Source organism: Coffea arabica, chromosome 9c, assembly GCF_036785885.1.
Source record: "Coffea arabica cultivar ET-39 chromosome 9c, Coffea Arabica ET-39 HiFi, whole genome shotgun sequence".
Lineage (NCBI taxonomy): Eukaryota > Viridiplantae > Streptophyta > Magnoliopsida > Gentianales > Rubiaceae > Coffea > Coffea arabica.
Genome location: NC_092326.1, coordinates 5,030,826 through 5,102,914, shown reverse-complemented (window position 1 = coordinate 5,102,914; position 72,089 = coordinate 5,030,826). Strand labels below are relative to the sequence as shown.

General features: G+C 36.5%; 1 non-coding gene across 1 annotated transcript; it reads left to right on the top strand.

The window, feature by feature from the left end:
* The first annotated feature begins 29,896 nt into the window (after positions 1-29,896).
* Positions 29,897-30,003, top strand: LOC113743926 (small nucleolar RNA R71). Its single transcript, XR_003461238.2, has one exon. It is a non-coding gene; the product is annotated as a small nucleolar RNA R71 (small nucleolar RNA).
* The last annotated feature ends 42,086 nt before the right edge of the window (positions 30,004-72,089 follow it).

Below are 72,089 nucleotides of genomic sequence, written 5' to 3'. Positions count from 1 at the left end.
CTTATGATTATTCTTTCAAGTGAATGTTATTAACTTTGCTTTGAAACAAACAAAAGAAGAAAAAAAGAAAAAAAAGAAAAGAGAATAAAAATAATTTTACTCCAATGGTTCTTGTACTTAATAACCAGGAGTCTTGATCTAAAAATGTCAACTTTCGCAAAAAATGGTACATGAGCTAAGAGTAGGCAAGACAACTTGAGAATGTGAAGTGTTGAGTAACCAGTGATCTTCATCTAAAAATGTCGATCTTCGCGTCAAAAGGCACTTTCACAACTTGAGAGTAATATTTATATATGTGATATGAATAAATTCTTTTTTAAATATGAATAAGAAGATGATCATGGGTTTAGAAAATATTTTATTGATCATATGACTTACTTACTTTATGAAATTAGGTAAGGATGAGAAATTGAGTTGAACAAGTTAAAATTATGGTATAATTGACTCTCCTTTACTTGATGTTACGAGTACTTGAACTTAATTTAATGATTACATAATGGTCATTCACCTTGTTTTGAGAAAATGAAGTTGAATTGTACAAGTATATTTATTTCCAAAAATTTTGGATCATTGTTGGATTTATATTTCTAATTGTTTGAAGACAAGTAATGGTTTAAATGTGGGGGAGTTTGATAAGTGCATATTTTACATGTTTTTAGTGTATTTTATTAGTTAGTTTTGGTGTATTTTAACTACTTTTATAGCTAATTAACTAAGTTTCTAGTGAAAATATGTATTTTGTGGTTTAAGTGGTAAAAATTGCATTTTAATGGATTTTAATAGTGAAAACTTCATGTTTTTGTAGATTTAATAATTCAAACATCAAATGGAGTGAATTGAGAAGATAATTGAATGATTGATGATGGTTTGAAGTGATAAAAATAGAATATAAAGTGCAAAAGAAGAAATGAAAGCAAGAGCAAAAGAAAGGAAGTTTCACAGGTTTGACACTTTATAGTATTTTGACTATATCTTGAGCAAAATGATTGGATTGAGGTGATTCTTATGCTATTTTGAAGGTAAGAGATAGATCTGCATTTGGTATGAGACATCAAAGTCCAGTTTAATTAGTTTTATTGTCAAAAAGTCAAAATACAGAAGTGCAACTTTGCTGTCGAAAGTTGAAACAGAGCTCTGACCAGTTGAAAATATTTTGGTCATTTCTCAGTCCACAGAGCTCTGACCAGTTGAAGATATTTTGGTCATTTCTCAGTCCACAGAGCTCCAAATGAGATGATTCTTGAGGCATTCGAAAGATAACTCAAAGGACTATAATTTGTATGTTTCGCACAAGAGTTAGTTTGGCCTCCATCATCAAGAAAATAGCTGTTGAAATGGTGCCACATTCACAGGAGTGAAAACGCGACCCTTGAATACGCGAGCTGAAGTCACGTATTCCAAGGTCGCGTATTCTTGCCTGATTTCTGTAATTTGCTCATCAACTTGCCCTGCTTTCACACAACTTTTTCAATTCAATTTCGGTTGTATCTGATCAAGAAAAGTGAGGAAAGTTGGAGAGACAACTCATGGGATTTTCAAGAGTAAAAAATGACAACTAGAAGGCTAGAGAAACTCACAAAAAATGTAGTTTTCAATAGAATTTCCATAGTTCATTAGTTAGAGTAGATTAGTATAGTTAGTGTAGTTTTTCTTTCTTGGATTTATAGTTAAATTTGGATGAAGATTAAGGAGCAAAGATGGAGAGGTTGATCTCATGTGACAAGGCTGACTTCTCTCCTAATACTTTTTCTTTTGTATTTGATTTCATGTTTAGGTATAATACATGTTTGGATTTGTTTTTCTTTATGTTTAGTTAAAATTCATGGCTAGAGCTATGGATGAAATTTCTATATCTTATTAGTGACACTTACTTGATTATTTGATGATATTATTTTGATCAAGTTATTTATTACTTTTACTTATTTAATCTTGATTAACCGGTCATTGACTGTGATAATCTTAAGGTGTTAAGTTACAATGAGAATTGAAATTTAACACTAGTTCAAGGAAGTGATAAATTTAGAGAGTATACTCACGAGAGTAGAGGTGCACCTTTGTGGCTTTAGTGACTTGTTTCATACAATTTCATAGAAGAAATGAGTTTGTAGTTAATTTCATAACCACATGAGTATGTATGGTTTAGTTACAAGTATAGTTGATTCACTACGAGGGTAGGTTTCATATACATTAGGAAATTACACCATAACTAATCAAAATAATAGCATTCACTTAACCGGTAATCTCATTTGCAAAAGTAGTAAGGAATTCCATACTTCTAGAAACTTTCTAGTATTATTTTCATTACTTTTATATTTATGGTAGTCAAAATAATAAAAGAGTTAAAAAACAACTGGTAATCGAAAAATTTTCTCTATGGGATCAACCCTTAATACTCTATACTTGCTTATGACTTGTACACTTGCAGAAAAATTGCATGTGGGGTATTTAAATATTATAAATGTAAGCTTGACTGTGGATAAGTTAATTGTTATATGTATATTCTGCTTTTGTCATCTACGCCCCAATTTAATGGAGCAATTTTGGTTAAGCATTAAACCAAAAGAACAAGTTATCGACCTTTGGGCTGTCAATTCTTTTGTGTTATTTATGTTCTTTTGTGTTTTCAATTTTTGGTACCTTTTGGGTTTTGAAATTATTTTCTAGGGTTTTGCACTCTCTTTTGGTTATAGTAAATGTGCTATCTCTTCGCCCGTGGACATAGGTTAGTTTGACCAAACCACGTAAATTTCATATTTCTCTATTTGATTTATTTGATTTGTTATTGTCAATATTGAGTTGTTAAGAACCCTATTTTTCTCGTGGGTCAGTTTGCTGGAACCAAAACTAACAAATTGGTATTTGAACTTCAAGTTTTGGGTCAGGGTCAGGGTCAGATTTTGGTATTACAGAGAGTGAAAAAATAAATTTCACTGGAGTTCAATTGGATTTTGGAGAAGAATTATTTGGCCCGTTGGAACTCGTTGAGGCTTTTGAGAAGAACGTGGAGAAATATTACTATGTTCGTGGTTTTTAACCTGTTTGGATGTGTTGAACCTTTTATAAAATTTGGCCTATTGGAATTTGTTGATTCTTTTGTATCTTGGTTCGTTGGTGGCTTGTTGAGGTTCATTGAGATCCGCTGAAACTTTTATGGTGAAGGTGTAGCTTGTTTACTATTTATCTACTATTTAGCGATATAGAATACACGTTAACGTAGGGATTTGTTGTTATGTGTCCTTGTATCCCACATCAAGACTTTTATAAAGAAGTATCTCCTATTGGTAGTTATAAATATAGTAGATTTAAAAGAGTTTAATTGTGTTATAGGCACCAATCCAAATGCCGTGTGCACCAATTCAAGAGAGTTTTAGGGGGTCCATGCCCCAATCTAAGAGAGGAGTTTTGGTTAGGCATCAATCCAAAAGAGTAAGTTATGTGTCTTTGGGCCATTAAGTCTTTTGTATTATTTAGGCTCTTTTGTGTTTTCAGTTTTAGGTGTCTTTTGGGTTTAGGAATTATTTTCTAAGGTTTTGTATTCTCTCTTTTGTACTCTGTTTTGGTTATAGTAAATGTGCTGCCTCTTTGCCCGTGGATGTAGATTAGTTTGATCGAATCATAGAAATGTTGTGTTTCTCTGTTTGATTTATTTGTTTTGTTATTGTTATTATTGAGTTGTCAAAAACCCTTTTATTCTCGTGGGTCATTTTTTGGGACCATACCTAACAGTATCAAATTAAGGCAACTACTTTCGCTCCAAAAAAATGACAAGTCTGATGTTTTCTTTTTCCTTTTAACAACTTTCTTAGAATCATAGGCTAGAATTAGGATTTTCAAAGATTTCTTAGAAGTATTAGGCTAATTTCTAGTAATCATTTATTTTCCAGTAGGTTGATATTAATCTTTGTGCAAATCAGCAAGTTTAGTTTGAAAGATCTTCTTATTCCCAAGTGTTAGTTTTGACTTTGTCCCACATCAACTTTGCATAAGGAAGTTTTCTTCCTTTAGTTTCGTCCCACATCAGAGGAAGGCTGAGGAAGCCTTCCCTTATACATCTATAAATATAGAGGCCCTATGAAGGTTTTAAATGTACCACTCAAGAGAGCATTATATGGGCTATTAGTTTGTTGGGTCATCTAGCCCATTTATAGTCAAATATTTTAGGCTCTTTTGTTTTGAGTTTAGAAATATTTCTTAAACCTTCTGTAAGTGCCATTTTGGCCTAGGAACTACTTTCCTACGGTTTTTGTATTTCTTCTTCATAGTAGAAATATTGTTCCTCCCTCGCTCGTGGACGTAGGTCAATTTGACCGAATCACGCAAATTTCTGTGTTGTTTATTTTGCTTTGTTATTTGTCTTTATTGGGTTGCTACAACCCTTTTGTATGGTCGGTTTTACCACCTAATTATTATATGGCTGGTGTCTACCGCCTAATCTTTATATGGTCGGGTATACTGCCTATTTTGTTCTAATTTTAATTTGTTTATTCCTAAGCCAGTCCTAACAAACTGGTATCAGAGTTGGTTGATGTATTTTGCAAGACAGGTTCATCTGGTGGGGCCCGTCCATCCTGTGGGGCCACTCATCCTGTGGGGTCTATTTATCGGTGAGGCCCGCTCATCTTGTGGGGCAGTTCATCCCGTGGGGCCTGCTCACCCTGTGGGATCCGCTAACGAGACTTGCATATTTGTTTGATCAGGTTACAGATTTTTGTGGCAACAATAACGATACCAAAGACGGTTGTCAAAAAATTCGATAAGAATGTCAACTTCGGCATGTGGCAACTCAAGATGGAGGCCATTCTTGTTCAAGACGGAGTTGATTTGGCAATACAAGGAATTAAAAACAAGCCAGAAGATGTAAAGGATGTGAATTTCGCCGATATGGATAAGAAAGCTAGATCCAGCATAATTTTGAATCTCTCTGATGAAGTTTTACGGGAGGTAGCAACGGAGACTTCGGCCAAGCCTATGTAGGATAAATTGAAAGCCTTGTATATGAAGAAAATAGTCGAGAATCGGTTATATCTGAAGCAGAGTTTGTATATGCTTCGGATGTTTGAAGTTACATCTATACTCTCCCATTTTGATAAATTTGATTCTATTATTATGGATTTGAAGGATATAGATTCGAAAATTGATGATGAAAATCAGGCCCTATTACTTTTGTGTTCCCTTCTCCAGTCTTTTAAGCATTTCCGTGATACTATGATTTATGGAAAGGAAACAATTTCGTATTGGGAAATTAAATTTGCATTAAAATCTAAAGAGCAGATAGATAGGGATATTATTGGGGAAACTAGTGGGAGTCAAATCGATGGTTTGTTTGTTCAGGGTAGATCTAAAAAGAGAAACATAGAAAATAGAATTAGATCCAAATCCAGACATAAAAATGTGGTTTGCAACTATTGTAAAAAGAAGGGCCATGTTATCTCTGATTGTTTTAAATTGAAAAATAAAGAAAAGCAAAAGGAGAAAAAGAGTGAGACCACCGAGGCCAGCATTGCAGTTGATGCGAATGATGGACCCATTTTCCATGCAATGGAAAATGACTTTAGGTCTAACAATGAGTGGATTATAGATTCGGGTTGTTCATATCATATGTCTTAATAGGAACTGATTTTTAACATATGAATCAACTGAAGGTGGAGTTATCTTAATGGGTAACAACGCCATTTGTAAAGTTATTGGCAAAGGCACAATCCGAATAAAAATGTACGATGGTATTGTGAGGCCGCTCACAAATGTTAAACATATTCCAAATTTGAAGAAAAATCTCATCTCTTTGGGCACTTTTGAGTCTATTGGGTGCAGGTATTCTGGTGGAGGTGGAGTTCTCAAAATCACTCGAGGTGCTTTTGTTATTATGAAGCACATAGATCTGGTACTTTATATATTTTACAGGGATCTACTGATACAGGTCTTGCTGCTGTTTCAACATCATCTTTGTCAGATATAGACATCACCAAATTATGGCATATGCGTTTGGGGCAGATGAGCGAACAAAACTTGGGCATACTGAGCAAAAGAGGACTTCATTGTGGACAAAGTACCGGGCCATTGGAATTATGTGAGCATTGTATTTTTGGGAAGTAGAAAAGAGTCAGGTTCAGTTCACTAGCAATTCACAAGACAAAAGGTACTCTTGATTACATTCATTCAGATCTATGGGGTCCTTCTCGTGCTCCTTCTAAAGGTGGTGCCAGGTATATGTTGACTTTCATTGATGATTATTCAAGGAAAGTTTGGGTATATTTTCTTAAGTATAAAAATGATGTTTCCTAACTTCAATCAATGAAAAGTTTTGATTGATAAACAAATAGAAAAACATATTAAGCGGTTGAGAACAGCTAATGGCATGGAATTTTTTGAAAGTGAATTTGATAGATTCTGCAAAAATGAAGGAATTGTTCGGCAGTGCACTGTCACAATGACGCCTCAACAAAATGGTATGGCCGAACGTATGAACAGAACGATTTTGGAGAGAACAAGATGTTTGATCTCCAATGCAGGGTTGACAAACGACTTTTGGGCAGAGGCGATCAATATGGCCTGTTATATTGTCAACCATTCTCCTTCTGCATCTCTTGATTTTAAAATTCCTAAGCAAGTTTGGTCAGGTACTCCTGCTAATTACTCCAATTTAAAAGTTTTTAGGTGTCCAGTATACATGCATGTGAATGATGAAAAATTGGAGCCTAGGTTTAAAAAGTGCATTTTTCTTGGGTATGCTTTTGGGGTGAAAGAATACAGATTATGGTGTCCGGATTCCAAATCTCTAAAATTTCTGATCAGTAGAGATGTTACTTTTGATGAATTGACTATGTTATCTTTCAAAAAAGAGTCTTCTAATTCTTGTACTGCTGTTAGTACACAAAAACATGTGGAGCTTGATATTGGCAGTTTTGGTCCTTCTCAGACCAAATTTTCTATTCAGCAAGTGCCAGTAGATGCACCTGAATCTACTGTTGAAGATAGTTCAGGAGAAGAAGAGCATTCCATAGCTAGAGATAGACCAAAAAGAGACATTCGACTACCACAAAGATATACAAATTTAGTTGTATATGCTTTGTCTGTTGCAGAAGAAACTGATGCAATTGGTGAGCCTTCCACTTATTCAGAAGCAGTTTCTTGTGATGATTCTGAAAAGTGGTTGATTGCGATAAATGAAGAAGTTGAATCTCTTCATCAGAATAAAACTTGGGTTCTTGTAAAACTGCCGTCAAATAAGAAAATAGTTGGTTGCAAGTAAGTCTTCAAAAAAAGGAAGGTATTCTAGGGGTTGAAAATGCAAGGTATAAAGCACGATTAGTTGCAAAGGGTTATAGTCAGATACAAGGTGTTGATTTTATTGAAAATTTTCACTTATTGTTAAACTTAGCTCTATTCGTGTTTTGCTTGCTTTAGTTGCTATGTATGATTTGGAGTTAGAGCAGCTTGATGTTAAGACAACTTTCTTGCTTGGCGAATTTGAAGAACAAATTTATATGAAGCAACCCCTGGCTTTTGAAATTGAAGGTAAGGAAGACCATGTTTGCTTATTGAAGAAATCCTTATATGAATTGAAGCAGTCTCCAAGGCAATGGTATAAAAGGTTTGATTCCTTTATGTTGGGTCATGGTTATTCAAGGAGCATGTATGATAGTTGTGTTTACTTCTGGAAGTTAAATGATGGTTTTTTCATTTATTTATTGTTATATGTTAATGACATGCTCATTGCTGCCAAGAATTTGTCAGAAATTCACACTTTGAAATCGCAGTTAAATAGTGAATTTGAAATGAAAGATTTAGGAGCAATTAAGAAAATTCTTAGCATGGATATCAAGCGAAATCAAGGAGTAGGGAAGTTCTTCTTAACCCAAAAAAATTACCTTGAGAAAGTCTTGGAGCGTTTTGGCATAAAAGATGCTAAACTAGTATATATTCCTCTTGCTAGCCAATTTCGGCTATCTGCCGCTCAATCACCACAATCAGATGAAGAGGAAGATTATATGACACGGTTCCTTATTCTAGTGCAATTGGCAGTGTTATGTATGCAATGGTTTGTACTCGTCCAGATATCTCACATGCAGTCAGTGCTATTAGCAGATATATGTCTTGCCCTGGTAAAGCACATTAACAGGGTGTGAAATGGATTCTCAGATACTTGCGAGGTACTTCAAATGCATGTTTGGAGTTTGGCAGAAATAATAACACTTTGGTTGGTTTTGTAGACTCAGACTACGCTGGGGATCTTGACAGGAGAAGATCACTTTTGTAAGAACTCGCAAATTTTATTATTTTAAATGCCTATTTCTAGCTCATTTAATTATTTATTTTTGTCATTTATCTCGAATATTTTATTTTGACTTTTATTACTTCAATTACATGGAATTATGGCTCAAGCGTATTTTTAAAATGACTTGATTTCAAAATTTATTTCTCGAGAGCTCGTTAAGTGAGAATAGTGAGTACGCATTTCGAAACTGTAGCCGAACTGAGAGTACAATAACCTTAAAAAAATTGGAGACTTGTACATTAGTCTTATAATAGGTATTTTAATATTTAAGTGCTCAAGTATTAGTTAGTGATACTATCGTTATAAGAATTTCTTAGAGATTCCACTTTATCGCGCACAATCGGTAATACGCGTTTTTACGCGCGCGATTAATTGAGGGATTTTAAATCATTATTTTTAGACCATTAAGAGTGAATAATAATAGTATAAGTGAAAGTGTATTAGAGGTTTAGTATATTAGTGAAATAAACCCAAGAGAAATCGAGTACGAAGCGCGCGTACATTAGTTGACTTTTGGAGCATTTTGGGCCACACATTTTTAAGCTCTCATGAGAGCATCACACTAGATTAAAACCCTCCACACCTTTACCTCAATTGACGTCTCATAGCTCCATTTCCAGCGTGCAAATCCAAGGCAAAAACAACCCAAGAGCTCTTCATTTTCCTTCATCAAATCTTCATTAATCCTCCACCAAATCACCTCAAATTTCACATGCAACTTGCTAATCACTTGGTGAACAACCTAAGCTAGGAAAGAGGCTTGATTCTCACAATTTTTCTCAGCTTTTAGAGGCCGAAAATTTCTGCCTAAGTCATCATCAAAGGTAATTAACGATCAACTACCTAAATCTTGATTTATGGAAGTTCTAGTGCGCATTTAAGTTCTTACATGCATGTGGGTAGCTTGTTTATGATAGAAAAATTGTTGAGTGGGCTCTATGAACTCCCACCTTGGATGGATGAACTAATTTGTGATGTTTTAATGGTATTAATGTTGGTTTATTGCTTAAACTAGTGGATTAATGTCGTATAGTTGGTAGAAACTCAAAGGGAAGCGAAGATGAAAAATTTCCGATTCTGCCCTTATGTTGTCCGTGACCTTTAGGGTGATTTTTCATGGTTTTAATGACTTATTTATGATGTATATATGTTGTTGGGATTGTGTAAAAAGTTTCATTGAAAAATAACATGATTTGGTTGGTCAAATGTGTTGATTTCCAAAGTTTAGTAAAACTGGAAAATTTTCCCGGATTGCCCAGGCAGTCATTTTGTATCGGCTATATCTCTTTACTCCGATGTCGAAATCGAGTGCCGTTTGTGGCACTAGAAACTAGACATTCCCAGATTTCTATTGGTATAAAATTCACATTCTGGTTCCATGTGGGTGAGCCAAACCATTCGTTTGAAATTTGCTGTCCTGTTTCGTTGGTTTACCAGAGGGCAGAACAGGAACTACGATTTGATGCTCCAATGTGAGCTAGTTGTGGACAGATTTTGAAAATGGTTTCTTCTGAGAAATTCTAGCTTTATGAATGTTTTTTCCAACGCCACTAACCACGCTCAATTCTGAGTTGAATTGAGTGAGTTGCGGCCAAAGTTTGGGACTGACTTAGTGATGGAATTCTTCATTTTTGACTAATCCTTAACAAATCTTGGTTTGGGGACTTGTACTCGAAATTTTTGGTGTAAATCACCTATCAAATATGGCTTGAACCCTTACTAGATTTGATCATCATAAATGGGACATGTTTTAGGTATTTTCCTTGGTCAAAAGTTTAGAAAAGGAAATTTCCATGCACAAGGCAGCTTTGCCTTGAAATCTTGGGAAATTGAGTGATTTAGTTAAGTGACTTCCTGTACTTATTTCTCCATGAAATTTGGTAGATGAATAACCCTTATATGTTACTATAATCATACCAAATTTGGTGCTATTCCGAAACCATTTCAATGCTCAAATGAACTTCCAAATTTCATGATTTAAGTTTTGAAAACCCTTGTTTAACAAGAAAATTTTGGCAACTTTGAGCTATCATATCTTGGTGCTCAAAACTCCGATTTTTGTTCCGTTTATTTTGTATTAAACCTGGATTGCAACTCTGATAGTGTTCCAAATTTCAGAGGTTAGTTCAAATCAAGTGAATTTTGCCGAATTGTCAAAGTTGGCCAAAAACCAACTTAAACCTGTCTTGAGTGCCCAAAACAGTAAATTTGAGCCAATTTTTGAATACCTTCGGTTTGGAATAATGGAAAGTGTCTTCTAAGAACTTTTAGTAATTTCAAAGAGATTTCCAACGGTATCAAGTTTTCCATTTTTGGACTTTCTGGACTTCCGGACCGATTTTTCAAATTTCCACGCGTAAAACTGAAATTTTTCCGATTTGAACCTACTTGCTCTTTTAAGAGCTTAGGTCACGCTTTTGAGACTCTTGGGATATTCCAAACTTATTTTTATGGTGAAAAGGTTCTCACTTATAATTTGAAACTTTATTTTGAATGTTGGTTTCGATAAACCGAAACACTTGAAAATTTGGCCTTGAGCATTTTAACTAGAGAAATTCTTGAGGAATTTCACTAAATTTCCTATTGGAAAGTTAGAACTTTAACTTCCATATTTATTATAAAAAAAAAGGGTGATTGTAAGGAGACTTTGGCTTCGTAAGTTTAGAAAACATGAATTTTCACTTATATTCTTGCACTTGGGCTTTTATTGAAGATTTTCTTGTACGAACACATTTTTCTCCTTTCTCGATTTTCGTGCCAAATTTAGGCATTTTACTCTTCTTTTGGAATTGATAGTCCTTGCCACGATTTAACTCGGAAATGAGACTTTAAATTCCTTTTAGTTATTATTCCAATGATTTAGTGAAAACTTCCTATTTTGATTTGTTTGAGCTTGAGGCTCTTGAGTGTGTGTATCTAAGAGGTTTTCTTTTATTTGCCTTGATCGAGCATTTAGGTAATTCATGATTGTGATTAATCTCAGGTGATCTAGAGGACACCGAGAAGCTTTTTAATTTCTTGCTGTTGCTCTTGCTTTGCTCCAGATTACGGTGAGGGATTCCAAACTGTTTTGCACGAAATTGCTTCTCGAACTTTTATAACCAATGTTTGTATAAATGCATATATATATATATATATATATATATATATATATATATACGTGATGTGACTTGATAAGTGCTTCTTTCATGCCTAAGTGGTCAATACTAGATGAACCTTGTTCACTTGAATGAAAAATACTTATTTCTAGGCGAGTGTGTACTTTATCGCAATCGACCTAACTGTTGCTGTATCGCTTAACTGTTCAATATTTCATTGTTTATATGTTATTTGCGTATGCTGTAGGCCATGTGTACTTTATCACATCGGCTGAACAAGGCCTTTCTCCCTTCGTTATCACCTATTCGAGCCAGAAGCGGATTTGGTCGGATAGGTTGATAACCCTGGGCACTGTATTTTGGTATACTCGAGTATTACCACTGGAGGGATAAGGTGATGGCCAGTCAACGAAAGGAGCTACCGATGGGAGTTATAAGGACGGGAAGTGGACCGAGTACTGTATCCTTTTGTGTTTGCTTTACTACTGCTACTGTTGTTGCTCTCCTAGTTGACATTTCTCGGGTAAGACTCCTCATGAGCATTAAGCTCTGAGACGAAGCAATCCTTGTAATGTTCTTCTAGTCGGACGAGTCGCTATTTGTTTGACTATAAAAATTCATGAAAATACATTTACATAGTCATTCATTCCAAATATACATTAGTGATTTTAAATGATTTATGAGCTGTACTCATAGTAAAGTTACTAGCAAAAGTCCTATTTGTCCACGTGATTTTAAAATAGCAATTACTCACTGATTTATAAATACTTGATTTTCCCTTGTGAAACCTCATTGAGCTTTAGCTCACCCCAAAACCATTTTAGTTCTATGCAGGGCTCGAGAAGGATAGTTACTCAAGCACAAGGCTTTCGAGTACCGTGGATTATCCTTTATCTAGGTTGTGATTGATTTTCTCTGTGGAATGTAATGGTTATTTTGAAAGATTTGTGAACTTTATGGCATGATGTACTTGTGGTTGAAGTGAATGTAAAGCTCATGATATTTTGGGGATTATACTTTTGTAAGAACGATTTGAATTGCAAACATAAGGATTGTACTTAAGTTATTATTATTATGAAAAATTTAGATGAAATGTTGGACTTGTACTTTGGTATGTTGGATTGGTGGATATAATATACTCCGTTTGAGCTTTTAAGAACGATCGATTATATTTATGCTTGAGTTTTGTAGTGATTCCTGGCGAGAGTTAGGCAGGCGTTCCATTGATACCCTTGGGTTCGCCCTTGGGAGAAGTGGGGGCGTCACAACTTTCAGGCTATGTATTTTGCATTGGCGGTTGTGCTGTTAGTTGGAAAGTTACTCTACAACCTGTCGTAACTTTGTCTACTACAGAAGCAGAATATATGGCTGTGACCGAGGCAATCAAAGAAACATTGTGGTTGAAGAGTTTGTTTAGCGAGCATAGTCTACATCAACATGTTACTGTTATTCACTATGATAGTCAAAGTGCCATGCACTTGACTAAAGATCAGATGTATCATGAGAGGACGAAGCACATTGATGTGAAGTATCACTTCATTAAAGATATCATTGCTGAAGGAAAGGTCCTTGCTCAAAAAATCAATACCAATGACAATCCAACCGATATGTTTACAAAAACTCTTCCAGTTTACAAGTTCAAACAGTGCTTGGACTTGGTTGGTGTTTGTTGTTTGTAATACGGCCCATTGGGGCTTATATAAAAAAGGTGGAGTAGTTTTGATATTATTGATGTTGGGGACACGTCAATGTAGAGATTTGTTAGTTTTGACTTTGTCCCACATCAACTTTGCATAAGGAAGTTTTCTCCCTTTAGTTTCGTCCCACATCGGGGAAAGGCTGAGGAAGCCTTCCCTTATACATCTATAAATATTGAGGCCCTATGAAGGTTTTAAGTGTACCACTCAAGAGAGTATTATATGGGCTATTAGTTTGTTGGGTCATCTAGCCCATTTATAGTCAAGTATTTTAGGCTCTCTTGTTTTGAATTTAGGAATATTTCCTAAACCTTTTGTAAGTGCCATTTTGGCATAGGAATCACTTTCCTACCGTTTTTGTATTTATTTTTCATAATAGAAATATTGTTCCTCCCTCACCCGTGGATGTAGGTCAATTTGATCGAATCACGTAAATTTTTGTTTCTTTTATTTTGCTTTGCTATTTGTCTTTATTGGGTTGTCACAACCCTTTTATATAGTCGGTTTTACCGCATAATTATTATATGGCTGGTGTCTACCGCCTAATCTTTATATGGTCGGTTATACTGTCTATTTTGTTCTAACTTTAGTTGTTTATTCCTGAACCAGTCGTAACACCAAGTGTAAGGCCCAAAGACAACCTAAGAGGGGGGTGAATTACGTTGATTAAAATCTTAATCAAATTTATGTACTTTTTCTTTAATAAAAATTTACCTTCTTTTCTAGTAATGATCAACCAAGTAGATTAGAAGAAGAGAGCAATGTTGATTAGAAAAACAAGTATAGATAAGCAATGAGAATTTTATTAAACAAAAAAAATAAGATAGAATATCAAACCGATTGTCTACCAAGCTTTCCTCAAACTTGAAGACCAATCACTAGTTTGAGCAACTTCTCTTTGATGAAAGATGATCAACTAGATGTACAATGGAGGGAGCACTTCCTCCTTGCCCTAAGCCCCACTTAGTCAAGTTAAGAAGTTTTACAATCACTCAGATAACCCTCAACAAAGCTACACTAATGAAACTTTCAACCACAAGAGAAATGTTCACAAGAAATTCACACCACTTTGAGAACAAATCTAGCTTTGGAGACTATTTTCTAACTAAAATATCTCTTGAGAACTTGTAAACAAAGTGTGCAAAAGTCCCTTCTTGGTTCAGAACAGTTTGTTTTTAAAGGGGACCAAAAATGGGCTTTATTAATGCTTCCAACGGATAGAATGCAGATGAAGAGTCAGCTAGCCGTTGGGACTGTCGGACGTACGACGACCAAATCATCGTCCCAACCTATCGTCTGAAAACAGCCAAATTGTAGTTCGGACGTCCGATGCGTTTTTATCGTCCGACAGCATCAGCGTCCGATCGTCGTCAGAGAGTTGGCAAGTCTTCTTGGAATTTTTCGGACGTCCGACGCGGTTGATGTGCTTCCGAGGCGTGCGTCCGATCCTTCCGGACGTCCGACGCTTCCTTATGAGCGTCCGACAGAGCTTCCTTCTTAATGTTCTTTATCCTTTCGGACGTTCGACAGATTCCTTCGGATGTCCGACATGAGTGTCCTGTTTTTGCTTCTTCTTTTAATTGATTTTCATTTCTTGACATATTCGTACCTGATTCTTTGATAGGCAAAACATACTTATATTTGAAGAGAGTTAGATAAAAATTTCAAAGTATTTTGTGATCATCAAAATCAAGAATAACATTCTCCCCCTTTTTGATGATGACAAAACAATGGTTTGAAATGAGATTTGATGATTGCAATATAAGCTCCCCCTTTCTCAATTGACAAAAACCCCCCTTACTTAGTGGATCATAGAGCAAAAATTTGAAAAACTCCCCCTCACTTGGCTACCCTATCGAATTAATCAATTATCCAAAAACATAACAATTAAACAGCCAACATCCAACATTTTACCAATTCAATCCATCAAGCCAATTCAATTTCAATTAAATCATCAATCAATCCAATCCAGTCCTCTCCCCCTTTTTGTCATCACAAAAGGCCAATCAATCACATATATCATGGAGAACCAATAACAAAAACATTCATCACATCCACACATTCATCATTCAAAATACTTAAACATCCATCCACATATCTATAACCATTACAGCCATAATCATCCATCAAAAAGTACTAAACGAACACAACATAAACATAAGCATTACATCTACATATCCATTGTTGAACACCACAAACACTAGAAACACATGAAATAGTCAAACAAAATGCAAATGACCCTATGTGATTCTAAATGGTGAACTAGGTGGATCCAGGTGTCCTTCGAGAAAGCTGATATTGGGAGAGGTCTTCCTCTTCAGTTTCTTCATCATCTTCAGCAGGTTCTTCAACTGGTGCCTTGCATTTATCTGATGTGGAAGGGCCATGAGGAGTCACGGGAGTTGATGAGCTCGGGTCTGGAATTGATGAACTTGGATCAGTGGGGCGTGACTCTTTGCCATGGGAAACTTCTTCAACCACAGGTAGGGAAAAAAGAAGGTTCTTTTTGTCTAGGTAGACTGTTTGTTGCTCAGAGGACATGGTGAGCATTAGACCATGTTCCAGAAGAAGAACATGCTGTTTGAGTTCACGAAGGAGCTCAATCACTTCATCATTGAAGGAGGAAAATGCCTTAGTGGCAGACTTCTTGGGATGAATGGGAGTGAGTGCAACAGATGAAGGAGTGTGTAGTGGATCATGTGCAGCCTTAGACCTAGGTTCACTAGATGATGCCCCCTTATAAACCCATAGATTATCCTTAAAGACAAGATTTTTCCTTTCAAAATATCCTTTGGTAAAGGCATAAGAAGATGTTTCTTTGGGACAAACACCTAGAATTGGTACTTTGTAAAACTCAAAAATCTTTTGAAAAAATTTTCCATAAGATAATTTTCTACGAGAATCAATGGCATAGCGAAGTAAAAACCTGCATATGACAAAACCAAAATCAATACGAATCTTTTCTCGAAAACAGTAAAAGAGATACAACTCCATTTTGTTTGCATCTGTTCTATGGCTATCAGTAGGCACAAGCAGGTTTAAAATGATTGAAAAGGCAATTAGATTCACAGGGGCAAGATCATTCAGTTTAGCATCAGCAGGGGCAGAAAAACTTCTTTTAAAATAAGTCAACATCTTAGCCCCATCAAAATGATTATCAGCAGTAGGACGCTCTTCATAGGAAAAGAAATTTGCAATTTTACTCTTGCATCCAGGTTCAATAGTAGTTTTTAAAATATCATTCACAATTTCAGAATCAAAGACTAAATCTATCCCATTAACCCTGAACATAATCTCAGTTTGATCAGTGTCTTTCCTAAGATTGGCAAAGAATTGAAACAGCATTTCAGGATAATAGACATTAGGCATAGAAATGAGATGTGACCATTTCTGGAAAGCAAACAGACTCAGAATGGATTCTAAACCTATTTGGCGAAATTCAGAAGAATTTACGGTGCGTTGAGGGATAACACCTTTCTGGGATATCCAGGAGTGTTTGTCTTTTGCAGCATCATCAAAGAATGTAGGGACTGTGGTTGATTTTGGAGGCGGTTGAGATGAGGTTCCCTGTCCAGATTCAGGCTGAGGGATGGGTTGTGGTGTAGGCTGTGACATTTGACCCTTTACAGCTTCCCTCTTGACGCGTTTGGATGAACGTTTGACCGTAGGAACATCATCATCCTCATCCCTGAGTGGATGCTTGCGTCCGGCAGTGACCTTCCCTCCTCTTAGATTCACCATTGTGCGAAATGTGTGGAATGAAGGATGCAAATGATGCACACAGTAGTATGGAAGTGAATCACACAGAAATTTTGGGACAAAAAGGCCTTGAAGAAGATTGGACAGAGCGGTTATGAGAAAATAGGGTTTTGAGGAAAATTTGGAAATTTGTGAAATATTATGCGATTCGGTAAAATGATCAGGAGAAACGAATCGCAATCGATCAGGAAAAGTTTTGGTTGAGTCAATTTGGGAATGAGAGCTTCAGAATGGTACGAATTTGAGAGTGAGAAACGAGAGAGTTTTCGTCCGAGAGAAAATAGAAGAAGAAGAGTTTGAAGCAAATGAGGAAGAAAGTTACTTTAAAAAGTGAACCGTTGCACTGTCGGACGACCGAACGTAGTCGTGCGTCCGACGGTTTCGTCCGAACAGATGTTTTCTGCGAAAATAGCTGAAGAACATCATCGGACGTCCGTTCATCTGCTTTAGGACGTCCGAAAGCTTTGAATAGAAAAATTTTTAAGATAATTTTTTATTATCCCTAATTTTGATCTTAGATGAATGAATTGATCCAATGGCAAAATTTTTGTAAATATATCAGCAATTTGATCTTTAGAGCAAACATAATTCACACAAAAGTCACCTTTTTTGAACAAGATCACGAATAAAGTGGTGTTTTATATCAATATGTTTTGTCCTAGAATGTTGAATTGAATTTTTGCCAAATTAATAGCACTGGTATTATCACAGAATATAGGTATGCAATCATATAACAATCCAAAGTCATTCAAGGTATGCTTCATCCATAAAAGTTGAGCACAACATGCACTAGCGGCAATATATTCCGCTTCAGTTGTAGACAAAGAGATTGCATTTTATTTTTTTTATTATTTTTTTTTGCTAAACCAAGAAACTAAGCAATTACCAAGAAAGTGACAAGTTCCACTAGTACTTTTTCTGTCCACACGACAACCACCAAAATTCGCATCCGAATATCCATATAGAACAAATTCACAAGATCTAGCATACCAAAAATCATAATTTAATGTACCTTTCAAATACCTAAAAATCCTTTTAACAGCATTGAAATGTGATTCTTTTGGACAAAATTAAAATCTAGCACACAAGCAAACAGCAAACATAATATCGGGTCTACTTGCGGTTAAATAAAGTAAGTTTCCAATCATACCTCTATAGTACTTTTCATCCACATGTTTACCTTCTTCATCTTTGTCAAGTTTTGTTGAAGTGCACATTGGAGTTCCAACTTGCTTTGAGTCCTCCATGCCAAATCTTTTCAGCAATTCCTTAGTGTATTTTGCTTGATTTATGAAAATGCTCTCTATGGCTTGATGTATTTGAAGTTCAAGGAAGAAATTTAATTCTCCCATCATACTCATTTCAAATTCACTTTGCATAATAATAGAAAAATCCTTGTATAGATACTCATTAGTAGCACCAAAAATAATATCATCTACATATATTTGCACAATAAGAAGATCATCTACATATATTAGCATTGTGTCTAACTACCCACATGCATTTCCCTCCTTTGTTCAGATTTCTTTTAACATAACAATCTCCTTTCAAATGCCTTCTTTGACAACAAATACTACACAAAATAGAAGAGTCTCTAGCATGTAATGGTTTGATAAATCTCAATGCACTCCTTCTATATGTTGTGAAACCATATGCATTTTTGTTGTGAGCAAATGTTCTTTCATGAGCAGTAAGAAAGGTTGATGACATGTTCTTTTTGAGATAATCTTGCTTTCTAACTCTTAAGATCTCATCCAAATTGTCCATCCTTTTATTCAAATCACCATGTCTTTTCTTTAGCATTTCACAAACATTTGTCTTTCTATCAAGTTCATTTTGAACATCACATCCGGCTCTTACAAGAGACTCATTGTCAGTCTTTAGTTGTTTATTTTGGTGAAAAAGTTTTACATTTTCTTGAATGAGAAACACAACTTTCTGTTTTAACTGCTTGTTTTTATCGTAAGATTCCTTTAAGGCATTATGCAATTTTTCAACAAAGGATTCAAGATCATCATCATCTTCATCATCACTATCAGATCGAGAGTGAATGGAAGTTACCTCATTATCTCCAATAGCCATAAAGGCCATTTGAGCTGATTCTTCCTCTTTTTCAACTTCCCCTTCGGAATTGCATTCATTCCAAGTAATCTGGAAGTTGTTGAATCTTGGCTTTCGATCAGCTTTCCCATCTTTCATTTTCTTCATGGGGCATTCATTTGCATAGTATCTAGGCTGTCCACATTCATAGCATTTGTCCACTTGCTTCTTGTTGAATTCTTGTTTTCCTTTGTTCCTTGCATTTGATGAATAATTTTGGAATTGATTGCTAGGTCCTCCCCTTCTAAACTTTCTTTTATTCAAGATTCTCTTGAAGCCTCTTGTGATGAGAGCAAGATCATTATCATCACCATCCGAGTCTTCATCATCCAAGTGAGTTGGATCATCTTCACCTTGAGTAGTCTTTAGAGTAATGTTTCTCTTTGCTCTAACATCCTTTTCCTCCTGCACTTTAGATTTCAATTTCAACTCATAAGAGGTTAGTGAGTTAATGAGAGATTCAATAGGCACAGAATTTAAATCCTTAACCTCCTCTATTGTCGTCATTTTATTTTCCCATTCTTTGCCTAATGCATTGAGAATTTTCCTGTTCTTCTCTCCCAAGGTGTACTCTTTGCCCAACACCTCGAGATCTTTGATCAAGTCATTGAACCTGCAATACATTTTGTCAATATCCTCAAGAGGTTCAATTTTAAATGATTCATACTTTGTGACCAAGATAGCCTTTTTCTGTTCTCTCACGTTGTTATCACCCTCATGGATTTCTCTTAACTTATCCCACATTTCTTTGGCCGATTTACAGCCTTTTACTCTAATTGATTCATTTGAATCTAAGGCACTATAAAGAACATTCATGGTTTTGGCATTCAATGTGAGATTAGTCCTATCTTGAGCATTCATTTCAGCTCTCGTTTTTTGCCGAAGCAAACCTGTATCTGCATCAAGAAAGTTAGATTCATGCGGTCCTTCACTCACAATAAACCATAGCTCAATATCAATAGATTGCAAAAAGATAATCATCCTTTCTTTCCAGCTAACATAATTGGAGCCACTAAACATGGGAGGCCTAATAACAGATTGCCCCTCAACAAACATAGCATGATTGGTTGTCATCTTTACTCCAGGCCGCTTGAGCTTAATCTCAAAGAGACAAACTCTGATACCAATTGTAAGGCCCAAAGACAACCTAAGAAGGGGGGTGAATTAGGCTGATTAAAATCTTAATCAAATTTATGCACTTTTTCTTTAATAAAAATTTACCTTCTTTTCTAGTAATGATCAACCAAGTAGATTAGAAGAAGAGAGCAATGTTGATTAGAAAAACAAGTATAGATAAGCAATGAGAATTTTATTAAACAAAAAAAATAAGATAGAATTTCAAACCGATTGTCTACCAAGCTTTCCTCAAACTTGAAGACCAATCACTAGGTTGAGCAACTTCTCTTTGATGAAAGATGATCAACTAGATGTACAATGGAGGGAGCACTTCCTCCTTGCCCTAAGCCCCACTTAGTCAAGCTAAGAAGTTTTACAATCACTCAGATAACCCTCAACAAAGCTACACTAATGAAACTTTCAACCACAAGAGAAATGCTCACAAGAAATTCACACCACTTTGAGAACAAATCTAGCTTTGGAGACTATTTTCTAACTAAAATATCTCTTGAGATCTTGTAAACAAAGTGTGCAAAAGTTCCTTCTTGGTTCAGAACAGTTTGTTTTTAAAGGGGACCAAAAATGGGTTTCATTAATGCTTCCAACGGATAGAAGGCAGATGAAGAGTCAGCTAGCCGTTGGGGCTGTCGGACGTCCAACGACCAAATCATCGTCCGAACCTATCGTCCGAAAACAGCCAAGTTGTAGTTCGGACGTCCGATGCGTTTTTATCGTCCGACAGCATCAGCGTCCGATCGTCGTCGGAGAGTTGGCAAGTCTTCTTGGAATTTTTCGGACGTCCGACGCGGTTGATGTGCGTCCGAGGCGTGCGTCCGATCCTTCCGGACGTTAGACGCTTCCTTATGAGCGTCCGACAAAGCTTCTTTCTTGATGTTCTTTATCCTTTCGGACGTCCGACATGAGTGTCCTGTTTTTGCTTCTTCTTTTGGTTGATTTTCATTTCTTGACATATTCGTACCTGATTCTTTGATAGGCAAAAAACACTTATATTTGAAGAGAGTTAGATAAATATTTCAAAGTATTTTGTGATCATCAAAACCAAGAATAACACCAAGCAATCTTTATGAGCTTTCCAGCTCACTTCATATCTCACAATTTATCAGCTTCATGTTACTTATCAGCTGTCATTATCGGCTCTTGTTCCTTTATTCTTTCTTTCCTTGTAATCAATTGTTGTTGTCGCGAAGTTTAGGTCCTTGAGGCCACTCAGGGCGGGACGAATAGCAGTCGTATTAGAAGTCAGAAATTTATTGGCACAATTTCATCAACACATTCATGAGGCTTTCCTGGTTTTACTCATATAAATTAGGTGACATGCTACCGACAACATGCTCATCCGCAACACTTTGTTGCCCGGAAAAATCGGCGCAAACACATTCATTTCAAATACATATTGATACATCATGTATTTATTTAAGATATTTCTAAGGAAAGATCCATTAACACACTTAAATTAAATCTAATTTACCATGTGAATACATACAACTAGAAGCGGCAATTTGGATTGAAATCCATTTATCCATCCATATAATCCATAATTAAATGGATAATGGATTATCCATTTATAGTATTGGTTTTAAATGGTTGATCAAAGTAAAACCATTAAGTTAAATGGATTTATATGGATTATCCACTAAAACCATATATATCTATTTACTTAAAAACCAAATAAAAGAGAGGGAAAGGAAATGACTAAAAAAGGAGCCATCCTAAAATTGCAATTGGGGTGTGAAAAAGCTGTCCCCGTGAATAGTAACCAACCCTGAAACTGAATGTTGGGCTTTACTGCTGAAGAGGTCAGGAAACAAGTGAGATTCGGTTGGCTTTGAAGCAAACCCATTACTTGTGGAGGATTAGAGTGCAAGCCTGGCACCACAGAATTTGCGGTTCAGCCTCCCTGCTTGGTACACCCATGCACCTGATTACTAGATGTTGAGCTCAAAAGTCATCCGTGGCTTTAGTAGTAGACATTGCAAGTGTTGTGTGAGTACGAATACAAGCTAGTGTTGGTATTTTTGTAGATACCCTACATACGGTCTATGCAGGACTTCTATTGTTTGGGCTAGTTTGCAATATATGGCTACTCTGTAATATGTAATATATATATACATATATAATAATAATAATAATAATAATAATAATAATTTCAGATAGTTTTTTAGTGAAATGAAGGTTCATTTTGCTTGAATTTTGGTGGGTGTCAAACCACCAAAAATAAAATTTATATTAAACCTACTACCAAAACTGAATGAGTATAGTGGTGAATAGGATCGTCTCCTCAGGGAACAGGTAGGCAAATCACACAGGAAAATGGGGGGAATTTTAGCAGTAGTACCAACTAATTAAAAAGGAATAAAAACTGAAATTTAAAGTTGATTAAGATAGCAGGAACCAAACTACACAAATAACAATTAATTAAACAACCTAGTCAAGGAATTAATCTTGGCACCGAAGCACACAACTGATCACAGATACACAGGACAATTCATATACTCACGAATAAACTGGTTATAGTGGTCAAGCGACGCGCCCAACCACCAATCTTTCCTTAATTTTATGGTAGTCAAGAGACGCTCATAAACTACCCTCTTGTGACTAGACAACCCCAGAAACGCTCACAGGATTTAATGTAGCCACAGCATTAGGAACTAGAAAGACCCAATTCTAGATGACAAACACACATGCGGGTTTATCTAGACTAGATTAATTATCCCCACGATCCAAATTAGACCACTTGCGAGGCGGTGAAATTGTCTCGTTTGCCATTAATCAAGATGCTTAAAGGCGACGCGCCAACATCCTAATTGGCTATCAATTATTTAGACAATCGAATAACAGGCCTAATTATCCAATAAATCTAAACAATAATAACTCAGGGAAAAATAGAGAATAATCAAATACCCATGAACATATAAATTAAAAATAAAACAATTAAAACGATCTCACAGTTATGGTGCTCCAATCCTTGATTTATTCCTCAACTAGATAAAAGAACTAGCCTTGCCGCATAATCATGAAGCAATTCAGAGTTTTCATCGAGTTTTTGTCGATTGAGGAAGTAGTAAAAGATGTCGGCTCTATTTGCTACTTGCGTTCAAAAGGAAAAAGAAGAAAAAAACAAAGAGACAAGTCCAAGACAGAAGATGCCCTAGTCTATTGCTGCCTTTTTATTTATAGTGTCGCTGCCGCTTCCCTTTGCTTGTTGAATTGGAATTTGTTTTCCACAAGGATTGTTTCCTTATTTCCCTCATTGGATTGTTGCCAAAAATCCTCTTTGGAAAAGCTTCCTGATCCCACGTAGGATTGTTACCAAAAGTCCTCTTCGAATTCTATTTCCTCTGCTACTTAAAGGTCTTCGCGGCACTTGCTTTCCAATTCCAATTGGTTTCCAATTCTCCTGTGTTTTCCAAAAGGATTCCTGTGTTTCCAATTCTCCTGTCTTCTGGAATTTGCCCCTTTTTTATCACTTTTATCACCAATTGCCTGTAATTAACACAAATACCAATTATGAGCAGAAATCCAATACTTTGCATAATAAATTGCCAAAATTAAGACCAAATAACCACAAATAAAATGCATAATTATATCCCTATCAAATTCCCCCACACCAAGATAATGCTTGTCCTCAAGCATTTCAAACTTTAAATACACAACCAAGCGAGCAAATATTTTGCAGCAGTTGAATTCAAAACAATGGCTATTAATCAAAGCAACTATTGCCAATGTATGATTTAGATAACTGTAAAGTACTGATGACAAATTTTACGAGATAACTCTTCAACTAACTTTTAAAACCAATGACTCTTTCAAATCCAGACTAACCAATCTAAGAATAGAAAATATCCAACCAACATTCTTTAATAACTGGTCCAACCACTAAGCAAAATCTCAACATAAAGACTCATGGATCCGCAGGCAATACAATTATTCGCATACTTTTATGCTCGTATACTTTTTTTTGTTTTATTTTTCATCATTTTCATTTTTTTTCTGTTTCTTTTCCCTTTTTTTTTTTTTTTTTTTTAAGGAAGTGCTTAGTCTTGAGCCATTCAAGTCTTTTGACGCGAACTCCGACATCTCTTCAATGAAGGAGCCCGGTTACTCAACTTAAACCGCTTAAAGACCACATACTCATAGTTATCGCTGTTTTTTGACGCGAAAATCGACACTTTAGGTGAAGACCCCCGGTTACTAGTCAATGATAACCAGCGGAGTATAGCCGAATGTTATTCACAAATAAACACCCAAGTAAAATTAAAACCATGCAAGCTTGCTTCATTTCCTTACATGGAGAACTAAGATTAATAGTTGAACCAGTTCACACAAAAATGTCAGAAAAATATTTACAATGCCTATAAAAGTTAACCAAAAGAAATTGCAAGAGTCACAAAGTCTCAAATATTTACCAGAGAGTCATCCTAAAATTTTACCATATCATACTTAACATATTATCATCTAAAACCATAACAATAGTTAATTTTGAAAATCAAGTCATTGCTTATCAAGACTAACCACAAAAATCCAAAAGATATGGTAAAGGTTTTTTTTTTTTTTTTTTTTGGTAGAAGGAAAAGCAGTAAGAAGGAAAAGCTAGATTACTCCCCCCACACCTAAAGTCTACATTGTCCTCAATGTAAGAATGAAAAGTTGAAGTCAAGTGAAGGGAGCAAAAGAAACTTCCCTGAATGAAAAAGAAAAAAAAATTGCAGCAAAACACCATGGTAGAGGAGGTATCAGGGACTGGCAGCGTGGAGCCTCTGACGGTGGTGTGGTGTAGCGTTGCTTCAGATGGAAGCGGAAGTCTTCAATCCAAGCCTGTGTCCCCAAAGTGGACCAGAGTTGTTGTAAGGCGTGACCACGCCTTATAAGGCAGAGTCTTCTGTCCAAACGTTTCTACGCTTTTCATGGAGTCACTTATAGGGCGTGGGCATGCCTTGTAAGGCAGAGTCTCCTGCCCAACACCAAAAAGAACACTTGCAATGAAACAAAACAACCCAAAATCAACGAAAAACGGAAGAGATAAATAACAAAAATTGGAGGCCTTGGGTTGCCTCCCAAGAAGCGCCTTTCTTTAACGTCTTTGGCTAGACGACTCCACAGTGAGCAATTAGGCATAGATAGGATCTACTAAGTGTACCTCTTCCAAAGTGCCAATGTCTGAAACATCAACAAACGGTTTTAAACGATGACCATTAACTGTAAAACTCTTATTAGTCTCTAAACTCTGGATTTCAACCACACCATTGGGAAAAACATTGACTACCACATATGGTCCAATCCAACGAGATTTTAACTTACCTGGCATGAATTTCAACCGCGAATTGAACAAGAGTACCTTTTGTCCTGGGAAAAAGTGTTTCGCACGCAATAGGCGGTCATGAAGCTGCTTGGTACGCTCTTTGTACAAACGTGCATTGTCATATGCTTCAAGACGAATTTCCTCCAACTCCTGGAGTTGGAGCTTTCTCTCTTTGCCATCTCTATCCGCATGGAAATTGCATTGCTTGACTGCCCAGAATGCACGATGCTCAATAGCCACAGGTAAATGACACATCTTACCAAACACCAACCTATATGGGGACATGCCAATGGGCGTTTTATACGCGGTTCGATATGCCCACAAAGCATCATCCAATCGCAAGCTCCAATCCTTACGGTTGGGGTTAACCGTTTTCTCCAATATGCTCTTGATCTCTCGATTGGAGACTTCAGCTTGCCCATTGGTCTGAGGATGATATGTTGTACTCACACGATGGTGCACTCCATATTTTCCCATGAGAGCTGCAATGGTGCGATTGCAGAAATGGGTACCTTGATCACTGATGATGGCTCTCGACACCCCGAACCTACTAAAAATGTGGGATTTGAGAAATCCTACAACAACTTGAGAATCATTAGTCCGGGTAGCCTTTGCTTCTACCCATTTCGATACATAGTCAACTGCTAACAGAATATACAAAAATTCAAAAGAGTTAGGAAAAGGTCCCATAAAGTCCATACCCCAAACATCAAACACTTCACAAAATAACATAGGCACTTGAGGCATTTCATCCCTATGAGACAAACTTCCAAATTTTTGACATTTTTCACAGCTTTTGCAAAATGCATAAGCATCACGAAACAATGTTTCCCAATAAAAGCCACAATCAAGGATTTTTCTAGCAGTTCTCTTAGGTCCAAAATGGCCACCACATGCATAATTATGACAATGAGCAAGGATAGAAGGAGTTTCACTTTCAGGTACACATCTACGAATAATTTGATCAGAGCCTATTTTCCACAGATATGGCTCGTCCCAAATATAGTATCGAGAATCATGGACTATCTTATCTCTCTTACTCTTACTCATGCCAATAGGAAATTTATGACTGACCAAAAAGTTCACAATATCTGCATACCAAGGTTCCTTACCTTTGAGATAGAAAAGATGTTCATCAGGAAATACCTCAGATATGGGAACTGCTTCCTCTTCTCTTATCAACCTGCTCAAATGGTCAGCTACTGAATTATCCACCCCTCTCCGATCCTTGATCTCCCAATCAAATTCTTGCAGCAAGAGCACCCAACGAATGAGTCTTGGCTTGGACTCCCTTTTTGACAAAAGATACTTCAAAGCTGCATGATCAGAGTAAACCGTTACTTTTGACCCCAATAGATATGATCTAAATTTCTCAAAAGCGAAAACAATGGCTAGAAGCTCCTTCTCCGTGGTGGTGTAGTTGCATTGAGCTGGTGTCAATATTTTTGACGCATAGTATATCACGTGACTACACTTCCCACTCCGCTGTCCAAGCACAGCTCCTACGGCATACTGACTGGCGTCACACATGAGCTCAAATGATAGCTTCCAGTCTGGGGGTTGGATGATTGGTGCCGTGGTCAACATACCCTTGAGTGTGTCAAAGGACAATTTGCAATCATCTCCAAAGTTGAATGGCACCTCCTTTTGAAGCAGGCGAGACAATGGTTGAGCAATTTTTGAAAAATCTTTTATGAAACGCCTGTAAAAACCTGCATGGCCTAGAAAACTACGAATATCCTTGACATTAGTAGGGTAAGGTAGACTAGTGATCAAATCAATTTTAGCCTTATCTACCTCAATACCCCTTGATGAAACAACATGGCCCAAAACTATGCCTTCCTTAACCATGAAATGACATTTTTCATAATTAAGAACCAAGTTTGTTTCAATGCATCTTTTCAAAATCTTTGTTAAATGGTCTAGGCACTGATCAAAAGAATCACCGTATACTGTAAAATCATCCATGAAAATTTCAATGCAATTATCAATCATATCAGAGAAAATACTCATCATGCATCTTTGAAATGTTCCAGGAGCATTACACAAACCAAAAGGCATACGGCGATATGCAAATGTTCGAAAAGGGCAGGTAAAAGTAGTTTTATGTTGGTCCTCTTGAGCAACAATAATTTGATAATATCCAGAGTAACCATCTAAAAAGGAAAAGAAACACTTACCTGCCAACCTCTCAAGCATTTCATCAATAAATGGGAGTGGAAAGTGGTCTTTCCTAGTTGCAGCATTTAACTTCCTAAAGTCAATGCACATTCTCCACCCATTTTGCAATCTCATTGGCACTAACTCATTCTTTTCATTTTTCACCAACGTGATTCCAGTCTTCTTGGGAACAACATGGACTGGACTTACCCACTGGCTGTCAGAAATAGGAAAAATAATTCCTAATTCTAAGAGTTTGAGAATCTCTTTCATCACCACCTCCTTCATTGCGGGATTGAGCTTGCGTTGATGCTCTCTCACGGGTTTTACGTCCGACTCCAAAAGGATGTGATGCATGCAAATGGATGGATTGATGCCTTTAATGTCTGCTAACGTCCATCCAATTGCTGGTTTAAATTTCCTTAAGACCCGTAAGAGCCTCTCTTCTTGCAACGCAGTTAAATCATTGGCAATGATTACAGGCAAAGTCTTGTTATCTCCCAAGTAAGCATATTTCAAATGCTCGGGCAGTTCCTTCAATTCCACATTAGGTGCCTGTTGAACAGAAGGTAGAATTCTTTCATTAGAAGTGGGTAATGGTAAAAAAGAATTTTCAAACCTGCCTGGAAGCGGATGTAGTGAATGTAAGGACATGATAGCTTCTTTGACTTCCTCCTCCTCCATGTCGTCCACTTCCAAATTGGTCTTGCCTTGTTGTAAGACAAAGTCTAACTTGTCCCTCATGAAATTCTGTTCAAAATTCTCTTGCACAATGGTGTTAGTCATGTCAACAAAATTTACAGATTCAGTATCCACAGGATGCTTCATTGCATCAAAAATATTGAAAGTGACTTTCTCTCCATCAAATTTCACAGATAAAGTCCCTTCATGTACATCTATTTTAATCCTTGCTGTACTCATGAAGGGTCTACCCAAAAGAATCACTGCTGAATCAGTAGAGTATTCATCATTCATATCAACAATGTAAAAATCCACAGGAAAAATGAATTCATTGACCTTTACTAGAACATCTTCAACTAGACCCTCAGGGTAGACATTCGACCTATCAGCTAGTTGAATGATTACCCTAGTTTCTTTGAGGGGTCCTAAATTCAAAACTCTAAAAATTGAGAGAGGCATGACATTTATTGAAGCACCTAAGTCAAGCATGCTTTTTTCAATTCTTTGATTGCCAATTATGCATGGTATAGTAAACATACCTGGATCCTTGCATTTCTGGGGCAACTTCCTTTGAAACATCGCTGAGACATTCTCCCCCACCTTCACCTTGTCATCCAAACTCAACTTATTGCGGTTAGTGCATAAGCCCTTCAAAAATTTAGCATATTTAGGCAATTGCCTAATAGCATCCAATAAAGGAATATTGATCTCCACTTTCCTGAAGGTGTCCAAAATCTCTTGCTCAGATTCTTCCTTTTTGGCTCTTGTAAACCTGTCAGAAAAAGGAGGAGGAATGTCAACTTTCTTTGAGACTTCAGAGGATTGTTTCTCACCTTCCTCTTCCCCCTTCCTGGGCACTTCTTCTTCTTTGGCCTGGGCACGCCTAGGAGACTGTACCTCCTTGCCACTCCGTAATTGCATTGCACTGGCATTCTCCTTGGGATTAGGAATTACTTGAGATGGTAACTTTCCTCTATTACTATTTTCCAGATTGCTCATGGAAGTTGCCAATTGAGACATCTGTGCTTCCAAATTCCTAATACTAGCACGAGTCTCTTGTTGAAATCTGTGAGACTCCTGTTGAGATCTTTGAGCCTCTTGCTGTAATTGACTCGTGCTTTGGGCCAGTGACTTCACCATATCTTCAAGAGACATGTTTGAATTGGAAGTGGATGGTTGTTGCAATGGTGGCCGTGGCTGAAAATGTTGTTGAAAACCCGGTGGTTTTGAAGCATAGCTAAAGTTAGGATGATTTCGCCACCCTGGGTTGTAAGTGGGTGCAAAAGGATCATTCCTTCGTGGAGGTGGTCCAGAAAAATCTCCCACTATGTTGGCTTGTTCAGGTGAATCCTCCTGGAGAGTTGGGCACATGTCAGTCATGTGTCCGGGAGCATCACATATACCACAAGTCTTCACAGATTGTAATTGCCCCCTTGCCATTTGACGCACCAGAGAGGTAAGCTCAGACAGTTTACCCTCTAAGTCAGAGTGATTCACTTCATTGACCCTTCGTATTGCTCTATCAGCTCTCACTCCAAATTGTTGGGAATTTTCAGCCATGGTGGAGATCAATAACGTGGCTTCGTCTATGGTCTTGTTAACTAGAGCACCGCCACTGGCTGCATCTAACATGCTCCTATCCATGGGTGATAATCCCTCGTAGAAATATTGTATTAAGAGCTGATCAGGGATTTGATGATGTGGGCAGCTGGCACACAGTTATTTAAAGCGCTCCCAGTACTCATATAGAATTTCCCCATTTGCCTGCCTAACTCCACATATTTCTTTCCTTATATTGGCGGCTCTAGAGGCAGGGAAAAATTTCTTGAGGAATCTTCTCTTCAATTCTTCCCACGTAGTGATCGATCCAGATGGCAGGTAAAATAACCAATCTTTAGCCTTATCTGCCAAAGAGAAAGGGAAGGCTCTCAACTTGATGTGGTCCTCAGTGACTCCTTGAGGTTTCATTGTGGAGCACACCACATGAAATTCCTTCAAGTGTTTATGTGGGTCTTCACCTGCAATACCACGAAAAGTAGGAAGTAAGTGAATAAGACCAGATTTAAGCTCAAATGCCTCTTCCGTGTTAGGGAATGTAATGCATAATGGCTGCTGGTTCACGTTAGGAGTTGCCAACTCTCTCAAAATTCTTGGGGCTGCCATTGCTACTCGGGGAATATGCACTTCTTCTTTTTCAGATTCACTTGATGAATCACTGGAAACAAACTCTTGCTTAGATTCTGAAGGTGACGTTGAATCTTGTTGCTTACGCAACTTTGCCTCCTTGGTCAACCTTCTTGCAGTCTTCTCAATCTCTGGATCAAATTCTAATTCTCCTGTACGAGAAGATCGAGGCATAAAATAAATAAATAAAAATAATAATAAAAAAAATAAAAACTAAAACCTGTGCAATAAGTCACTTAAAACACCAGTTCCCCGGCAACGGCGCCAAAATTTGGTGGGTGTCAAACCACCAAAAATAAAATTTATATTAAACCTACTACCAAAACTGAATGAGTATAGTGGTGAATAAGATCGTCTCCTCAGGGAACAGGTAGGCAAATCACACAAGAAAATGGGGGGAATTTTAGCAGTAGTACCAACTAATTAAAAAGGAATAAAAACTGAAATTTAAAGTTGATTAAGATAGCAGGAACCAAACTACACAAATAACAATTAATTAAACAACCTAGTCAAGGAATTAATCTTGGCACCGAAGCACACAACTGATCACAGATACACAGGACAATTCATATACTCACGAATAAACTGGTTATAGTGGTCAAGCGACGCGCCCAATCACCAATCTTTCCTTAATTTTATGGTAGTCAAGAGACGCTCATAAACTACCCTCTTGTGACTAGACAACCCCAGAAACGCTCACAGGATTTAATGTAGCCACAGCATTAGGAACTAGAAAGACCCAATTCTAGATGACAAACACACATGCGGGTTTATCTAGACTAGATTAATTATCCCCACGATCCAAATTAGACCACTTGCGAGGCGGTGAAATTGTCTCGTTTGCCATTAATCAAGATGCTTAAAGGCGACGCGCCAACATCCTAATTGGCTATCAATTATTTAGACAATCGAATAACAGGCCTAATTATCCAATAAATCTAAACAATAATAACTCAGGGAAAAATAGAGAATAATCAAATACCCATGAACATATAAATTAAAAATAAAACAATTAAAACGATCTCACAGTTATGGTGCTCCAATCCTTGATTTATTCCTCAACTAGATAAAAGAACTAGCCTTGCCGCATAATCATGAAGCAATTCAGAGTTTTCATCGAGTTTTTGTCGATTGAGGAAGTAGTAAAAGATGTCGGCTCTATTTGCTACTTGCGTTCAAAAGGAAAAAGAAGAAAAAAACAAAGAGACAAGTCCAAGACAGAAGATGCCCTAGTCTATTGCTGCCTTTTTATTTATAGTGTCGCTGCCGCTTCCCTTTGCTTGTTGAATTGGAATTTGTTTTCCACAAGGATTGTTTCCTTATTTCCCTCATTGGATTGTTGCCAAAAATCCTCTTTGGAAAAGCTTCCTGATCCCACGTAGGATTGTTACCAAAAGTCCTCTTCAAATTCTATTTCCTCTGCTACTTAAAGGTCTTCGCGGCACTTGCTTTCCAATTCCAATTGGTTTCCAATTCTCCTGTGTTTTCCAAAAGGATTCCTTTTTCTTACTTTCTTAATTGTTTGTTGCCAAAAGACTTCTTGCTTTTAAGGTTTCCTGATCTCACGCATGGTAAAAAGGTATCTTCCAATCAGAATGGTTGTTCCAGGGCTTGGGCCCGCGATCCGGCTTTTTCACGCAACTCTGTGTTGTCTGGCGTGGGCACGCCAGAGAAGGCCTAGTCTTCTGGAATTTGCCCCTTTTTTATCACTTTTATCACCAATTGCCTGTAATTAACACAAATACCAATTATGAGCAGAAATCCAATACTTTGCATAATAAATTGCCAAAATTAAGACCAAATAACCACAAATAAAATGCATAATTATATCCCTATCAAATTTACATCCGTGGTATTTTGTGGCTTGAATTTACAAGAAATGGTAATACAAAAAAAAAGTAACAAAAATATTTAAATGGATTATAAATGGATAATTGGTTTTTATTTAATCCATTTAGATCCATCCATTTAGATCCATTTATTAAATGGATTGGATAAATTTTATCCACCATCTATTAAGTCAAAACCAATTATAAACCATTTATCCATATTGCCACCTCTACATACAACCACAAGTATATAATTATGTTGAAACACATTTTCAAATTAATTACACTTTTTTAAAAGACTAACACCCGATACATCTCTCAATGAGTGCGCATCGAACACCCATGTTATTTATACTCTTACAGACAATCAAACATTCCATCGATCTTTACACTCAGCGCAACCTTAAGCATTGGTTGAGATGCGAGACAGCCTATGAGTAAAATTAAATACCTGGTACCTGATTATATTTAGATAGTGGCCCAATCTCGACAAACATCTGGTAACTCGGCGAATGCTACTGCTAAACGTCGTGACCACAATGAGCACAATCACAACTGTATTGCTCAATTGATCACCTCTCGTGTGTTTTGGTGCCAGCGCAACTAGTGATATAGCATAAGTCAATGCTACGGTTGCAATTGCCAGCCCCATCAAATAAGACAAAAGTATCTGTAAGTGCGAAGCACGGGAGCGATACATGGCTGACAATTGTGCTCAACGATGAAACAAATGCAACGGTACTTGCCCGAATCAGACACCGGTAATAGGTGGGATGGGTTTGTGCCATGATGGGTTCTCCTACTCTGTGTGGATTTGGTCCTTCCTTTAAGTCATCTTGCCACAACCCTCCTGGAGGGCTTACCACAGCTTGAAAGGCCATCGTTGCTATGAGTGAGAGCACTACCATCATTGCATTACTTCTCTCTTTGAGCATCACCTGGTACTCTTCTGGGTCGTGGCCTCCCGGCCTGGCGCCGATCAACCTAAGAGAGCTTTCAATTTCGGTATTGATGTTAGCTTGACCCCGCAAAAGTGATAAAGCATTTCTGCCTTTTGCATCCTGCTGTTTCACCCAAACTTGGGAGCTATCAAGCAAGTATTTGATCGTCTGCATTTCCGAATTAGCAATTTAGCTTTAAAATCTAGATCAAGGGTGGTTCCATTTGGTTGCTCCTTGGTACTTTTGTATTATTTTAGAGAGCCAAGGATCTTTTATGTCAAACAAAATATGTGGTCATCTGGATTTGATAGTCACGTAATTAATCTTTGAAAGCATAAACATTTAATGACAATTACTAGAGATTGTCAGATGATCTTGGTGCCCATTGAAAATCCAATCTTTTCTTTATCCATATAGGTAACCCAATTAGGATACCATTCGGATATTGTTCGTGACATTTATTCAAATAACAAATTTAGACTAAGAATCAACGTAATGACACAGGAAGTTGTCAAGCCAAATAAGAAATTACAAAAACTCAAATGATCCAATTAGATTTGGAGCTTGTACAATTGTGCGATTCTTGAAAAGGTTTTAAAACCATTTTTTGTTTAAAAGAAATTTCAAACCACCAAAATGTGGAAATGGAACAAGAATATAAGAAAATGAAAGGAAAATGTACCTTTCAATTTCCTTAGGAGAGAATAATGCTACATGTTGTTAAAGGAATAATTTCAAAAACCTACTTTGAAGCTTTTAACAATTTTGCTTAACATCCGTTTAGTGATCTCCCTTACTTTGGGGTTTTTGGTAACAAGTTCAGACCCCATCAGAAAAAGTGATTGAAAAAGTTGAAAGAAAATTTTGATGATAAAATTATTCCCAAGTTATCCCTAGAAGTGTGTTAGGTGAAATTGTAAGAAATCTAAGGGATGATTTTGAAATTATTTCTATAATAAAATGATTTTTTTTAACCATAGAGATCCATTACTTCTTAAAAAAAAATTCACAAGAAGATTAAAAAATGAAAATGAAAGAAAATAAACACAACCTGGTTTTGACGATAGTGTATGGCCATGTGTAATATGGTCATTCCATCCTCATTTTTGGCGTTCTGAAACCATGCATCTTTTGAGATGTCGACTAGCATCTTCAAGGCCTCCAGCTGATTATACTTGACACATAAATGCAAAATGGTCCCTCCCTCGTCTGTCTTCTCCAGAGCTGCTTGAAATCCGGCATCAAGTAGCTCTTGCAAAACTGCCAATCTGCCATACATGGCAACAAGATGTATGGGGTTTCTGCCATTTCCATCACGGGCCAAGCACAAAAAATAAGCAGCATCCTCACTTCTGCCCTTCGGAAGCTGTGTATCTTTTAATCGGTTGACTAGCATCTTCAAGGCCTCTAGCTGATTATATTTGACACACAAATGCAAAATGGTCTCTTCCCCATCTGTCTTCTCCACAGCGGCTTCAAATCCGGCATCAAGCAGCACTTGCAGTTGCAAGACTGTCAATCTGCCATAAATGGCAGCAAGATGTAAAGGGTTCTGCCTTCTCGATCACGGGCCAAGCACAAAAAATAAGCAGATTGAACTTGTAAGATTGCTTTTACAAAATCTACATGGCCCAACATTGCTGCTATGTGTAGAGGATTCTTATCCTCGCAGTTCAAAGCAGCTTTATCAAGAACAACTGGATCTTCTCCGAGTAACTGGTGAAGAGTGGTAACGTCACCTTTTAGTGCGGCATCACAGAGCCTTTTCTCCAGTTCTTTCTCCGGTTCTTTCTCACCCATGCTGCCTAAACTCCTCAGCTATATACTATATATCACGGGTCGCAGGTTGATTTGCTGCACTAGATAATTGCTTTTCACGGTTATGTATTTGGAGATTTGAGGAAATCTGAACCAAAATATTAGAATGCTGAAAGGCACTTCTAGGCATAGATGTGATATAAATATTGCTCCATTTAGTTAATTGCAACAATGATCGTTTGTCTAGGCATCTGGGAAGCCTAAGGAACTCGATAAAACTTGGTGTACGGTTCTCACAGCCACTTGGGTTGATATATATAGTACTGAATATCCTATGACCTTGGTTCGAGTGTGTACTTTGTAATTCAGGAAGTATTTCACGTTTCTCATTTATACTCTGGTTGCTGTGCAAGAAAAGGCTTGCAACAGGGGATAGATTGAGAAAGTGGGAAGTTTCATGGGTCTTCTGTGCGTGTACTTTGTAATCCAGCTGAGGAATCCATGGTGCGTCTACTCTTTTCTTGTGTTGTTTCTGGCGCAGTATGGAAAAAGGTTCAATCTATGCGTTTTGTTTAGAGGGGCACTTTCCCTTGTTCTGTTGAAATCAGTTGGATATGTCAACATGGAAGTCAAGTTCCTTCGTCGATAAGTTCAAAAGATTAGCCCTGGCTGCTACGGTCTATCGAGTATGGAAGGCTAGGAATGGGGTCATCTTTGGTCATAATCCCACTGCCATACAGAGTAATTTTTTCTGCTGTCTTGGAGACTGTTGGGCATGTTGGAGCTACCTAGAAGAAAAGGGACCAGGGGGAGGAACGGTTGCAGATCTGAAGGTTACGTGTATTTTGCACACGGCGTAACTCTATTTACACATGGTGTAATTTACTTTCAACAATGTAGTTCAAAAACAAAATTTTGTGGGTTCACATATATTGTTAAAAACGAGATACAAGATAAAATTTGAATCTTATAATTTTTTTGACCAAATCTTGGCATGAACTGCCAGGAAGCAACCGATCCTGCCCCTCTTTCGAAAGAAAGAGGGCTAAAGGTAAATGGTATGGGAAGTATAGATGTTTACTTTTGATGTCATTGAGCTGGATGCTCCTTGTACATGCTTATTGAATATCACATAAAGTTGCACATTTACTCGGGGGGAAAAAAAAAGACACTGCTTCTCAGAAAAATTTATGACTTCATTAAAAATGAAGGAAAATGTTAATTGCATTCTATTTTTTTTTTGTTAATTACACTCTCATGACTTTTTTTTTTATCATATAGTCTAACTAATGAAAATCATATAATAAAAATGATAGTAAAAATGTGATTAACAAAAAATAGAATGAGATTAACATTTCTCAAAATGAATGTCTCTTTAGAAGGGGCTTCCTGCTCATGGCAGGCATTACTTGGACGGTGAAATAGGAATCACATCAATTTGAGGAATCATGAATTACTTGTTTAAGGAAGGAACCCTTAGACAATTTTTTATGTTATTCCTATTCCAGGATGCCAGGGACAACTTTAAATTTAACTTTACTTGAGACCTTAGTAAAAATAAAATTCTTATTCCTGAAGAGCTGGTTGTCCTTGTGACGCGGCAATGGAAGTGAAGTACCAAGAATAGTTTCATGAATTACTTTCATAGGAAAGAACCAACTAAAACAAATGATGGGAGTGTAATTAACACCAAGTGGAGAAATTTCTAATTTTGTGGTGATTTTTAAAAAAATTCTACAAAAGGGGTGATTGTGGCCAGGGATTCCGTTGGGGGGTCTTCGCATTCGTGAAATGCGAGCTCTGCTCAACAGAGCTCAGCTCAACATTTTTTGCTTAATTTTTTCCGGAGGCAGAGATTTATATTTTTGTATTAAAACAAAATGTTTAAAGATTTCGCATTCGCGTTCGCATTCCCTAAAAAAAAAATTTTGGGCGGAGGTCTGCTGAGCTCGCATTCGCAAAATGCGAGCTTAGCTCAACTTATTGAGCTCGCATTCGCGATTCGCGAGCTCAAAGACACTAAGTATAATTAAATATTTTGTTTTTTTTTGGGAGCTAGAGAATTTTTTCAAGAAAATAGTAAGAGCTAAGTGCGAGGTCCTAAATGTTTTTTTAAAAAATTTTTCAAATAGCTCGCATTTGATAAGTTTGACCTCCAAAAATTATATTTAATTTTTGTGTTAGATTTCGCATTTATAAGTATGACTTTCAGAAAAATAAATTCAAACTTGGTAGAAAACAAAATTTAAAATGAAATTTACGAGCTCAAAAAAAATGTACAATTAAATGTACTAACTTTTGATCCTTTTTTATGAAATAAATTTATTTATCAAATTCTAATTTTCCTTTGTTATTAATGAATCGTATTTATTTGTTGACACCGATGAATATTAGTTATAAGAATGTAATAATTAATAGTCATTAATATCTGTTACAATTTTTTTATTGTAATTTTAGAAATTCCATAACGCAATGCTATTTAAAAAAATTATATCAGTTATGTTTATGAAGTGCATGTTATTTGTTTGGTAGTTGAAAAGGAAAAGAAAAAAAATTAAATCAAATATCTAGCGATTAAATCTTGCATTTTGTACCTTTTACAATTGATGCGAATGTAGATATTTTTAGATGAAAATCACCGGTTACTCAATATTTCACATACTGAAGTTGCTTTTCATACTCTTAATTTAAGTATCGTTTTATGCGAAAGTCGACATTTGTAGATGAAAACTCCCGGTTACTAAGTATAAAAACATTTGGAGTAGAATAACCCTTTTTTATTTTGGTGTATATATAATAAAATTCCCTGTAAGAATAATCATGAGAAAAGTATGACACTTATTGACCATATTAATTTCTTAACTTATAAAATAAGATAAAAAAAGAATTTTCATCAAATGTGCAAAATGTAGGCATAATTTTGTCCACTTTACTAGATATACTTTCCTATAGATGTAAAAATTATAATCACATAAAAATCATTTTCCAAAATTGAATGAGAAAAGAAGTTTCAAAACTATATATATTTATTTCAAAAGGATAAGTGAAAAAAATTTATTTATTTATTATGGTTAATAACATATATATGTATAAGGTTTTGGAAAAATTTTGACAGAGTCTCCCCTTAAAAGTGAACTAAAACTCCCTGCCAGCAACCACAAGAAATACAATTTAAGCACAACAATTATATGAAACACAACTTAAATCACAAGTACCACACATATTTCTCCCCCCACACTTAAATTACATATTGTCCTCAATGTGTAGGGAAGAAATGAAACAAAAGAAGAAAAGAAAAGAAAGAAGTTTCCGCTAAGTCAATGGCTGAGATCCTTATCAGCCACTATTCATGAACCACTGCCCAAATACAAGTGCCTACCAAATAAAAAACAGAAAAAATAAAATGAAGTTAAACATCTTAAGTTCCACAAGTTAAGATAATTAGGCAAGCAAATCCACCAACTAAAGATAGCTTCTGCAGTGCGCCATGTCAGTCATCCCCCTCGGCATCATCGTCATCCTCTGCATCACAATTGGGTGGTGGATGAATGCCCAAATGATCTTCAATTCGGCTTAGACGATTCCTAACGTCAGCTAATTGGAATGCAAAGTTATCGATATGGTCAAAGAGTCGCTGCCAATTAGTCTGTGGTGGAGGAGGAGGTGGTGCTGCAGTAGATGGTCCAACTTCATCCCGACCATGTCTAGCCTTCTGCCTCCGCTCCTGAACAGGGCCTGGAATGCCAATACCAAGGCGGCGAAGAGTAGTGATAGTCATCTCAGCCCGTGGTGGAACAATCTCCCGCCTCATTCCTTCCAACTGAACCTCAAAACGCCGGAAGATTAAAGTCAGTAGACGAGGAAATGATAGTTTGAAGGAAGTTGTCTTACGCCTCGCCGTAGACCTAATGTGGCTGATGATGATGTTAGGCAATGAAATTCGAGCATATGGAGATGTCCGGTTATGGAACATGTAATCCAAGAAATAGATATCGCTCTTGCGGACCTCCGTGTGCCCCGTCTTCTTTGGGATGACATTGTGAGCCATCATATAAATGATAAGACGATGACGAGGTTCGAACACATTCGCCACTATGGTCTCCTTCCTTGTAGATCGAAAAGGTTGGTACTCAAGACCAAACCTAGCCATGGCCAACGAGGGATCCCACCTCCTATTCGGGGGAACAAACCCCTTCTTCAAATCTACCGGACGTCCGTCATCCATACACCCCAAAATAGCGGCCAAATCTTGACGTGACAAGGTAATTCGTCTTCCACGCACCCAGGACTCAACTATTTCTCCACTATGGCGCGCCTTACTTTCAATGTTGGCATAAAACTGGCGCACCAAGTTGGGGTAGTAATAGTTTGGTAGGACTAGAATCGGAGCCCATCCTAGCTGAGTAAAAGCATCTGAGATGTTGTACATCAACTCAACTGGAGGACTGACGTGCATCTCGAACAAAAACTCCAAGTTAGCACGCGCCTCATGCCACTCCTGATTCCGGCGAGTGTTGAACCTAGCACTGTCAAATACCGAATTTTCCGCTCCACGGGAGGTGCCCTCACCAGGTCGACGGTTAACTGGTGGAGGAGAAGGTGAATTCTCCTCCTCAGTCACCTCCATCTCCTCATTAACTCCCCTCTCCTCACTACTAGAGGATGAAGTTATCACACGCCTTCCCCTTCCCCTTGGCATAGTACCTAAAAGAAAATGTTGCAATTAACCACATGTATTCTCACACAATTCACAAATTGGCAATGAATATCCTAAAACTATCCAAATAATCTCCAATTTGTCCCTTCAAGTGATAATTCGTCGATTACCTAATGTAAAGGTCCGAACAAGACGAGCCATAATTCCAGCCAAAAATTGCTCAAAATGACCAATAAAAACAAGATATGGAATAATTGTAACCCAATTAGTGAAAATAGCAACAAGTATGATTATAACTATTTAGAATTAACAATAATAATATGCTTTTAGGTATGATCATGTTTAGGCAAAAATTAAACCAATTAAGAAACCGAATCAACCAAATTACTCACTATACACAATGCACATGGTAAAATATCATCAACTAACCATTCTTAACCATAATTAATCATAACCAATAGCTCAAAAACATCCTAAATCCATTTTTCAATTTCCCCCAAATATAGAAATTGTGAATTTTAAATCACTACGAAACCAATAAATTGCTACATTTAAACATATAAACATGCTTAAACAATCTTAACATGCACGAATAAAATAAAAAATAGTCATAAATATCATCAAATTTTAGAATCTTGAAGGTTGATAGATAGCTTTTTTAAAAAAATATGACTTTCTTAAATCAAAAGATTTGATGAAGAAACTTACCTTAGTCACGTAGAAGGAAGTTTGCTGATGCTAAAAATGTCAAAAGCCCTATGAAAGAACCTTCAATTGACCTCCAATTGAAGAAATTAGAGTTTAAGAACCCTAACTTTGAATCCCTCAAAAACCTGATTTTAGGTGTTTTTCTTGGATTTTAATCGGTTACAAAAGGGTGTATGAAGCTCAAAAGCTGTTGGGTTGATGATTTCTAGCAAGATTATGAAGTAAAAATGAAGATTTGTGAGTTGGGTAGAAAGGGAGAGGAAAAACGCGTCTGCAATTTCATGAGAGGAAGAAGAAAATGAACCCAAATCGCGTTTTTTGGAAGCTATATCTGGACACAGAAAACGCGACATTGGTGGAAAACGCGCCTTGGACTCGCGTTTCATAAGTTGCGTTTTATGCACAAATCTTGCGGGAATGGAAACGCGACTGTGGTGGAAAACGCGACTTCTAGTCACGTATTTGAAGTCACGTTTTTGGTATATGATTCAGGCTTTAAAACGGGATTTAGTCTAGAAACGCGACCTGATGAAAACACGACTTAGAAGCGCGTTTTCATGCTTGGTGCGTTTTGTTCTGCAATTTTTTTTGCAGAAAATGAAGTTTGCAAAATTACCATTGGTACCCCAATCACTCAAAATGCATCATACATCATTTGTATGGAAAATTTATCAATGTGCGCACTTGTAAAATGATAAAAACATGCATTTTACCCCTTTTGGATGGATGAAATACACCTTTAACGCAAATCAAGGGGTTAAGTGGATTGATCAAAGTTCGCATTTTTTAACCTCAAATGGTCATTCTTGCCACCAATTGCCAATTCTATACTACAAAAATTTCAAATTAAGTAAAACGCTTATTCAACCCACAAAAGCACACCAAATTAACATAAGGTACTAAAACATGAGTTATTCGTGAAATTTTAGCCTATATACAAAATGTCACCAAAAAGGTATCCGAATCCATACGTTAGGTTATTTATACAATAACAATAGTCAATAGCGTGCCATCAATGCTGCTCAAGTTTTCCATGAGTACCACATGTTGTTGGTTTGGGTATTCTTCGGCTTCGACGTGGTTGGTTTGGCACTACTGTATGGCCTTGAGTAATATGTGTCAACAGTGTAGCTTGATGAATTTGAGCGCTTGTGCCTTCACCTCCTTGACACATCCCAGAAGTATGCTGATGTGAGTCCCTATCGGGTGTAAACTCTGGGAAAGTCATAGGGGATCTAGAATGCCCAATCGATACACCTCTCTCGTGCATGATTTCTGTCTGAGGTGTGAGAACAGTAGATGCGCCAGCTTGGTCCTCAGTAGCAATCGAACCTCCATGGAATTCAGTTTGTATGGCGGGTTCTGGTGATCGGAGTCTACGACGTCGTCCATCGCCATGCTGACTTCTGCGGGTATTTCTAGGAGCTCGTTGCACACGACACGGATCAGCATATAGCGGAATTTCCTGTGGTACGTGTGGAGGGTGAAATGCAAGTCGGCGTGACTCTCCTACATGATGCAAAGATGTGGATGCAAAGTCGCCTAACTCTTGAAAATATCTGCTGTGTCGTTCATCACTAACTGCAAGAGAGTCCTGTGCCATGAAATACATGCGAGACATGGCATCGCTCTCGAGAAACAAACAAATCGGGGATAAGAAGGAGATACTGTGGTAAGAAATAGTTAAAAAAATGAGCAAACTCAAAGTAACGAAATTAAAACTGTTGGGCTGGAAATAAACTTACAAGATATTGTGCCCTAGCGCTATCCCCCTGAAAGCCCACTGGAAAAGCGGGAAATCGACTTGGATTTGAAATATATATCACCGTCCGCTCCCGATACCACTGAACATACTCATCCGACGGATATGTAGTATCTTCAATTATAGTGCCATCTTGTACATGCACACGTCGATCAGTCCAAATATCAATGTAGTGTCCATGCGTGGTGCTCCAGTCTTGATTCGCCCTACCACGATGATCTAGAGAATGTAGAGCTGCCTGATTATCTGTCAGCCTCATATCAGGCAGTGACTGATGAAACCCAAATTGCCGCATAACCCGATGAGGGAGGTGCGGCTCAACCACATCCCAGCAAATAAGATACGTTATGGACCTCCGAATAGGGCTGCCATATGAACTGAAAAAAATACAATATCATTGATCAAAATTCATTTTTTCTATTAAGAATTAATAAAACTTCATAATATGCACTTTGGACACATCATATGAAAAAAAGTGATAGTCTCCGGCCAATTAACAAATTTTTGAATTTCTCAAAAAAAAATTCGACAGAGTCTCCCCTATAACTGGAGGTTAACTCCCTGCACTCATACAACTTGTGCTTTCAGTTGACAAGCACTATTATGACAAGACGACTGGCACAACTTATCAAATATTTAATATAGTCAAGACAAATGTACAATACCTCTTCAGGACGCAGGCCTGTCAACTGATCTCGGAATGCAGGCACAACATGCCTAACAACTCTGTGTACGTCCAAGTAATTATTCCACCTATATTTAATAAAGTAGGAACCTGTTTAGAACAAATTTATGTTGTTTGCATAACAAGTGTCATTAAAACAAAAAGTAGTATAGGCGAATCGTGGCATCACCTAGCTCCATATGGACCAGGGTAATGTTCCAACGGCGCGATTCGGTCCGGACGCATGGTTGGTATATGTTCCCAAATCCAGAGCTGTTAGAAAATTAGAATTAAAGTTAAAATTGCACTTGTTGATATGACCAAATCACAAAACATATTATTATTATCTATTTATCGACAGTACCTGTAGCAAAACTAATGGACCGGCAATAGCTGATTTGGCAGGATTCGTGGCATCACAAAGTGACCGATAAAGAGTCGCCAAACACGCACTACCCCAACTATATTGCCCAACAGTTTCCAAGTCCCGCAGCAATGGAAGATACAACAAAGGGACTTTGTTGCCGGACTTATCGGACAATAAATGTCCACCTAATATCAGTAAGAGGTAGATGCGCACACGCTGCCTACATTCGACATCTGAAGCATCGGGTGGCAACTCTGTGTCTAAAGCTCTTGCTAAACATCCCAATTTTAGCCTCTGTCCATCAAAGTATCCCACTGCAGGAGAAAATCCAATGAACTCCTCACAAATGGCTCCCCACTCCTGAATGCTGCGGTATGTGTCTATACCTATAACCGGTGGACCATCGATGTGCAACCCCCACAACACCTCTACATCCTGTAATGTCACGGTGGCCTCTCCAACCGGTAAATGAAATATATGCGTCTCGGGCCGCCATCTCTCGATCAAACTTGTGATCAAAGAATGATCAACCATCTGATATCCACTCTCAAGCACCCCCTCAAATCCAGCCAAGGCAATATAACGACAAACCCGATCAGGAATAGGCGTATGCTTCCAAAATCCTCTGTCACACCGCCTGACATCTAACTGAGTGCCCTCAATATGTCCGTAAAAAATAGAATGTGCCCGGTGTGCAGTTCCCGCCGATATAATGTCGTGCACGTATGGTCCTGGATGTAGGCCGGGAGGGACAGGAGTGTCGGCCATAATCTCAACTGAATATCTGCATCGATTACATTCAATAGTTATGTATAGTACTTTCCAATAGTTTGTGTATACAATTTTGACCTATAAATCGCATCGCAAGACTTTTTTTGTGAGAAAATTTTGACCATATATCCCTTATAAATCGACAAAAATTCCATGGCAATCAGTTATTTTTTTTGCAAAAAATTTGTTATCCCTCTATGTATTCATATACTGCAATTATCTATTTGTAGTCATATTTCAAAAGTTTTACAAAAAATTTGACAAAATCTCCCCTATAAAGCGGCCATAACTCCCTGTCAATCAAACATCAAAATACCATACCACGCAATTGCAAGAGCATTAACACATATAACACACAATCCGAGCATTCCTTTAACAAATATGTCAACAAACCTATGGAAAGGGGATGTAGCGATAAATGATAAAACTGATGGATCACATCAAGGACAAATGAACTAGAACCTACGTCTAGCTGGATCATATTAAGACCTATAATTCGGACAATTTCTCCTATTGTGACCCTTTTGATGACAATTTCGACATCTTCTTGGTTCGTCTGGATCCCTCCTATCCATCTCATTCCGAATTCTGCTAGCTCGAACCCGCCCTGCCCGACGTGCAACAAACTTGCTCCTGTCTGCCTGCAACTCCCATCCAGGATGGAGCCAAGTATCTTGATGCGGCAGTGGGTTAAACTTCCCTGAATACTGCACGGCCCACCTCGTGGTGGTAAATTGCTGATCCACAAGCAACCCCGGATTGTCACATCTATTCCTGCACACCGCCAACGCGTGTGAACAAGGAAGCCTGTAATGCTGCCACTTACCACAAGAGCACGCCTTATCAAAAAACCTGACGGTTTGCGTATTGCCTTCTTTACCATCGACACGTCGGCCTGTGATAACCTTGTATACGCCGGATGGACCATCGAACTCAACGACTCTGTGGGCGCCTGCCTTCTTCTCAGCATTCCTAAAACGACGCCATATCTTTGGGGGGAAAGGATTGCGACAGTGTGAGGCATCTTCCCTTCTCGTCTGGAATAACGCAACTGTCCGATGCAATGTCATGTCAATGCATGCACGAATTGGCAAATGGCGTGCCCCGCGCAAGACATTATTATAACTTTCGGATATGTTGGTAGTTAGAATACCCCAACGATGGCCATCGTCGTGTGTTAGGCACCACTTTTCTGGACTAATGGCAGACAGATAATTCTAAGCATCTGGAAACATGCTTCGTAACTCTCTTCTGAACATCCGCCACTTGCGCAATTGTCTTGCCCTTCCCATTGCCCAACACAACTTTCTAAGGTGTAAACCTTTGAAGTGTGTCATCAAATTACTCCTAACATGTCGCAGGCAAAATCTATGGTAGGCCAAAGGTTCGGCCCAATAGTCAAAGTGTGTCATGGTATAGATTATACCATTGTGGCCATCGGAAATGACACAGATAGGATGTCGATCAAGTGCCACATTATATCTTAATTGTTCCATGAACCACGACCAATTGGAAATCGTCTCCTCATCAACTATGGCATAAGCAAGTGGCAGAACCTGGTTGTTCGCATCTTGAGTGACTGCAACAAGGAGTTTGCCTTTGTATTCGCCAAGCAAATGAGTGCCATCAACACATATAACCGGCCTGCACATGTGGAATGCTTCAATAGCCGGTCCAAAGGCCCAGAATACATACTTAAAAGTCTTAATTCGATCCGAACTATCCGAATGATGCGACCACTCCACCACGGTGCCTGGATTGGATTGAGACATGGCATCGAGATACTGTGGTACTTCGGCAAAATTCTGTTCCCAAGATCCAAACACAAGCTCAATTGCTTTACGTCTGGCATACCAGGCTTTTTTGTAAGACACATCAACCTTCAAGTTCTCTTTAACGAAACTTAGTATGTTCTTGACCTTTAATCCAGGATCATCTTCAATGGTACGGAGTATGTGCCTTGAAATAACGGAAGCCGTCAGGCTTGTAGTGTTATTTCTAATCATGTCGCCTAAACAGTTATGGTCATTGACCCATTTTGTAATTTGCCACATTCCATGAGTCCTTTTCTTTACGGCTCTAACACACCAGTCGCATGGTAGATACGACGGCGCGGTTGAAGTGGAAGGAGTTCTTTCAATTGATGATTTGCATTTAGCAAACCATGTGTTACTCTTACTCTCAATATCTTCGAACTCCCTATTGTGATTGATGGACCACATCCTAACTACCCGGTTGAGCTGCTCCTTACTCTCAAACCTCATATGCAGACGTATATTATTATTCTCCTCGCTGAATGTAACAATACGCTCCAATCCATCCTCCTCTTCTATATCAGCATCATCTATGCTCCCAAGATCTGAGAAAAATGTCATTCCTCTTGGAACATAACTGGAGTTGCCAGCTGTGCTATTACGTCTGATATCTCCGCATTCTGTGTTGGCAACCCGATACCCAACAAAGGGTTGTTGGGTATCGAGATTTACTCTTAAACCGCCACCTTCATGCTCATCATCCGAGTCACTACCAGACACATCTTCCGACTCCGACTCTTGAACTTCTTCTGCATCAACTTCCGGATCATCTTCACCTGAACTTCGACAATCTTGACCAGGGTTAGTCTCAAAATACTGTGGAGAAATATGGCATGATGGCCCTGGATTTCCAAAACTTGGAATCGAATCCAGGCCATGAAAATATTCCTGAGAACCCATGGACCCTGATGTGAGCCTTGGTTTTAATAAATCCATAGATCGATCATCATGCATATAGTGAGATGCCGATGAAGTCTCTGGAATGATTGAACTAGAACCGAAGTTAAACTTTGTTGGATCCATGAATGCATGTACAAGCGACATCATTGGACCAACATTACCTATTGGTCCACTGAATACGCTATTAACTACAGGCATTTGAACGATTCCTTCCTTCTCGATATAAATCTCCGCCATGTATGAAATTCTTTCGATCCAAAGATCGTACATTACATCAAGAGTTTCATCATCCACCACTGCCGAAACAGTATATTTGGAACTCTCCAACGGTTGACGAAGAAACAATTTCAGCTTAAACATCCCTTTATCGACCCCCATATAGTGATAAATCCTGTCAACCAATTCCCCGTATCCAATTCTATGCCTCAAAGTGAATGTCCGGTTGGAAGTACGAGGCAAATAACAAACAAAATCACCCTCGTAATGTATTTCTCCTCCCCAGTATAGGTTTACCCGGAGAGGTCTGTCTACAGACATCTCTGTAAAATGAATCCCTATTTTGGGGACAATAAATTAGAATTAGTAGTCCAAGAGTCCAAACAAATGAAAGAGGGTGGACTCTAGGTCGAAATTGGCAGTATTAAATAGACTAATTTCGATCCAGATGTTTATGGGAAAATTAAAAACAGGTATGAAATATGCTATAAATGACGATATGAATAGCCTAAAACTGCCAAAGAAATTTTTAAAAATTTTGGATAGAATCTCCCCTAAAAATTTGGATAAATCTCCCTACCAACCAATCCACAAAATAGACTAAAACTCCCTACCAACCAATCCAAATTGTAATGACATTTGCCACACTACATATTGTCAAGAGACCCTATAATTTTCAAAATACAAGTATAAGAAAAGTAAGGGAAGTTATATGTATTTGGCCTCCACAGTGACACCGCATAAAAAGATCCACATTCACAATGATGTGATATTCTAGCAATAGACCTTACAAAATTAATGTTTTTAACTATAGTAGATTTTGCCACTTTTTTAGCATTATAGATTTTGCCAATTACAAAAAATACTACAAAGTTGGTCATTGACTTTAAATCCATCAATTCGTCTTAAAAGAAATCCGTATTTCATAGTCTAACGCCCTTTTCTATTAAAAGAAAATTTAACAAACTATACTATTTTAATTCGACGGCAAAGCTCCAATAGTTGTAATATAAAATAAGTTACGTAATGACTTGTATCAAATCCGAATGTAGCAAACTTCTGTGGGTTAAATTCTAGAGGTACCAAACACAACCTCCCAAGCTTGTATCCCAACCTTGTTGTATCTCAATGAAGAAATAATTTACAACCAAAAAATCACTTAAACATATAGAAGTTGCAACATGTATTTGTAATAGACATTTGACCCAATCCAAAGAAAGATCTCCAAAAATTTCGACAGAGTCTCCCCTATAAATGAGCTAAAACTCCCTGTCAAACAATCCACATTACTGTCATTTCAAATTGCACAAGACGTATTCAAGTACTTTAAATCCATCAATTCGCCTTCAAATAAATCCGTATTTCATATTCTAACGCCCTTTTCTACTAAAAGAAAATTTAACAAACTATACTATTTCAATTCGACGTAAAAGATCCAATAGTTGTAATATAAAATAAATTACCTAATGACTTGTATCAAATCCGAATGTATCCAACTTCTGTGGCTTGGATTCTAGAGGTACCAAACACAACCTCCCAAGCTTGTATCCCAACCTTGTTGTACCTAGATGAAGACATAATTTACAACCAAAAATCACTTACAAATATAGAAGTTGCAACATGTATTTGTAATAGTCAGTTGCCCTCACAAAGAAATATCTACAAAAATTTCGACAGAGTCTCCCCTATAAATGGGCTAAAACTCACTGTCAAACAATCCAAATATCCATGAAATTGAAAAGCTCCAATCTATAAACTACATACTATCAATAAAATTCCTAAACTCCAATTGCAAAACATATAATGTCCAATGTAGATAGTGATTCGACCAAAAATAACAGCTGCGAAATAGATTTTAAAAACAAAAACTGAAAAAGTGGGTACTTGGCACCCAAATTTGGTACATAACCCTTGCCCCCACATTGAGTATTAGAGACTTTGTCTACTATGTGCTTAGCATTCTAGACAATTATTTTGTACATTAAAATAGTCATACATGATTAATTATTATCATTTTAAATTACACAAGACATTTTAAAGTACTAATTATTGTAATTATTATCATTGAAAATTATACAAGGCGTTTTAAAGTACTAATTATTGTAAATGGCTTTGATAACTACATTAGTGAAAAATAAGTATGTGTCAAATATATTTATATACACTTGTTAAAGTACGACAATAGTGTCTAAATGTATATAAAAAATAATTAAATGGCATGCTAAGACTATTAAAGCAATGGAAATGCATCCAACACAACTTCAAAAAACGCGCATCAAATTTTGGGTCACGCTAACATATATTGTAATCTTAGCAAAATTTTTTTTTCCATTTTAGTTCAAGGCCCTTATTTTTCTAAAATCTTCTCTAGGAACACAACTCTAATGTACGATTTACCCATAGCTGTCCTAGAGAAATTCGTTTCTCATTTGCATCTCATGTTTAATTCCCTTAATTAGAACCCATTTTCTATTTTAAATGGAACTTGCCCCTTTTTTCCTTTTTTTTTTGTTTTATCTTCTTCAACACAAAAAAATAGACTTTTTTTAAAACGTTATTTCAAGTTCGTCCAATGTTAGAACATTTAGTCATTTCCTATGCCTTATCGGAAAAAGAAAATGAACAACAACCCGTTCGTAGTACCACTACCTCTCTATCCGCCGTAGACAATAAAATGAGACTAGAACCCACATCAAATTTAGAGTTAGATGTACAGAAAAGAAATTTATCCTAAATTTCATTCTAATTTTAAAAAAATTTTAAAAAGTAGTTGAAACAATTAAATGGACTTTTTCCTTAAAAACGGTTTTAGCTTTAAACTATTTTCCAATATTTGTCAAAAAAACTACTTCCTTATTTTTCGAGCTCCACTGTCCACACGGGCACAATTACCTCGACTACAACAAATTGGAAACAGCAAAATTGCAAGAATTCGAACAATGTAAGTATATCCTCAAATCCACCACAAAAATTAAAAAAAATTAGCACAACCCACATCAAATTTAAACCCAAATTTCACAACAAATCTGAACTTGCCTTTGGATTCAAGTATTCAAGTATTAATTAAACTTAAAATGTTAGGCATTGCAAATGGAAAGAGCTCACCTTTATGCTGTTTGGCACTTGAAGTGGGATGGCAATGCTGGCAAATGTTGGGTACGGCAATGGGGTGGCAGTGGGTGGGCAAAGTCGCAAATGGGTCGGCAATCTGTGGGTGCAGAAGCTCGGAAAACCGGCTGCAATCTGGATGGCTTGCTTTAGCGAGGCAGAAACTTCAGATTTGCGTGGCTTCCGGCAGAGCAGAACAACAGAGATGGTGGCGCCGTTCCTCCTATTTCTGCCGTCCGGCGTTAATAGCAGCACAAAATAGGACACATTGTGGCCAGCTCTTTGGATGCTTCGATGTGCAGAACCCAACTCAGTTTTTTTCAATTGATTTGGCAGCTATGGCGGGAGTTTGCTGGCCGGCTCCGTTTTCTTTGTTTTGCTGTGAACTTCTCTAGCAATTGTTTTGACTGAGTAGCAATTGTTTTGACTGAGGGGGGACGTTTGTGGTCACTGGCTCACTGAGCTCGCGTTAGGGAAATGCGAGCTCGATGAAATGCGAGCTCATCGAGCTCGCATTCGCAACATGCGAGCTCAATTGAGCTCGCATTTCGCGAATGCGAGCTCAATTGAGCTCGCATGTTGCGAATGCGAAGACCCTATTTCAAGAACAATACTCAAAAACCACCCCACTTGTAGAATACTTTTTTTTTTCGCCATAAACTAAGAATTCTCCCCAAAAAGTGGAGTGCGATTGAAATTTCTTTTCAAAAGGCGCTTCAACCATTCAAGGAAAATAGGAATCATGTCAATTTGAGGTGTCATGAACGACTTGTTAAGGGAAGGAACCCTTAGACGGACTTTTGATGTTATTCCTATTCCTGGCTGTTAGGGATAAATTTAAAATTTAACTTTACTTGAGACCTTAGTAAAAAAAAAAAATTTAAATTCGTATTCCTGAAGACTTGGTTGTCCTTATCAGAACCCCAAAATAACAAGAATCAAACTAGAATCTAATATGAAAATGTTAGATTAATACAAAATAACAAGATTCAAACTAGGACGCATCCCAAGAACTAAGTATAAAACCCAACTAACACAAAAGTATCAAATTTCATGTAATTGTCAGAAGAGTTAATTATTACAAAAAGTTGTAGATATGCCTATTTATAGGCTATAAAGTTATAACATAAAAAATAAAGAAAAATAATTTTAAAAACTTTAAAACAAAAAAAAAATTCGTGTCTTGCCGCCGTGAGGATCCGCGGGCAAATCCTTAGCTTGCTTAAGCCGAATCCTATCACATATCTGAGGCAGAAGCAACTCCAATCTCTGTCAGCAATTTGGCGATGGATTTGTTGAGGGTGCATATGGATTTGGTGTCGTATTTTTTAATCCAGCAACTCGTTATAAATTTCATGAAAGATCCCTGAATTGAGGGTCATCATTTTGTATCAGACTCCACCACTTAAAAAAAAAACCTGTTCCCGAGTAGGGGTGCTAGCATCAAAAGCTTGACTCGAACTCGGTAAAATCAAGCTCGAGTTCGACCTCGAGGTACTCGTTAAATTTAACAAGTCGAGTTCGAGCTCAAGAAATAAGTATTCAAGTACTCGCCGAGCTTAATCGAGCTTTCATAATTTATTTATATTATATATTTATATTATATTATATATTATATATTATATATTTTTTTAAAAAATTATAGATTTATTTCAAAACTCGAGCTTGAGCTCGAGTAGCTCGGGCTTGATATTAGGTTTCTAAAGGATTAAAGATTGAAAATGACTTGGTAGAAATTCAGTAGACAATAAAATACTTTGGGAAACATTTATTAGATAAATTAGTAGAAATAGAAATAAGGATTAATAGATTAGAAGAAAAAATAATTAACGAACCTGATATTAAAAAAACCAGAGACTAAACAAATATATGAAATAAAAATGAACAAGCTTTATTTAGAGCAATCCCAACTATGAAAATACTAAAGGATTTGTAAAATGAAAAATTTTATACAAGCCTCTAATTCAGATATTGAAGAACTAGTAGATCAGAGAGGACACTTGAATTTAGATAATACATTTAATATAAAACCAGATATTAAATAAGATTCCTGAAAATCCAGCCATTCTTGATATCCCAGTATCTAGCTCAAATACTCCTAGATATGTTAATAATAGCTTTAATAGACCTGCTAGAGGATATGCTGCGGTCCATTCTTTAGGAAAAAATGTAGATTCGAAAGGATTTACTCCATTAGAAAAATTGAGACCCGAAGCAATACAAACCTTTTGGAATGTATCTGGATGTAGACTGTGTCTTTAAATACTGGAGAAGCTATAGATAAATGGGAAACAGCTTTAAGATTAGTTGCAGCCATTTATGAAATGGATTATAATACAACTAAAAGATTTATTGAAAAAACACTTGTTAATAGTACACTCAGGTTTTGGAAGCATCTTAGTATTGAAATTAAAAACACCATATTCTCTGATAATGATTCAAATAATATGATAACAAGAGCAGTAGAAGCATTCATATTAGAATTTACAAGAGAAGGTAATATTCTAAGAAATAGAACAAAGGTGAAGAAATATAAACAAGACTGATAACATTACAACTTTGTGACGTGCGAAATTGATAGATATATATATCTATTTTTCAAAATTATTATTATCAAATTTATAATCAAGTAGATAATACACAAGTATATTTGGATATGTCTTTTTGTAATTAACAACCATTTTAACTTTATTATAAGTGAAATTTAATAATTATTTTTGACATTTTATTTGACTCCGTTATGAAATGTAAATTTCGTCATATTGCCACTTTAATTCCAATTATAAGGGGATTATGTATAACTTTTGAAATCACAGGGGTTATGTGAAAAAGCGCTAAACTACAGGGGGATAAAGTGCATTTTGCTCTTAATCAAAATTTCTAATTTCTAGAGTTCCAACTTTAGATCAAGACTTCTAACTTGCTGCTACGCATGTTTAATAGAAAAAATTTCATGCGAGGCGAACTTCTTAATTTCCTGAGTTACACAAAGACGAATTTTCCATGGAATTCTTACTGTATTGCAAACTAAGCTGATCACAATCTTCCAGTCCATTTGAACGAGCGCTGGCCGGAGTTGTCGATCAAGACAGAGCTTCGGTTCAAACCCTCTGGTAGGGAAGGGGTCCCTGCTTCTATGTCAATCCATCAATAAAATTGCCTAAATATCACGAATAATGCTTCCTCTGCCAGAGAACCCCGGATCACCTATAGAAAATAATCCACGTTAAGTTTATAGCGAGAGGCCTGGAAACATTGCCATGAAATTGGAACTGGTATCCGGACTTCCATTTGAATGAAAATAATCCCTTTGATGTTATTCCATGTATGCAACCTTTATGCCTGAAACTTTGGTTCATAAAGACCGATTCCTCGCTTGTCAAATCGTCCAACTTATGAGGCACGGTAAAATCCATAACAGTTTCCTTTACCTGAAGTAAGAAACTTATTTTGCGCGGTATATCAAATGAGGTTCGATTTTGGAGAAAAATATAGATATTATCATTAGGCAACCAACATACGGATGTAAATATTATAACACTACTAACCTTAGTCATGCATCATGAAATCAAACTACATAATTGAAAATAAAAGTACACGACTTTTATCTTTAAAAAGTGATTATGTAGTTTTACTTACCTATTTGTTAAACCATTTATACAAATTTATGAAAATCTATGCACAAAAACATTTTGTAGATGGCAGTATGCACTATTTAGCATGTACAACTAATGGAAACGTTAAAGCTGCAACATGCTTTGAGTATCTGTACTCTTAACCACCATTATAAATCATGCAATTCCCTTTTTACTTCATATTGCTATTGTAACCTTGCCAATATTCCTATGAAACCTTTGGGAGGAGGGGGGATTGGATTTGTAAGACAAAATGAAAGGAATTGCAACAAAAGAAAAACACTTTTTATCTTGATTTTTGAGCAACAGTAACTGAGACTTCTTATAGTTCCAACAAACTCTACATAAGCTTCAAACCGATGGTAGTTGTTGCACAGTACAGAAACAATTTTACGTATTTTTCCTCCGTTTCTTTTTGGATATTATCTCCGAAGGCCATCCTAATTCATCTAAAGCATTAGCTAGAAACTAGACATGTTATATAATACCAGCATGAAACTAACAATGAACATAGGCTATAAGTAATTTGAACTAGTAATTTACAGGGCATTTGCTAATTGAAGTTCCTTATTCTTTTCTTTATGTAGTTTGCTTCATGCAACTCATCTCTACCAAGAAAGAAGGCATATAACTACATAAGTAAACTCAAAAGAAACTGCAAGAAAACATATAAGCAACTAGCTTGAATAACTACTTTTCGCAATCCTAATGCTCGCTCAAGCTCACAAGCTAGGAAGAAATTTGAAGACAACAACAAAAATCTGGAATCTTATTCATTACATATCAAATGGACTCAGGAGTTCCCCCAAACACTTCAGTAGGCAAAGTTCTTTGGCCCTAAATGAGTCAAAGAAAGAAACATGTCCCCCCCAGTGAAGTGTTCTGAGGGAACTCTAGAGGACATCTGATGCTTTGTTAATTCATCCTATGCTTTTGATCAGCTTCGATGCTGCTATTTATAGAGCTTCTTTCTTGATGATTTGTATATGTGATCAGTGCATTGATAGCATTTTATTTTTTTCCAAGTGCTTTTCGTTCAATAAGCTAAGTAAGCCCTCATCTTGTACCTGAATGAACCTAGTCGTGATATGGGGCCAAATGAAAAGAATGCTAAACACTAGAACTTAAGTGGTCACCTTTCTTCAATCTTTTCTTTTGCATTGAGTGCTTCCTATTTATTCCCTTTGATCTGTCATTTTCAACTTGATGCTGCCATTGCTCCCTTATTTGTACTTTTGGACATATTTTAAAAAATCTGGCATTCTTCCCATACATATGTGTGCATATAGCCTAGCCATTACCCCAAAAAATAAAGTAATCTAATTAATTACTATAAAGCTAATCTAGTTTTGAATGCTTCTGAGCTTTTAACTACAATATTGCTTTTAATCTTAGCGGTTTGATGTTGCAATTCGAAGATAGAAAGGGATACGACATACGAGTGAAGGGAGAGTAGATTGTACTGGATCGGTATCTACTGCTTTAGACATCTATGGTAGATAATATTCTCCTTTTTTCCACTGCTATATATTTCTGACCAGGTTCAAGCTTCTTCAGAATCTGGAAATTGGGTTAGAAAAACATTCTCTATGTGATGCTGTCTTGATCACAAAGGCCACCATTCTCCTTAGCAGATTCCACATGTATAGACTAGATGATCTTCTCTGCAAGCAGCTTGTGGAAACAACTGGAAAAGCACCAAATGCCAAAACAACTATCCAAGAAGTACACCCAAAATGTGCAACAAAAACAATGATACATAGATAGCATTAACAATTCATGCAACTATTGTTTTTCAGTTTCATCCTAAACCACTGCCTCCGTCAAGAAGAAATTGTAGAAAATTCGTCCTCCTTTTTTTTGGGGGGGGGGGGGGGGGGGGGGGGGGGGGGAGGGGGGGTTACATTTTATGCGAAAGCTGAATAGACATTCAAAATTGGATATAGAAACTTTTCTAAATCATTGAGTTTTCTTTTGTGCACATATGGAAAGTGCTTGTAGGAAAATTTGGATTTTGGGTATACCTTCTAAATCACTTCCACCGCTTTACCTTCTCCATGGATTCTCCAAGAGTTTGAGATCTTTACGAATGTTGATAAGCAATTTTGGAGTGACCTTTAATTCAAGACCTAAGTAGGTTTGATGGGGCGTAGAGTGGCGTGTATTGACCAGGAAGTCTGTTGGCTAACTCAGCTTCTTTGGTCTTTGTTTGAACTGTTTTTTCTACTCAAATGGTTTAGAATAATATTGGTGCTATATATTTCTTTTTAAGTGCGTGACAAGGAGGTGACCCATGAAATTTCAAGCAATGCTTGAACTTGGTTGTTACTCGTTGTTAGTGATTTAGGCCCATTGGGGCTTATGTGGAGAAGGTGGAGTAGATTTGCTATTGTTGATATTGGGACATGCTAAGGTGGAGAATTGTTAAAGTGGCTTTGTCTCACGTCTCCTTTTCTATAAGAGAACTTGTCCCTTAATTGCCTATAAATATAGTGAGCCTGTGATGGGATTAAGCACACCAAACCAAAAGAGTTTTAGTGGGTTATTTTGACTTTTGGATCATTAAACCTTTTGGTTAGTTAAATATCTTGGGTTCTCTTGTGTTTTAAGTATTAGATGTTTTAGACCTAGAAATCTTTTCCTAAGACATTTTTGTACTTTTTTCTTCATAGTAAAATATTGATACTTCTCTCCCCGTGGACGTTGGTCAATTTAACCGAACTGCGTAAATTCTTGTGTTCCTATTTTATTTATTTTGGCGTTGTTATTTGTCTTTTGGAGTTATCAAAAATCCTTTCGTCAATTTTTTAGGGTCAGACCTAACACATCTTGTGCCTAAACCTAGTCGTGATATGGGGCCAAATGAAAAGAGTGAGAAAGAATAGAACAGGAGTGATCCTTTCTTTAATCTTTTCTTTGCATTCAGGACATCCTACTTATTCCATTTGATCTCTCATTTTCAACTTGACATTGCCAATACAACCTTATTTGTACTTTTGGACATGTTGCAAAAAATCTGACATTCTTCCGTACGTATGCTTAGCAGAAGTGAACTTAGTCATAACAAAAACAAAACTAGTAATCCAATTAATCAGTGTCAAGCTAAACCTAGTTTTGAATCCTCCTGAGCTTTTAACTACTTTATTGCTATTAGTCTTAGCAGTTTGAATTAGTTTCGGGTTGGTGTAGACAATTGCAGTTTGAAAATAATAAGGAACACGAGTGGAGGGAGAGTAGATGATGCTGGATCGGTATCTACCATTTTAGACATCTCTTGTAGATATTATTCTCATATTTTCATCTGCTACGTAATTGTGACCAGGTTCAAGCTTCTTCAGAATCTGGAAATGGGATTAGAAAAAGATTCTCTACGGGGTGCAGTCTTCATCACAAAGGCCACCCTTCTTGGCAGATTCCAAATGCAAAGACTAGATCATCTTCTGTGCTAGCAGCCTATGGAAGCAACTGGAAAAGTACCAAATTCTAAACTCTTCCATAATGGCATTCTCAACAAGTTACAGGAGGACCTAGGAACTATTGTCAGCAGCCCTCACCAAGTGCAAACAAATTATCCAAGAAGTACACGCAAAATGTGCAATTAAAACTGCGATTCATAGATAGCATTAACAATTCAGGCAACTATATGCGCCCCCCCCCCCCCCCCCCCCCACACACACACACCCAATACACAAACCCAAACAAAAAAAAAATGCAGGCAACTATAAGACATATTTTTAATTTCAGTTTCATCCCAAACCATTGCCCTCCTTCAAGATGAAATTGTAGAAAATTCCCCCTCCTTCATTTCCTTTTTTTTTTTTGGGCAAATTCCACTTTACCCCCCTGTGGTTTAGCATTTTTTTACATAACCCCCCTATGGTTTCAAAAGCTATACATAGCCCCTTTATGGTTTGGATTAAAGTGTCAAAATAACGGAAATAGTCACTTGTAACGGCGTCACTTAAAATGTCAAAAATACCCATATGTAAAGTTGAAATTTATGTATTAACCAAGGGGGGTTATATGTATATTTTGAAAATCATAAGGGGGTTATATGGTAAAGTATTAAATCATAAGGGGGTTATATGGTAAAATATAAAAATCATATGGGGTTAATGTGTCATGTATTTATAAGGGTAATTTCGACATTTTTAGAAGTTCCGTTACGAGTGACTATTTCCGTGACTTTGACACTTTAATCCAAACCATGAGGGGGTTATGTATAGCTTTTGAAACCATAGGGGGGTTATGTAAAAAAGGGTAAACCACAGGGGGATAAAATGTAATTTACCTTTTTTTTTTGAGTTGCAGTTTATGCAAAAGCTTTGTAAGGCATTAAAATGGAGAGTGATGAGATGTATCACTGATTTTTAGATCACTGGTGTATCACCACTTTTGTAGATGTCAAAGTAGGAAATGCCACGCCATCATAATAATTTTTTCCAAATTTAAGTACTGTAATTTGTTAAATTAAAAAACATTTCGATTTCAAAGCTTTTCTAAATTATTGAGTTTCCTTATGCACATATGGAAATTGTTTGTAGGAAATTTGGATGTTGGGTATACCCTCTAAATAATCTCTGCCGCTTTCCCTTCTCCATGGATTCCGGTGAACTCCATAGACAACTTCAATGAAGTATTTTGCAATTTTGAATATACTTTTAGAATAAATAAATTAATAAAACCAATCTATGCATATCAATGTTCCACAGCGGGAATGTTCCTGAAGTGGTCCGCAATTCAAAGGACACAAAACACTGTGTGATTGCCTAAATATTTCTTCTACTATTGTGATTGCCGCATATTCCATTTATATACTTGTATTTTAAGATAACTCATTAATGTGCCATTGAAATCTAATTGAATTTCATAAACAAGAAAAACCTAGAAATAATTCTTCGAAGTATGCTACATGTCTTATTTCTTTTCGAGTCGATAAATCATGGATAATCTTTTGTGTTTTTTTTTTCCAAAGATCAAAAGTTGATAAGTTTGGAATTTTTTTCACAAATGAGAAGAAACATCGTCTTGGTAAACATCGATCGTTTGATTTCTTTTATCGGTTTCTTGCATTATTTCTCTCTCTCATCTTATTTTTGGCCAAAATCTTTCTTTAGGAAAATTAGATTATGGGCTAATTCCACACCTCTATGATTAAACTCTTTTTAAGACACACCCCTTGTGATTAAAAAATATTCACTAACATCCAATGTGCTTTTAATTTAAGTGAAAAACTGACAGAAATAGACTCTACTAGTGAAAATTTAACTTTACACAATCCAATAGTGCAACTGATTAATTACTTGTTTCTAGTGATAATAAACTAAAATAATGTTTTCTTTCGAAAATACCCTCGGATGAACATTTGCACTTTATAATAAAAATATCTCAACCATTTTTTATTGTATAGAAGGTTCAAATACCCTAAAAGTGATGATTTGAAACTTTTTAAAGATTGCAAATGTTAATTTGGAGGTATTTGTAGAGGGAAAATATTATTAAGTCTTAACGCCATTAGAATCAAGTAACTAATTGCACTATTGAAATGCTTACAGTGAAATCTCCGCTAGTGAAGTCTGCTTCCATGTTTTCCTACTTAAATTCAAAGCACATAGGGTACAAGTGGACTTTTTTGAACTATAAGGGGTGTATCTTAAAAAATGCTAAACTACAAGGGAAATATGAGGAATTTGCCCCTAAATTATTATCCAGATTATGATACTTTCAGCTTTCAACAGCCCAATACGACCATACATGTTTTCACTTTATTGGAGTTCTTGGAAATTTCTAAATGCATGTAGCCTTCATCACATGTATCGAAAAGGAAAATTTGCACGTAGTTTTTCTCCTGACCTGAAATTTAGAAATGTTACGCACGTAATTATTTTTCCTGATCAGCAGCGCATTGATCTACCAATGAGGATTTTTTAGGTCTCCAAGAGTTTTAGATTCTCAATTGCCTTGGGGTTGGTATCTAGTTATGGTACATCTACATCTTTACAAATGTTGATAATCAATTTTGGAATGCCATTCAATTCAAGACCAAATATAGGTGTGATGGGGCGTAGTGTGGTGCGCAGTAACCAGGATGTCTGTTGCCTACCTTGCTTATTTTCCTTAAGGGATAATTTCAGAGGCTTCTAATAATTTCACTTAGCATTCTTAAAATTTTAAAAGTAATTTCTATGACAAAAGATGTTAGTTTTATTCCTATTCATAAGAGTTTATCATTCAAAGTAGATTGTTACGGGCCGTATTTCTTGTAATCACAGCATTGAATGACAGAGCCAACATTTGTATTTGTGTGTATAAATGTGGATTGAAACTAAGATATGAACATATGTGTGAATTTTGAATAGCTGATGAAATTAAGGTTTTTGTTTGTTTGTCACAATCTTGGTTCAATGACGTTGGAAACCCAATGTACGTGTCGAATAAATATAATAGGAAATCGTGAGTTATACGAATAGATGGAGTACATGAAAAGGAGAATGGTTTGTAGGGTGCATTTGTAAGTTTAATTCTCTTGAGCCTTATACATACATACATACACACACACATATATATATACACACACACACACAGACACGTAAAAAGGGATTTTATTTAATAGAACATGAATGTACATAAGTGCAAAGGAATCTGCTCCACAAAAGTACGGCTACAACCAATTAAGCTATACAATAGTACTGCTCAATGAACTAAACCCTAATTATGCTGTCAACATTTAAGGAAAATCTCTTAGGAAAAATCCCAACTAAGGTAAAATAACAATTTGTCCCTTGATCGGTTACAATTTCATTATTTATTTTATTATTAATTTTCTCTATTACCTGACATGATATAGATTAATTATTAGATTCTACTCACTTTTCATAATTTACATTTATTTCAGGGAATAGAAAAAAAATATCACAATCAAGGCCAATTTGACAGTCATCGGGAAGAATTCAAATGGAAGGTCTTCAAGGATATTTTTGAAACAAGGAGACACAAGTCCTTTTTGATAATTTGCAGAAGACAACATTCAAAAGGAAGCACAAAAGGCTGGAGTCGTTTCTCTCCTGGTGGGCCGCCGCACATGAGAGCCAAGCATTAGAATAGATTAGTAATTCAATAGGTACGGAGAGTAGCAGAAGACTTCTCTTGGGCTTTGGACAATCTTGTCCTTTAGTGGTTTTGAGTCCACGTATGTTACACTTAGGGTAGAAATAAGCGGCCATCATCTTTTGTGAAGAAGTAGTCTTTTTTCCAGTATTCGGTTTTCCACCGTTTCTTCCTCCCTAATTGGGAGAATGTATGTCGCAACTATTTATGCAGTCTTGTATGGGATTTTTTCATCAATAATGAGCTAAACCCCTTTTTTTAGTCAAGGAGCAACGGATGCTTTGGCTCGCCTATAATTATGAGATCGATTTAATTTTACCTTTTTCTTTTATTTATTAGTATTCGCATATTCCCTAGTTACAATGCTTATGATTGTTTAATTAATTGATTGTCTTGGATCCGGATAATTAGTTAATTTGATAATCTATTGTCAATTGGGACGTTAAATCTATAATTGTTTAATTGTCTCAAAATAGTGATAACTGGCATGATTGGGTTTGTGTCAAAGGAATACGTGGGCTAACCTAAAATAACCCTGATAGTGTGTTATTTTGTTAGAATAGGACTCCTCTAATACGTAAGGCAATTGGAGAATTAAATCTTACAAGCGTACCTAAGATTATTTCTCAATTAAAGTAGTGATTAACGGGCGTACCTTAATCACCAACACAGTAAGGAGGGGTTGATTGTCATCGCTTGTTTGGCAGTTATAACCTATTTATTAGTAAATAATTGGAATTGGCTTTACATCGATGATCAATTAGGTGAACCATTGCTGAAGTTATTTCTTGGTTAGATCATTAGTTATCATTCATTTGACTTTAGTAACTTGTTATTTAATTTTTAATAGTTTCTTAGATTTTATTTGAATTTCTTTGATTGTCATCTTCTGCACAAAAACACCCCCTTGTCACTGTGAATTTGAAAAGAAACAATTACTCCCAGTCCCTGTGGATTCGACCCTGCTCACCGCTATCTACATAAATTACTTTTAGTTTGAGCAGGTTTTATTATTGCACATGTCCGACGCCTGTCAATTTTTGGTGCTACTGCCGGGGACTGGTGCCAGATTAATTTGTTTCTTTTTGAGTTCATCTGTTTTTATTTTTTTATTTATTTTTCTCTTATTTTTTTATATAGTTTATGGCTGCTAACATTCCGTATTTTGATGATAGACTGGACTTTATTTCTAAATGGGGTTATCAGACTCGTGTTTTTTCTAATGATCAATGGGTTGTTGCAAATTGTGCAACTTATTTTGCCTCAGGTTATTGAACCGACACATGCCCCGCATTTCAAGATAATCTAAGTGCTCCAATTGATACTTTTGGAGATTTTTCACCTCGATTTCAAACGTGGTATGACTCTTATTCAAACAGATATGATCAAGGATGGTGGGATAATTTCAATTTTAATTATACGACCGGACCTATGGATTTTCAACAATAAGAATCTCAACAACCATCATCCGTGTCAGGTATGTCTCTTGAAAAAATGATTGAATTACTAGCTGCTAATACATATCAAACTCAGCAGGAGACACAAGCGATGGCGGATCAAGTGCAACTATTGATATCCGGGATGGCAGATCAAATACATCTATTGACATCCAAGATAACACGATTAGCTTCTCACCTTGAAGAATTGCCCTCACAAACCAATATCAACCTTGAAGAAGATGAGAGTGCGATTATCCGGCCAAATGACATGGAACTGCAAAAGTTTCAAGGAAACGGATCTAAAGATGCAGTTGAAAAGGAATCTGAAGTGCAAGAAATGAGGCCCAAGTATCAACTCGTCCAAGTGAATGAATCCAGTGAACAATCTCCAAATGCGGTGACATCTCTTCCAGTCCTTAATCAATATTCTCCTGATTCTTATTCTTTAATTCCTGTTAATGAAATTGACTTTATTATACCAGAAAATTTTGAATTTCATGACAGGAATAAATTAAGAGTAGCGATGACAAGATATCTTGGACCAATAAATGCACGTGAAGGGAGAGTGAATGGAGAATGCAAATTATTGTTGACTCGTTTGGCGCCATTTACTAGTCCATGGAAGCCCGTAACTCGTGTGTCCAAGGATTACTTTATTTACGAGGGCTATTAGGACTCTATAGAGGATGAAACATTAAAACGAGCCACAAGATTTTATCCTCCCTGAACAAACATGACAATGTCTGGCCAAAAACATTAAAGAAAGGCGCTCATGGGGAGGCAACCCAATTTCTTTAATCATTTGTTCGTTTTTGTTTGGTTTAAATATGTTTTTCCTTGGATTTGACTTTTTTTTTTGCTTCAATTTTCATTTTTGATGATTCATAGGCATCCCTCTGACATGACGCGCCGGCGTCATGTCCAATGAAGGGCTCATGGTCAGATTCGTCAGAAGGGGTTCATGTCCTCATGACGTGCCCGCGTCAAGTAACCTGGAGAGCTCTTCACTTCGTGCCTACATGACGTGCCCGCGTCATGTTCGCAGGAAAGGTAAGTATTCAAACTTTGAGAAAAATTTTTTGATTTTCTTTTAATCTCTAATTTTGAATTTTGAAAGTGAATTTTATTCAAGAAAGATTTGGTTGGTCAATGGTAGTGATTTCAAAGGTTTAGCAAAACTGGAAAATTTTCTCGGATTGCCCAGGCAGTCTTTTTCTTTCAGCCATAACGTTTTACTCCAATATTGAAATTGAGTGCCGTTTGTGGCATTGGAAACTGGACATTCCCAACTTTCCAACGGTATAAAATGCACGTCCTGATTCCACATGAGTAATCCGTACCACCCGTTTGAAGTTGACTGACCTGTTTCATTAGTTCACTGGAAGCTTGGTTGTGAGCAGCGAATTGATGCTCACATATGAGTTGGTTGTGGACAGATTTTGAAAATAATTTCTTCTAAGAAATTGTAGCTTTATGAATCTAGTTTTCAATGCCACCAATCACGCTCAATTCTGAGTTGAATTGAGTGAGTTGTGGCCAATCTCCAAAACTGACTAGGCGAATTCAAATCCTCTTTTGGCTAGTGAATGCTTAAATCCTTATTGGGACTTGTTGTTTTGAATTTCTTGGTGTAAACCACCTACCAAATGTATATTGGACATCTCTTAGACATTAACTACTGGAGTGGACCGTGTTTGAGATGTTTTCTTGGCCAAATATTTGAAAACGGAAAAAAACGGAAGTCCAAGGCAGATTTGCCTTGGAACTTCTTGGGATTTTAGTGGTTTCGTTAACCGATTTCTCGTACATATTTTTCAATGAAATTTGGTAGAAGAATAGCCATTATATGGTAGTGTATTCATACCAAATTTGGTGCCGTTCTGAGTCCGTTTCAATACCTAACCAAAGTCCCAAAATTTGAAGTTTAAATCTGGAATTTTGCTTAACAGTTTTGATTTTTCACCAAATTTGAGCTATCATGTCTTGGTGCTCAATACTCCGATTCTTGTTCCATTTGTTTTTTTTTAAACTTGGATTGTAACTCTAATAGATTTCCAAATTTCAGATGTTAGTTCAAATCAAGTGAATTTTGCCGAATTTTCAAAATTGGCCAAAAACCAACCTAAACCTGTCTTAAGTTCCCCAAAACAGCAACTTTGAGCTAATTTTTGAATACTTTTGTTTTGGAATCATGGGAAAGTATATTCTAGGAACTTTAGTACTTTGGAAGGAGTTTCCAACGGTACCAAGTTTTCCAATTTTGGACTTGTAATGAGTGAGATACGATTTTTCAAAGATCTCGTATCAAAACTGAAATTTCCAAAACTTAAGGGAAATAGAGTTGTTCGAATTCTTCTTTTTCTCTTGATATCACTTGAACGTTTTACCCTTGATTTCAAAGGTGAAAACTCGATTTCTCTTGTACTTTTGAAACCCCACTTTTGAGCCTCAATTTATGAATAAATTAGGCTCACTTCCATGAAATTTTTTCGGATTGTACAAGCGTACACTCATGCGTGATAATTGGGGTTTATAAATGATACTTCATTATTAAATTACTCAGGTTCGCACGAGAACCTTCAAGAGGATTCTCGGTGGACACCTGAACTTCAAGTGACATTTCTTCCTTGTTTACTTGGTGAGTGTCAAGTGTATGATTACTTGAACTCCTGTGAACTTGATACAAGTTTACCTGTAACCAATGATCAAAGATTTTAAAAATGGAGTCGAATGTATACTTTATCGCACTCATTCTCATTTAAAACAAATAATTCATGATCAACTTGCTTGACATGAAATGAATGACCTGCTTGATATGACATGAATGCTTGAATATATCAAATGCTTGCTTGACCTGAAATAATATGCTATGGCTACATACGTCGCTGGAGTGAATCTCCTCTACACATACATGTACATGGGGGACGCCCAAACTCATAGGCCGACCGTGGGATTCGAGGCGGCATGGGCTTGGTCGAGAACCTCGGTGAGTCATGAGATTACCTGATAAACTTGATCTATTTGAGAGATCTCGCTTGGCATACTCGTGGAGTATCGTCCTATAAATGACGTGCGGGCCCGGAGTGGTATGTACGGTGCACGGACATGAGAAGTAAGTGGAGATCTACGGGACGGAAATACCGACCCAGTTGATGGAGAGTCATCGCGGGAAGGTATACGAATGACTCTGGCAAAGCAAGTGGAACTTAACTCCTGAGAGCTACCATATCCTTGAATTGTTTCTGTTTACATTTTATTGGAATTGTCAATTACTTATACTTTATCAATTGACCTGTTATTTGGGCTTGTTACTTGGATTATGTGCTTGCATGTGTGATCTTGGCCTCATGAGCGTTTTGCTCACCCTGTAGATTTGTTTTCCTTAACAGGATTGGACACGGAATGAATTTGGAGAAACCCCATTTTGATGTACTTTTGGCTTAGGGTTTCTAATGTAATTTGGGCTAGACCCCTTATTGGTTATACTTTTGGGAATCTAATGTATTATTTGGATATTTAATGTATCTGGATGTTGTATATTTTGGGCATTGAAGTATCCTTTGGATATTCGATGTAAGGCTTGGATAATCATTATAAATTGTTAAGTTTGAAAGCTTCCGCATTATTTGACTTGTTTTATCTAGTTGTGATGTCTAGTATTGCATTAAATTTGAATGAAAATTGCTTGAGTCCTGCGCGAGAGTTGGTCAAGTGTCTCGCGGATACCCTTTGGTTCGCCTTAGGGAGAAGTGGGGCGTCACACCTTGTGTAGTTTCTTGTATATTTTATGTGGGTACATCATCAAAACAAAGGAATGAAGTTACGGATCACCGTTTTATGTTTGTTAATACCTTTGTTATCATCTTTGCCTTTTATTTTCCATTCTTAGGTTTCTATTGCTAATGGTTATCAAGTAGAATTCATGAAACTTTGAAGATACACGAACAATGGATTGTGATGTACTCAATGTGTCCGAGCTTGCCCGACCGATGTATTAGAAATGATACCTTGGGACGGATGTAAAGCTAAACAAATTGCTTCTGCTCCAAGAACCGAAGACTGCGTTGGTTGTAAAAGATGTGAATCCGCCTGTCCAACGGATTTCTTGAGTGTTCGAGTTTATTTATGGCATGAAACAACCCGCAGTATGGGTCTAGCTTATTGATACGTTCGAAAAAATTATACTTGAATCCATTTTATTTTTTTTACCGACAAAACCCGTGCCAAAATATTTTGAGCACGGGTTTTTTTCTGGTTCAAGTCTATCTTGTCTTTATTATGAATTTCATATTTGCATACGTCAATTACGTCGGTAGGGGAGTATTATTATTTTTTATCTTGATTTCCCTTTTTATACATTGAGTACAATGTGCATGGTAAGTTTGGAGAGAGAATTGAGATTATATATATTGGTGGTGATTGAAATGATTCGGACTTGATATTGGGAATATTTCTTATGCTTTAATTTGTTCAAAAATTTGGTTTGTTGGCAAAGAGTTTAGTCCATTTATAAGGAGAAACTCTGTCAAAAAATTTTTCAAAATCTTATCCAAAATTACAAAAATGCCCCAAAAAGTTTCAAACTTTTCAATTTTATCCAAAGGGCAATAAGTTCCATATCATTAGTAATTCAAATTCCTTTTACTTTTGAAATAAATGTATGTGAGTTGAAAACTTCATTTCTCATTTAACTTAGAAATGACTATTACATGATTATAATTTGTGCATTTATAGGAAAATATATCGTGAAAAGTAGAGAAAATTATGCCAAAATTTTGCAATTTTGATGAAATTTTTTCTCTTTAATTGATTTTACATAGTTAAGTGATTAATGTGGTCAATAAGTGTAATACTCTTCTTATGATTATTCTTTCAAGTGAATGTTATTAACTTTGCTTTGAAACAAACAAAAGAAGAAAAAAAGAAAAAAAAGAAAAGAGAATAAAAATAATTTTACTCCAATGGTTCTTGTACTTAATAACCGGGAGTCTTGATCTAAAAATGTCAACTTTCGCAAAAAATGGTACATGAGCTAAGAGTAGGCAAGGCAACTTGAGAATGTGAAGTGTTGAGTAACCAGTGATCTTCATCTAAAAATGTCGATCTTCGCGTCAAAAGGCACTTTCACAACTTGAGAGTAATATTTATATATGTGATATGAATAAATTCTTTTTTAAATATGAATAAGAAGATGATCATGGGTTTAGAAAATATTTTATTGATCATATGACTTACTTACTTTATGAAATTAGGTAAGGATGAGAAATTGAGTTGAACAAGTTAAAATTATGGTATAATTGACTCTCCTTTACTTGATGTTACGAGTACTTGAACTTAATTTAATGATTACATAATGGTCATTCACCTTGTTTTGAGAAAATGAAGTTGAATTGTACAAGTATATTTATTTGCAAAAATTTTGGATCATTGTTGGATTTGTATTTCTAATTGTTTGAAGACAAGTAATGGTTTAAATGTGGGGGAGTTTGATAAGTGCATATTTTACATGTTTTTAGTGTATTTTATTAGTTAGTTTTGGTGTATTTTAACTACTTTTATAGCTAATTAACTAAGTTTCTAGTGAAAATATGTATTTTGTGGTTTAAGTGGTAAAAATTGCATTTCTATGGATTTTAATAGTGAAAACTTTATGTTTTTGTAGATTTAATAATTCAAACATCAAATGGAGTGAATTGAGAAGATAATTGAATGATTGATGATGGTTTGAAGTGATAAAAATAGAATATAAAGTGCAAAAGAAGAAATGCAAGCAAGAGCAAAAGAAAGGAAGTTTCACAGGTTTGACACCTTATAGTATTTTGACTATATCTTGAGCAAAATGATTGGATTGAGGTGATTCTTATGCTATTTTGAAGGTAAGAGATAGATCTGCATTTGGTATGAGACATCAAAGTCCAGTTTAATTAGTTTTATTGTCAAAAAGTCAAAATACAGAAGTGCAACTTTGCTGTCGAAAGTTGAAATAGAGCTCTGACCAGTTGAAAATATTTTGGTCATTTCTCAGTCCACAGAGCTCTGACCAGTTGAAGATATTTTGGTCATTTCTCAGTCCACAGAGCTCCAAATGAGATGATTCTTGAGGCATTCGAAAGATAACTCAAAGGACTATAATTTGTATGTTTCGCACAAGAGCTAGCTTGGCCTCCATCATCAAGAAAATAGCTGTTGAAATGGTGCCACATTCACAGGAGTGAAAACGCGACCCTTGAATACGCGAGCTGAAGTCACGTATTCCAAGGTCGCGTATTCTTGCCTGATTTCTGTAATTTGCTCATCAACTTGCCCTGCTTTCACACAACTTTTTCAATTCAATTTCGGTTGTATCTGATCAAGAAAAGTGAGGAAAGTTGGAGAGACAACTCATGGGATTTTCAAGAGTCAAAAATGACAACTAGAAGGGTAGAGAAACTCACAAAAAATGTAGTTTTCAATAGAATTTCCTTAGTTCATTAGTTAGAGTAGATTAGTATAGTTAGTGTAGTTTTTCTTTCTTGGATTTATAGTTAAATTTGGATGAAGATTAAGGAGCAAAGATGGAGAGGTTGATCTCATGTGACAAGGCTGACTTCGCTCCTAATACTTTTTCTTTTGTATTTGATTTCATGTTTAGGTATAATACATGTTTGGATTTATTTTTCTTTATGTTTAGTTAAAATTCATGGCTAGAGCTATGGATGAAATTTCTATATCTTATTAGTGACACTTACTTGGTTATTTGATGATATTATTTTGATCAAGTTATTTATTACTTTTACTTATTTAATCTTGATTAACCGGTCATTGACTGTGATAATCTTAAGGTGTTAAGTTTACAATGAGAATTGAAATTTAACACTAGTTCAAGGAAGTGATAAATTTAGAGAGTATACTCACGACAGTAGAGGTGCACCTTTGTGGCTTTAGTGACTTGTTTCATATAATTTCATAGAAGAAATGAGTTTGTAGTTAATTTCATAACCACATGAGTATGTATGGTTTAGTTACAAGTATAGTTAATTCACTACGAGATTTCATATACATTAGGAAATTACACCATAACTAATCAAAATAATAGCATTCACTTAACCGATAATCTCATTTGCAAAAGTAGTAAGGAATTCCATACTTCTAGAAACTTTCTAGTATTATTTTCATTACTTTTATATTTATGGTAGTCTAAATAATAAAAGAGTTAGAAAACAACTGGTAATTGAAAAATTTTCTCTATGAGATCAACCTTTAATACTCTATACTTGCTCATGACTTGTATACTTGCAGAAAAATCGCATGTGGGGTATTTAAAATGTTATAAATGTAAACTTGACTGTGGATAAATTAATTGTTATATGTATATTCTGCTTTTGTCATCTACGCCCCAATTTAATGGAGCAGTTTTGGTTAAACATTAAACCAAAAGAACAAGTTATCGACCTTTGGGCTGTCAATTCTTTTGTGTTATTTATGTTCTTTTGTGTTTTCAATTTTTGGTGCCTTTTGGGTTTTGAAATTATTTTCTAGGGTTTTGCACTCTCTTTTGGTTATAGTAAATGTGCTATCTCTTCGCCCGTGGACATAGGTTAGTTTGACCAAACCACGTAAATTTCATATTTCTCTATTTGATTTATTTGATTTGTTATTGTCAATATTGAGTTGTTAAGAACCCTATTTTTCTCGTGGGTCAGTTTGCTGGAACCAAAACTAACAAATTGGTATTTGAACTTCAAGTTTTGGGTCAGGGTCAGATTTTGGTATTACAGAGAGTGAAAAAAAAATTTCACTGGAGTTCAATTGGATTTTGGAGAAGAATTATTTGGCCCGTTGGAACTCGTTGAGGCTTTTGAGAAGAACGTGGAGAAATATTACTATGTTCGTGGTTTTTAACCTGTTTGGATGTGTTGAACCTTTTATAAAATTTGGCCTATTGGAATTTGTTGATTCTTTTGTATCTTGGTTTGTTGGTGGCTTGTTGAGGTTCACTGAGATCCGCTGAAACTTTTATGGTGAAGGTGTAGCTTGTTTACTATTTATCTACTATTTAGCGATGTAGAATACACGTTAATGTAGGGATTTGTTGTTATGTGTCCTTGTATCCCACATCAAGACTTTTATAAAGAAGTATCTCCTATTGGTAGTTATAAATATAGTAGATTTAAAAGAGTTTAATTGTGTTAAGGGCACCAATCCAAATGCCGTGTGCACCAATTCAAGAGAGTTTTAGGGGGTCCATGCCCCAATCTAAGAGAGGAGTTTTGGTTAGGCATCAATCCAAAAGAGTAAGTTATGTGTCTTTGGGCCATTAAGTCTTTTGTATTATTTAGGCTCTTTTGTGTTTTCAGTTTTAGGTGTCTTCTGGGTTTAGAAATTATTTTCTAAGGTTTTGTATTCTCTATTTTGTACTTTGTTTTGGTTATAGTAAATGTGCTGCCTCTTCGCCCGTGGATGTAGATTAGTTTGATCGAATCATATAAATTTTGTGTTTCTCTGTTTGATTTATTTGTTTTGTTATTGTTATTATTGAGTTGTCAAAAACCCTTTTATTCTCGTGGGGGTCAATTTTTTGGGACCATACCTAACAGTATCAAATTAAGGCAACTACTTTCGCTCCACAAAAATGACAAGTCTGATGTTTCTTTTTCCTTTTAACAACTTTCTTAGAATCATAGGCTAGAATTAGGATTTTCAAAGATTTCTTAGAATTATTAGGCTAATTTCTAGTAATCATTTATTTTCCAGTAGATTGATATTAATCTTTGTGCAAATCAACAAGTTTAGTTTGAAAGATCTTCTTATTCCCAAGTGTTAGTTTTGACTTTGTCCCACATCAACTTTGCATAAGGAAGTTTTCTTCCTTTAGTTTCGTCCCACATCGGAGGAAGGCTGAGGAAACCTTCCCTTATACATCTATAAATATAGAGGCCCTATGAAGGTTTTAAATGTACCACTCAAGAGAGCATTATATGGGCTATTAGTTTGTTGGGTCATCTAGCCCATTTATAGTCAAATATTTTAGGCTCTCTTGTTTTGAGTTTAGAAATATTTCTTAAACCTTTTGTAAGTGCCATTTTGGCCTAGGAACTACTTTCCTACGGTTTTTGTATTTCTTCTTCATAGTAGAAATATTGTTCCTCCCTCGCTCGTGGACGTAGGTCAATTTGACCGAATCACGCAAATTTCTGTGTCGTTTATTTTGCTTTGTTATTTGTCTTTATTGGGTTGCTACAACCCTTTTGTATGGTCGGTTTTACCGCCTAATTATTATATGGCTGGTGTCTACCGCCTAATCTTTGTATGGTCGGTTATACTGCCCATTTTGTTCTAATTTTAGTTTGTTTATTCCTAAACCAGTCCTAACAAACTGGTATCAGAGTTGGTTGATGTATTTTGTAAGACAGGTTCATCTGGTGGGGCCCGTCCATCCTATGGGGCCACTCATCCTGTGGGGTCTATTTATCCGTGAGGCCCGCTCATCTTGTGGGGCAGTTCATCCCGTGGGGCCCGCTCACCCTATGGGGTCCGCTAACGAGACTTGCATATTTGTTTGACCAGTTTTTGAGACAAATTTCAGGTTACAGATTTTTGTGGCAACAATAACGATACCAAAGACGGTTGTCAAAAAATTCGATAAGAATGTCAACTTCGGCATGTGGCAGCTCAAGATGGAGGCCATTCTTGTTCAAGACGGAGTTGATTTGGCAATACAAGGAATTAAAAACAAGCCAGAAGATGTAAAGGATGTGAATTTCGCCGATATGGATAAGAAAGCTAGATCCAGCATAATTTTGAATCTCTCCGATGAAGTTTTACGGGAGGTAGCAACGGAGACTTCGGCCAAGGCTATGTAGGATAAATTGAAAACCTTGTATATGAAGAAAACAGTCGAGAATCGGCTATATCTGAAGCAGAGTTTGTTTATGCTTCGGATGTCTGAAGTTACATCTATACTCTCCCATTTTGATAAATTTGATTCTATTATTATGGATTTGAAGGATATAGATTCAAAAATTAATGATGAAAATCAGGCCC